At 39.8% G+C, this 72,089-nt stretch overlaps 1 protein-coding gene and 1 long non-coding RNA gene across 5 annotated transcripts; one reads left to right on the forward strand and one right to left on the reverse strand.

The window, feature by feature from the left end:
* Positions 1-24,202: 24,202 nt before the first annotated feature.
* MEE22 (maternal effect embryo arrest 22) lies at positions 24,203-57,547 on the forward strand. Of its 4 annotated transcripts, XM_010247117.3 has the most exons (10): positions 24,203-24,473; positions 24,562-24,676; positions 24,903-25,858; positions 40,562-41,631; positions 41,785-41,827; positions 41,921-42,198; positions 43,482-43,612; positions 43,721-44,577; positions 44,810-44,922; positions 56,969-57,547. In XM_010247117.3, exons 1-10 carry the CDS (start codon positions 24,420-24,422, stop codon positions 57,252-57,254), a joined length of 3,903 nt encoding a protein of 1,300 aa, XP_010245419.1. In that variant the 5' UTR covers positions 24,203-24,419; the 3' UTR covers positions 57,255-57,547. The 4 variants fall into 4 exon arrangements, with proteins under 4 accessions (XP_010245419.1, XP_010245417.1, XP_010245418.1 ...); XM_010247115.3 differs by having other exon boundaries at positions 40,562-41,827; XM_010247116.3 differs by having other exon boundaries at positions 41,785-42,198.
* Positions 57,548-63,914: 6,367 nt separating this feature from the next.
* LOC148803165 (uncharacterized) lies at positions 63,915-66,016 on the reverse strand. Its single transcript, XR_016070893.1, has 3 exons — positions 65,885-66,016; positions 65,647-65,785; positions 63,915-64,578 (listed from the first exon to the last, which is right to left on the reverse strand). It is a non-coding gene; the product is annotated as an uncharacterized LOC148803165 (long non-coding RNA).
* Between the last annotated feature and the right edge of the window lie 6,073 nt (positions 66,017-72,089).

The following is a 72,089-nucleotide window of genomic DNA, read 5'->3' on the forward strand; positions in this document are numbered from 1 at the left end:
CAGGTTTAGTGGAATTGATCTCAAATCCCTGCTGTGGCGATCCGCTATCAGGTCGTACCTCGGAGTGGTTGGCCGTTACTGTTAGGGCCAAGGGCAGGCAGGCTACAGTGACCGTTGCATGGTACGGTCCCGCCAGCCGGGAGACAACCTGTAGGCACGACGCCGCCAGGTGGGAGACAGGGGTGCAGCCTTCTGAATTGGCAGGCGCTGCGCTGTTTGACGAGGGACGCGGGAGCAGTCTGGCGGGTACGGCTTTGTCAGATGAGAAGCTTCCCGTAGAACGCCGAGCTTCCCCGTAGCGAGCTACCCTGTGACGAGCTACTGGTGGCGTGTCGAGGTGATTCTACCTGAGGCGAGATGTCCTCGAGGTGGCCCACTTGCTTGGGCCTAGAGCGAACTCGTTGTTCTAGTTCGTGAACCGAGATGAACTTAACTTGGAATGCAGCTCGGGGCAACGGTGTACTCGAGCTTGCTCCGTGGCGAGTTGACACCAGCTGAGTTGTCACCTGCGTCGAACCATGTCCATGTACCGGTCCGACTATGCCGAGCTGTCGTATACGCTGAGTCACGTACATGTGTCTCCTAGTCAGGAGGTCGGGCCAAATTACCCTTCATCAATTGCCCCCCACTCCCCGAGCTAGGGGTCTTGCCCTAGCGTGGGGAGTACATGAAGTGATGGGTGGATTTGGCCTGTAATTCAAATTACCTTGTCAGACCGCGTGTGGTGCAGTGCAGACGTCACGCGATTTATAGGTCCTGTGGGCGCCAAAAAACGCGCTAAACTGCTTTCTGTCTCGGAGACGTGCGCCGGTTTTACTGTGAGCCGTTGGATTGCTTTAATCGGGGCCGTTATTTTTCGGGCACAGTGGCTATAAATATGTAGGCCCCAGGCCTCATTTTTTATTCCAACCAGCCATGCTTTCAGCTCTGAGATCGCGCCTTTGCCTCTCTTGCTCGAGTTTTCCCCGTTTGCGTCACTCTTTTCAGTTCGTCTTCTTTGGTTAGTCTTTTCTGCCTTATCCAACTATGTTTGGGTATCCGTACAGTGGTGTCCCTTCCTGGGATGGTAACCAGGGCGAAGCCCCCTCGAGCTCGGGGACCTCTCGAGGGGCAGTCTCCAGAAGCTCAGGAAGCCTCTGGTAACCTGGCTTCCTCCTCTTGAAGTCGGGAGTCAGACAATTTTGGCCCTTCTTCTATGTCGATGGAGAGACTCCGGGCCCTGGTCTTCTAATACAACCTCCCAAGGGAGCTTACCTACAGCCTTCCGACCGGCGATTATCCTTGGGAGCACGATCATGACAAAATCTTGATTTTTGAGGAGTAGCTCGTGGCTGGTCTTCGCCTTCCCCTGCACCCTTTGATAGTAGAGGTCCTCACTCACTTTAATGTCACCATAGACTAGTTGCACCCGAATTCTGTTCAGAACTTGGTGGGGACCATTTCTTTGTTGTATGAGTACTATTTTCCTCTTTCTCTCGATACCTTCGCCTCCATCCTGTCAATCAAGAACGCTTCCCCTAGAGCTCCTGCAAATAGGCGCTCTTACTAATTTTCCCCCCATCCCGGCATCAAGCTTCTCCACGGGTTGCGTAATAGGATCCCGGCCTGGGGCTATTTTGTAGTTCGTAATCCCGAGGGGTGGCCCTTTCCGACCCATTGGAGGGCTGCCATTCAGAATCTGGGCATTAGCTTGGATCTGAGGATGCGGGAAACGCTACAGTCCTGGGCAAAGATTGACTTCATTTACGCGAACTATTTGGCCGAGGACAAGCTCGTGCAGGCTGGCCTGAGCCCCGATAGGTTACCTTTAGGTTTTTCCTTCCTTTCTTGGTTTTTGCGAGCTGGGCTAACGCCTCTTTGTTTTTTGCAGCTGATGAGTGGAGAATTTATCATATTTTTATCCCCAATTACTCTGTCTTTTATACTGAATTAGCACATAATTGGACTCATATTTCTGTTCAGGGCAAGAAAGAAGGCATCAAAAGCAAAGAAAGACAGATCGGATGATTTTTCACAGTTTCGACATCGTTCCGTGATCTAGGCCTAACTCGCGTCTCCAAACTCCGAATGGGCTGATTCAAGACCCACTGGAAAGATAAGAGAAAAAGCCACAACTTTCGTATTTTGGGCTTGCGCTGATGCGGCCTGCATCGAAGTAAAATCCGGGACCGAAGTCGGGGAAATTTTGTAGGAAGGCCCAATCCGCAAGTGAAGCCCAACTGGCAGAAAAGCCTGGCTGAAACCCAATTCGCAGAGGAGGTCTATTACGAATCAAAGAACAAGAAACTGAGAAAAATCCTTCCAGATCTAAATTCTTGATGTAATCTTAGAGAGATAAGAGGATTGATTTCATTAGATAAAAAGATAAGATTAGAATTAGGATAGGACTTTCTATTCTTGTAAAGATCAACTTCAAGAGGAAGTAGGAGACCACCCCCTCCCCTTTAAGCTATATAAAGGAGGGAGCGGACCAGCTAAGGGCATCACTCAATCACTGAATTTCGGATTTGAATCAAGAAGCAAGGAGCAATCAGTCAAGAAGGGTTCAAGAAAGGTTCAAGAATTGAAGAAATCTCAAGAAGAAGGTGGCAGCAAGAGGAGGAGATCTCAGCACTATGGGCGAATTCAAGAATTCTTTCTTTCCCTTTGTTTGTTTTAATTTCTCTATTATGAACTGATTTGTTTCTTGCTAGGGCTATGGAAAGCCTAACCATGTTAATGAATATATGTCTATCTTCTTGATTTATCCAAGATTGTGATTTCCATATAGTCTATGAATTATTGTGCTTAATGCAATTAAGAGCTTGGCCACCTCTTAATTGATGTGAGTTATGTGAATGAATTGAGAGAGGAATTCACATAATTGACAGAATAATTCATAGTGTGAATTGAATGGTATATAGAGATATATATACATGATTCATCTGAATTTAATGGTTTTCTTGGACTTAATGCACTTCCATCTTGAGAGCTCTACTCGAGAGATCGAAGGGGTACCTGATGGGCGTAGGTTTAGTATATCTCGATAGAGAATATTAAATAAATTTGGGAAAATCTCAGCTTATGGGAATGACAATTAGTCTTGGATAATCGGACCCATCAATATTCATTACACTGGTTAGGTGGACCAAAAGTCCTACGATTTCAGCATTTGCATATTCGATTAGTGATCACCATTGTTTTTATTTTCTTTGTTCCAATTTTATTTTCAGTAGTTCTTGCTCATTCCTAAATTTCGATTGTCCAAATAATTAGGGAAAAACTGTGATTCTAATACTTATTTTGTCAAATTCCCGTGGGAACGATATTATTATACTACTTGATAACTAGTACACTTGCTAGGGTTATATATTTATAGTTATCAATAGCTATAATGTCGGACGTGGATGCGCGTCGCCTCCTGTCAAACTCTTAGAGGGGCAAGCGTAGGGCGAAGAGGATTCGCCAAGACGAACTGTCTTCTTCTGGGACCACCGAGTTCGAGGACGCGGACCCGTCCTCCGTTCCACTGCCGGAAGTCCCATCCACGTCCCTTGAGGGAGTAGCTGCGGAAGGTGGTGAAGAAGAGGTCCCTCCTCCGGGACTTTACCCACCATCCGCGCCAGCCAGCCCCTCTGACATGCTAGCGTTCCCCACCGAGGGGCGAAATGAGAGCATCACCAACTATGCCTTGGCCACGCGGAGGAGCCGGGATTCAATCTTCCATGAGGAGGTTGCAGAATGGTCGGGGATGCACCCTAGGCGACTCCTAGGGCTGGCTACGACTCACTGCATGGTGGTAAGTGCTTGCTCTTTTTTTCCCTCCCCCCCCCCTTTCTTTTTACTTACCTTGGCTTTCTATTGGCAGTTGAACTCCACCCTCCATGTCATGGCCTACCAGACGGTCGTTCATTCCAAGGTTGCCTACGCCCAGAGGACGGAAGTACAGAGGCTCAATCGTGAGCTGGACCGGACCCGAGGTTAGGTCCTCCAGGCCAAGAAGGAGAGCGAGGTCCGGGGCTACTTGTTCAAGACCAAGAAGCGTGGATCTCCCGACTGATTGAGGAGAACACTCGTTACAGGGAGGAGTCCTCGAGGACGGCCGAGGATAGGGAGCGCCTTCGGCAGGAGGTTTGAAGTCTGGAGGCCACCCTCAACGAACGAGCTCGATCCTTCGACACTGCCGTGGAGGAAGAAAGGGTCAAGGCAGTGGACCGCTTTAAAGAGTCCCCGGAGTTCTGCGACCTTCAGGTCGATTACGACACGAACTCCTATCATTCGGGGTTCAAGCTCTACTGATACCTCGTCCAGAATAAGTTCTCTAGCTTTAGCCTTGACGGCATCGCGATGAAGGACCTAGCTCCGGAGGTGGCAGACGTAGCGGAGGAGGAGGAGCCTGATTCCTTGGAGGAGACTGATGAGTACGTGGAAGGGGTGGACCCTTGATGTTGGGGTTGTTCTTCTTTTTTCATCTAATCTTTAAGTGCATGTTCCCGGGTGGCTGAGCCCGGTTTTCTCTTCATTTTTCTTTCTCTTTTTGATGTATTTTCCCGGGCCGTTAGGCCTATTTTTTATAAAAAACCTCGGTACTTAATGAAATATTGCTTTTGCTTAGAATGGTTCCTTTCTGGCCCAAGTCATGCGTAAATAGGTTACTCGAGCTATCAAGCTCCCGAGCTAGTAGCAAGCAAGGGTAACTGAAGTGGGAGTCCCGAAATACGCGAGTTACCTTGAACTATCGGGCTACCGAGCTTGGTAGCGAGTGAGGGTAACCTTAATAAGTTTTTCCTAAGTTTCTTGCCTCGAGCTGTCTGCATAGAATCTGTTTGTTCGAACGTAGGTCCTCTGATGGACCCGAACCGTGATCATTGCCGATGTGATGTAGGCATCGTAGGGTTGATGCCCGAGCTGTCTGCACTTTTGACTCTAGCGGGCGAGGGGGTGAGGTCCTACGCATTGTTTGGAGCCTCCGTTAGTTCAGTTTCGTAGCCCTTAGGCTTGGGGAGTGACTCGGAGTCCACTCCTATGCTTTACCCATGATGTAGAGGCAACTGGGACTTGGTGCCAAGGTTCTTATCGGTTTGGCATCTTGGCCCTAAGCTTAGGCTCTAGGAGCGACTCAAAGTCCACTCTTTTGCCCATGCTGTAGAGGCGACTGAGACTTAGTTCGCCCATGCCGTAGAGGCGACTGGGACTTAATTCGCCCATGCCGTAGAGGCGACTGGGACTTAGTTCGCCCATGCCGTAGAGGCGACTGGGATTTAATTCGCCCGTGCCGTAGAGGCGACCGGGACTTTGTTGGCCCAAGCGGAGCGACTCGGTGTCCACTCTGGGCCAACGGTTATAGGTAGTACTGCCTTAAGTTGCTAATGTTCTAGGCTCGGGGTACCTGCTTTCCTTCCAACGTTTTGAGCCCGTACGTGCCTTCCCCAAGTATTCGTTTTACCCAGTAGGAACCTTCCCAGTTCGGCCCCAGCTTACCCGCTCCGGGATCAGGTACCATTACTTTTCGAAGGACCAGGTCGCCTACACGGAAGTGCCACTTCCTGACCCAGTTGGTATAGTACTGAGCCACCTTATGCTGGTATGTTAAGGTTCGGATATACGCGAGGTCCCGTACCTCTTCTATTAGGTCGAGGTTGGTGCGGAGCTCATCATCGTTGGTCTCTTTGTTGTACGCTTCTAAGCGTAACATGGGTACTTCGATTTCAGCCAGGATGACCGCCTCCATGCCGTAGGTGAGGTTAAAGGGGGTTTCACCCGTGGCAGTCGTGGTAGTAGTTCGGAAAGCCCATAGTACACTAGGCAGTTCGTCCACCCATAGCCCTTTAGCTCGGGCTAAGCGAGCCTTCAGTCCACGGAGTATAGCTCTGTTCGTGACTTCTGCTTGCCCGTTCGCGTGAGGGTGTGCTACCGAGGTGAAGTTCTGTTGTATCCCCATCTCGGCGCACCAGTCTTGAAACTTGATATCTTTGAACTGCTTGCCATTATTCGAGATGAGCACTCAAGGTAGTCCGAAGCGGCATGGTCCAAGAATGTTGATTCCCCATCTCTGCTTGCCATTATCCCTATCTCTGTTGTATCCCCATTTCTCTGTCCTGTTGCTGGTGGGAATGGTCCAAGAATGTAGATTCCCCACTGTGCGAAGGGCCATTGGCTGGTGAGGTACTTCAGGTTGGCAGCAGGTTGGTGATGGATACTGGCATGCCTCTGGCATTTATCACATTTCTTGATGAGCTCATTTGCATCTGCTTTCATCATTGGCCAGTAATATCCTTGCCGCAATGCTTTTTGGGCGAGGGCCCTGCCCCCCAAGTGTCCGCCGCATAGCCCTTCATGAGTGTCATGGAGAACGAGCTCAACTTCTAAGGGTCGTGACAGCGCAAGTAGAGGAGCGTGTAGGATCTTCTGTATAGTCGTCCGTCTATAATGACGTACTTGGCTGCCCATCGCTCTACCCTTCTGGCTGCGTTGCGATCTGCAGAGAGGGTCCCGTATAGTAGGTAGCTCGCGAGTGGGTCAATCCAGCTCGGCTCCGTTTGCGTAACAGGTGATACCTCCTCTACCCCCCCTCAAGAATGGTAGGCCGAGGCAGGTTCTCTATAAACACGGTCCTCATGGAATTGCTGCTTGTGTTGGTTAATCGGGATAATGCATCGGCCCCAGCGTTCTCAAATCATGGAATTTGCCTGATGAAGTACGATTGGAAGCCGCGTAGAACCTCCCTGGCCTTGGCAAGGTAGGCGGTCATGGTTGGGTCGCGAGCTTCGTAATTGCTAGTTACCTAGTTAACCACGTGTTGTGAGTCACTGTAGATGATGAGGTGCTTTGCTTGTACTTCGTTTGCTAGCATGAGTCCGGCTATCAATGCTTCGTATTCCGCTTCGTTGTTGGATGTTGTGAACTCAAAGCGGAGTGCGTAATCCAGCTTCGCACCGCCTGGTCCGTATAGGATGACGCCGGCGCCGCTTCCTTGCTGATTCGACGAACCGTCTACGTGGAGGATCCAAGGCTCTTCGTCCCATGTTGACTTCGTTCTAATTGGGGCTGGTTCCGCACTAGTTGAGGCTTTCTTCACGTACTTGATTTCCATCAGTTCGGGTGTTGTGGTGCTGAAAGTGCATTCTGCCACGAAGTCAGCCAGGACTTAAGCCTTAATTGTCGTTCGGGGTTCATACTAAATGTCATATTCGCTGAGCTCTATAGCCCACTTCGTTAGCATCCCAGATACCTCGGGCTTGAGCAGTACTTGCCTTAGAGGCTGATTGGTGAGGACAACGATCGTGTGGGCTTGGAAGTACGGTCGAAGCTTCTGAGTTGTTGTAATCAGCGCGTACGCTAACTTCTCGATTTTTGGGTACCTAGTTTCGGCTCCCTGCAAATCTTTGCTCATGTAGTAGATGGGCCGTTGGACCCGGTCTACTTCCTTTATTAGTACCGAGCTGATTACCTCGTCGCTTGCGAAAAGGGTAAAAACTGGGATGCTGGTCAAGTAATTTTTTAGTTCGTCAAAGGCGGACTAGCATCCTCAGTCCACTCGAAATCTTTACTTTTCTTAATGGCCTTGAAAAAAGGTAGGCAGCGATCTGCCGACTTAGACATGAAGCGGCTCAGGGCAGCTATACGACCATTCAGCCTCTGAACCTCCTTCAATTTGCGAGGTGGGGTCATATCCAGGATGGCCTTTATTTTTTCAAGGTTGGCTTCGATGCCACGTGGACTAACTATGTAGCCCAGGAATTTTCCTTAGGTGATACCAAAGACACACTTGTTCGGGTTTAGTTTCATATTATACTTGCGCAAGATTTCGAAAACGCATTGCAGGTCACTTATTAAATAGTTCAAAAGTCGGGTCTTGACGACCATTTCGTCTACATAACAATCAACTTTGTCGCCAATCACTGGCTCAAAAATTCGATTTACAAGTCTCTGGTAGGTCGCCCTGGCATTTCTTATCCCAAAGGGCATGACGTTATAGCAGTACATGCCCAATTCGGTAATGAAAGCCGTTTTTTCTTCATCGGCGGGGTCCATCTTGATTTGGTTGTAGCCCGAGTATGCATCCAAGAAACTCAGCAACTCATGCCCCAAGGTCGCGTCCACTAGATGATCAATCTTGGGGTGTGAAAATAGTCCTTCGGGCAGGACCGATTCAGGTCGGTATAGTCAACGCACATGCATCATTTACCGTTGGCCTTCTTTACCAGAACGGGGTTAGCCACGCAGCTCGGGTAATGGACCTCCCTGATGAAGTCGGCCGCAAAAAGCTTCCCGACTTCCTCGTCGACTATCCTCCAGCGTTCTGGGGCGAGGTTGCATTGCTTTTGTCTAAAGGGCATGACTAAGGGATCAGTATTTAGCTTGTGAGTAATTATTTCCGAGTCTATTCCAGGCATTTCTGCCGTAGAACATGCAAATATGTCAAAATTTTGGAGTAGGAAACTTACCAGCCGAGTTCGGAGGGGTTCCACTACTCGTTGCTCTGATCTGGAGGGTCCTGGTTGGGTCTTCCTTTGAAGTCAGGATGGAGACCGTTTCCTCGATCGGCGTGGCTCGTTCTTCAAAGTATTCCACGGGCTGCTCGAGCTCAACACCTTCCGTCAGCTTGGCTTTCCCTTTTAGGGCCGCTACGTAACACCTTCGAGACTCGAGTTGATCACCTCGGGCTACTCCTATGCCGAAGTCCGTGAGGAACTTCATCGTCAGGAAGTAGGTAGACACCACGGTGCGGAGCGGGTGGGTGATGAGCCTTCCTATAAGAGCGTAGTATGGGGAAGGCGTGGCTACCACCAGGAAGGTGTGCTCAAATCTTGCGATGCTGGGCCACGTCCCGATTTCTACAGGCAATGAGGTTCGGCCAAGGGGCCTAACTTCCTCTCCACTGAAGCCCACTAGAGGGGTGCTCGCGGGCTGGAGGTCAGTCTCCCGGAGCTGTAACTTGTCAAAGGTGCTTCTGAACAGGATATCGGTCGAGTTTCCTGAATCCACCAAGACACGTCTGACCTCGAAGTCATTGATCTTCATCCTTATGACTAGAGCGTCGTCATGGGGGTACCGGACTCCTCGTGTGTCATCCTCGGTGAAAGATATGGGGTCTGCAGGCCGTGGGCGCTTCGGAGGGTTCTGTTCTTCATGCTCCAGTTCGCGGACCGAGGTCCTCCCTATCGCCGAGGTGGAGCCTACAACGGTGGATCTGCCGGTAATTGTGTTCATTACCCCGCGAACTGGTCTTTCTTCGAGTGGTTCTTGCTGTTTGGCTTGCCTATTACTGGACTCAGGGGCGTCTCTCCTCTGCTCCCCCTACTGATCTGCCTGGCTTTAATTATTTTTCTGTACAAAATTCTTTAAGTACCCGTGACAGATCAGTTCCTCAATCTCGCCACGGAGACTTTTACAGTCTTTGGTACTATGACTGTGGTCTTTATGGAAATGGCAATATACATTCTTATTTCTGGTGGCGGGGTCCCCCTTCATCTGGGGTGGCCACCTTACAAATGGTGCATCTTTAATTATCATTAAGATTTCCCCTCGCCTCGCGTTGAGAGGGGTGTAGTTCGTCCTCTCAACTGGAGGAGCTCGGGGGTGCCAACTTGACTTGTCTCCCCTGGTCAGGGACTTGCTCTTCTTCCTCTTACTGTTTCCGTGGTGTGCCTTGTCGTTGTCTCTCCTCCTCTTCTCCACTGGGGCTCCGGCCTTCTGGTTCATTTCCTCTTCAGTCTCGATGAACTGGTCGGCGAGCTTGAGGAAAGCGGTGATGTCCTTAGGCTTGTTCGCTACCACATGCCACTTGAACTCCCGGTGAGTGACTCCTCTTTTGGCCGCGGCGAGTCTCACCGCGGGGTCCAAGTTCGGGATTGAGAGGCAGGTGTCGTTGAAGCGCTTGATGTAGCTCCGGATGGACTCTCCCTCTTTCTGGATGATGCTAAGAAGGCTTTCCTGCGACCTCAGACACTTCTTGCTAGTGATGAAGTGTGAGGTGAACGCTTGCACGAACTGCGCCCAGCTGCGGATTGTCCCGAATGAGAGATTTCTATACCATGTGCGCGCTACTCCTCTGAAGGTCGTGGAGAAGGCGACGCACATGTAGGCTTTGCTAGCTCCGACGAGGTGCATCTGGGACTGAAAGGAGTCCACATGGTCATTCGGATCGAACAACCCATCGTACTTGTCCAGAGGGGGAATTTTAAAGCCTTTTGGCAAGGGATCCGTTAGGAGGTCAGGAGAGAGGGGAGATGGTACCGGAAGGAGGGGTGCGGCCTTTGTGACTCCCGGGTCTGCTCCTGCCTTACCTTCGGGCTGCTCCGGCTGGTCGAGCTACGCGAGCTGTTCAGGGATTAGTGCACGGCGGGCTTTGGGACGTCGCCTCCGGTGGCTTTTGGCTGAGTTCGCACTAGTGCTAGTTGTTTCGGTGCTGCCGGGTCGGGCCTTGGCCTGGTGAGAGTCTGACTGGAACTGGCTTTTGCGAGCTGAAGGATTTCGCCTAGAGTTTGTTGCCAGGACTTCAAACCGATTGCCCGTCAACGAGGCTTCCAGTTGCACGTGTCGGGACGAACCGACCTTGGTGGGGCGGGCGCTCCCCAGCTAGCCCTGTTGCTGCGAGGCGGCGGGGGCTGTTGGTCCTCTCCTATTGTGGGACGAGGCCTGGGAGGTCTCCCCCCTACGGGGAGGTCGGTCGGCTACTTCGGTGGCGATCGAACGACTGTTGGTTCAGCGGTGTTATGGGGCACCGCAGTTGGGCTGGCTGCTGGCTTTGTTGCAGCGCTGGGAACTACTGCTGGTAGAAGTGACACAAGACTTGTTGGTAGACCTGTTCATGGGTCGGGCTCAGGCTGGGCTTTGACTCTTTATTAACAGAAAAATGTTAGGCCCGAGCCCGAACCCGGCCCGACCAACGGTCCTACAACTTGGGCCCGAGCCCGGGCCTAATAAAAAGGCCGAAGCCCGACCTAATAAAAGAAATTCGAATTTTTCCCTATTCAAATCGACATTTTCAATTTTAATTTAGATTTTTTTCCCCTATTTAAATGAACAATGGGCCTACAAGTGAATCAACAACATTCTCAAATCAAAAAATTTATTCAAATGGACATCACATAGGGTTTTTACTTAGGTTTAACTATAGGTCGGGCCGGGTTTACTTAGGTTTAACTATAGGTCGGGTCAGGCCGGGCTCGGGTCGGGCTATTTTGGCAAAGCCCGAGCCCGGCTCGAATTTTATGCGGACCAGGCTTTTTGGCCCGAGGTTAAGCCCGTGGAACAAAAAGCCTATTCAAACCCGTATGGGGGTCGGGCCGGGCCGGGCCGGCCCATCAAGCCACCCGGCCCATGAACAGGTCTACTTGTTGGTGGTAATGCTGAAGTTGCTGGACTTGCTGCATTTGGGCTTGCATGACTTGTACGCACTGCACTAAGTCACCATGCTGGCTCTACTCCACCGCGGGGGGGGGGGGGGGGGGGGGACCACGGCGGGTTTAGCGAAGGTGGTGTTCACCGCAGAAGGGAGTGGGGAGTTCATAGCCTCAGCGACCTGGGGTAGGTCCAGCGTGGGAACACCGAAGGTGTTGAGGGGTACAGTAAACTATCCAATGCGTACAGTGGGAGCTTGGGGGTGCCCCCCAGAGGTGTTTGTTCCGTTGTTAAGCCCGGCGTTGCCCCCCATAGGTGTTTGTTCCGTTGTTAAGCCCGGCGTTGCTAGAAGACACCATAGATGCTGGTGAAAGTTTGGTAGAGAAGCCTTTTGAAACGTTTCCCACAGACGGCGCAAATTGATGATGTGCAATCCAACCACTCCTAGCTGGAAGTGACGAGGCTTCTAGCTAGCGACGGGCAAGAGATACCTGAACGAAGGACAAAGGGACCCGGGGTTGAACACCCGGCAGGGACTCTCCGATGCTTAAGTTAGAACTCGGTAGTGAGCTGAGAAAGACAATGAGTATGCAAGAAGATGAGAGCTAGAGTGGTGAATATGCGATACCTTTGCCTCTGAGGGGTCAGAGTGCTTATAAACTGACGTCCGACAGGTTCAGTGGAATTGATCTCAAATCCCTGCTGTGGCGATCCGCTATCAGGTCGTATCTCGGAGTGGTTGGCCACTACTGTCAGGGCCGAGGGCAGGTGGGCTATAGTGACTAGTAGGCACGCCGCCACCAGTGTTAGACAGTTTTGTATGCCCTTAGCTTCAATCCGATTTGATGTACTTTTGATATTTAGTGTAAATAAATAAAGTGCATGTTTGATTCATGTTGTTTGGTATAATTCTTTGTAAGACCCTAAAACTGGACACTTATAGAGACTCGTGCTAGTTTTAAATGTTCACAGCCATTGGATAAGTCTGGGGAGATTTATCCTGCCAAGGTTGATACTGGTGTGCCACCAAGTGTTGGGATGGCTTGTCTCGGCCACCAGGGAAAGACCCATGGTACATGTAGTATGGGATTACTCGAATCCTTGAAACAGACCAGATTTCAAGTATTGCCTTGGACCTTGGAGACAGATGGGCAAAACTGGAAAGTTACACCTGGCCCCTAGACTCGATTATGACACTTCACTAGGTGTCGGATCGGGCTGTCTTTGATATGCCAATCAGTGAGATCCTTAGCGGGGATAAAAAACCTGGGTATGTTGGGACAGTTTGAGAATTCATTTGAGTGGATGATCATAGTGACAGGAACAACCCCTTTGTCAAACAAAGGTAATGATCGGGAAGGCACTCTCTCTGATGGAAACCAAACTGCCGGTAGTTGATTTCAATCGTTGGAATTTTGTTTTGCAAAATTAATATATATATATATATATATATATATTTGTACGGTTTCAAAATGTTTGCAAATGGTTTTAATTCTCGGGATCCATGTGAGTGGAGAGTACGGCACTGTTCCTTGCAGCCGAGGGAGAGGTCCTCTCTTGTCGGGCAGAGCTTGATCATTAAGGGCTGAGAGTTTAAGTGTAAGACTATTTAGGATAGTACCTGATGGGCTAATCTTGCACCTGCCCACAGTCCCTGGGTTTTTATAAGATGGTTTGGCCGAGGGACCACTTAATGTAAGTGTTGGGCCCATAGGGTCCATGTGATGGGCTCAGGGGTTCACTGAGCTTTTTAGAGAATTCGGCTGGGCCTTGTAATAAAGGCTGGGCCGAACCCATGTGGCTGGTGTGTAGATCAGTGCTTGGGTCCCACGCCATACAAAGAAGCCCAACTGGGCAGCAGATCGGAAACTAGTTAAGCATTGAACAATTAATGGGCCAAAAGCCCATTTTCAAACTAGGCTGATGTGATCACCCATCTATGGGGCGAATCTGGGATTAAAGTTAGCAAAAGGATTGGGCCTTTAACCTTATTCACTCTGGGAGACCAAATTCAAATCAGATTTGAATCTGGTAACCTCCTAATAAGATCAGGAGTAAGATAACTTAATCTGCAGATTGGATTAAGATCATCCCCTATCCAAATACTGATTTGGATTTGGATTGGGATAACTCCTAATTAGGAGGTTTCTTAATCAAGAAGAAAAGAGGAGAAACCCTAAGAGAGATCATAATCAGATTTCGAACCTAGGGTTGTGTGCAAGAAATCATCCTACGAACTGAGATTAGATCTCATACACACTCCAGAGAGAAGAAAAGCAATTCATCCATCTTCGTCCCAGGAGTTCTCCTCCAGCCACCGCCATTCTTTCTGGCAAGATTCGATCTTTGAAGAAGAAAGAAATCAAGAAATCAATTCTTGAGCAGGACGCACTCTACTGGTTCCGTTCCACATACAGCTGTGGCATCTTCAACAGGAGCGGATCTTGGTGTCCTCTTTGGGCGTGAACACCAAATTTGAGAGATACTATTTCTCTGGATCAGGAGCGAACTCATTGTTCTAGTTCGCGAACCAGGATGAACTTAACTCGGAATGCAGCTCGGGGCATCGGCGTACTCGAGCTCGCTCCATGGCGAGCTGACACCTGCTGAGCTGTCACCTGCATCGAGCCATGTCGACGTATCGGTCCGCCTATGTCGAGCTGTCGTATATGCTGAGTGACGTACATGTGTCACCTAGTCAGGAGGTCGGGCCAAATTACCCTTCATCACATAGGTATCAATTGTTGGCAAGAATTTCATTGTGATTGTCTGGAGCTATGAAAACCACACTCGTGTTTGGAATTTCAATCCATGTAGCTATTCTTTCTTGGTGGACTATGACTAGTACAACTTCTCAATAGATGATCTTTTGCATTTCTATGGTAGATATGGAGATCATTTCTTGCTTGTCTTGGATTGGGCAATAGAAAACAGACCCGCGAAACTGTTTTCAAGGATATAACCGTCATATGCTTGCAGCAAGAACAACAGTTGTTATAATTCTCCCAACAGTCTCAAGTATCTTTGTTGGAAAATAATAAAGAAGGCAGAATTAAACTTATCAGTAATCGCTTTCCAAATCGGGAACTTGTAGTAGTGTAGTGTTGCAAAATAGTGAAACCGATAATTTGCAGAGAGAACAGGGGCTGAGTCGCGCCACTTGGTCACTCTCCTTAAAACCACATTTGCCCCATACGGTGCAGCCAGATGATTGCAAATCGGTCACTAAGATAAAACAGCCTACAGGCCACTAGTAGGCGTGCACTCGCTTACTAGACCTCTGTAAACCACAAAGAATGATGCTCAGATTGACAGAGAAGACAAAGAAGAGAAGGTTGTCGAATGTAATGGTGTGTGCTACTGGGTGAACCAACATTCATTTTATAGAGTGTTTTCAGTCACCTGAATGGACACAAAAGTGTCCTTTCAAATAGAGGCCTCTTCAGAATAGTGCATTTGTTCGAAGAGACACGGAAATGGAGAAGAAAATGTTCAAAATTAAATTTTGAAATTTGAAAGTCAATTGATCAATCCGGTCAAAACAGAACTGATTCGGTGTAGCACATGCACGTACGCGTACCCTCACCCACACCTCGAACGGGAGGGAGGAGGCAGCAGATGATAGAGATGAAAAATAAAATATGGAGAGGGAGGGGGGTTGGGTGCCTATTAAATTGTAGCTCTTTGACAATTGAAACTGGTATCTACAAGGGAAAGATGACTTAGGGCTTACGCAACGATCAAATCAAAAGAAAAGCTACCAAGAGAGGACTTGGGATCTGTTCCTCAAAAATGGGCACCTCACAGGCACATCCACCATGCATTGGGAGCATCTTCCATGAATTATCACTAATAAGTATGGGAGATATTCCCAATGCATGATAGGATGTGCGTTTGAGGAGCAGATTCGGTCTCCCAAGAGAGAACAATCAAGAAGTGAAAGGAGTGTGGTCCATGCAAGATCATCCTGCATTCATGTTTTGTTAGTCGTCGGTGACGCTTGGCCTGATTCCAATCGTCTATTATAAGAAATTCTTTTGAAGGAGTTCTCTCTCTCTCTCTCCTTTTTAAAAGTTCACGTTTTTTTTTTCAGTATTGCCAATGCCCCTATAGCCATTACTACTATTGCCACCACTGTACAACAGAAAACCATGAAGGTGGTGGTTGAAACACCATCACCGGTGGAGTTAGGGATTGGGCAAGGTAGCACCGTCACCAGTGGCAGTTGCGGCGAAACGGAAAACATGTGACATGTGACAAAAATGGTATTTTATGAATTTTCAGAAAATATATCAATTGATGTCACATGTGACAGACAATTAACAACAAAGGAGGTTTTAGATAATTGTTAGAAAACTTAAAGTCACTTTAAGACAATTTGTAACAATAACGATAGAGTTAATCAATTTCCTAAACCATATAGGTACTTTCAAAAAATCTGCATTTTTTTCCTATTTTTTTCGAATACAAGGTTTATTACTGTTAGACAGTGTATGCCCTTAACTCCAATCATAATGATGTACATTATGACATTTAATGTAAATGAATAAAGTACATATTTAATTCATTTTATTATGGTGTGTTTCTGTGTAATACCCTTAAACTGGACACTATGAGACTCGTGTTAGTTTAGAATTTTTACAGCCGTTGGATAGATTTGGGGAGATTTATCCTGCCAAGGTTGACACTGATGTGCCGCCAAGTTGGTTGGGGTGGCTTGTCTCAGCTGCTAAGGTGAGACCTGAGGTACATGTAGTGTGGGTTTTCTTGAAACCCCGAACCGGACCAGAATTCAGAATTGAAGGGATGAGAGATCCACCCTATGGACGCCCAAAGATTGCGGAATAAGGGGCGAATTTCAAAAATTTATCTCTCCCTTCAACTGGGAATCGTATTCCCTATTTAGAAAATCATATTTTCAAAAATCAATCTTGAACCATAAACTGAACCAGATCTGAACCAAAAGGAGTGGGAGAGGATTATACCTGATACGGAGAAATACTATCTCCCAATGGAGGTGTTCACGCCCAAAGAAGGATCCAAAATCTGCCCCCACTGAAGATGGCGCAGTGAAGGATGGAGCAGAATCAACAACGTTCTTCAAAAGAACTTGACACTTCGCAAAAATCAACTAGACGGCTTGTGAGTACAGCTCCAACTAATCTTTTCCCAAAAGATTGAGATCAAGATCAAGTCTTGATTGCTCCCAAGAACTGGAGATCGAACTGAGGGAATGGCAATGGCAGGAAGGTGGCGGTAGGAGAGAATTCGCAGTATGCAGGAAATCTCTCAATCTCTCTTTCTTTAAGAGAAGAATGCTGTTGAGGATCATAAAAGGTTGTCACCCCCTTCCCCTTTTATAATCTCAAAGGGATCAGCTCTTAATCAGATTAGGAGTTGCTAATCCAAATCATATTTGGGTTAGAAGTCCCTTAGTGATAAGGGATAATCCTTATCTTATCTACATATCAGATCAGCTATCTCCTAATATAATTAGGAGGTTTCCAGATCTAAATCTCATTTAGATCTTGGATTGTCTGAGTGGATAGGGTCTAAGCCCAATCCTTTTAGTTGACCCACTTCAGACTTCGCCCCCTTTAAATGACTGATCAAATCAGCCCAGTTCGAAATGGGCTTAAGGCCCATTTAAGGTTATGTACTCAAAAAGCCTTCCAAACTGCTGCCCAGTTGGGCTTCCTTGTATGGCGTGGGACCCAAGCATTGATCTACACATCAGCCACATGGATTCAGCCCAGCCTTTGTTACAAGGCCTGGCCGAATGCACTGTTGAAGACAGTGTATCCCCTGAAACCCATCAAATGGGCTCTATGGGCCCAACACTTACACTAAGTGGCCCCTAGGCCAAGCCACCTTGTAACACCCAGGGACTGTGGGCAGATGCAAGATTAGCCCATCAGGTGTTATCCTCAATGGTCTTACACTTAACCTCTCAGCCCCATAATGCTCATACACTGCCCGACAAGAGAGGACCTCTCCCTCGGCTGCAAGGAACAGTGTTGCACTCTCCACTTATATGGATCCCAGGAATTAAAACCTTCTTGCAAACATTTTAGAAAACATAATATATATACTTTTATATCTTATATAAAATATATTTTGCAAAACAAATCTCAACGATTGAAATCGATTGCCGGCAGTCTTGGCTTCCATCAGTGAGAGTGCATCCCTGATCATTACCTTTGTCCGACAAAGGGGCTGATCCTGTCACTATGATCACCCACTCAGATGAATTCTCGGACTGTCCCAACATACCCAGGTTTTGCCCCCCGCTAAGGATCTCACTGATTGGTACATCAAAGATAGCCCAATCCGACACCTAGTGCAGTATCATAATCGAGTCTTGGGGTCGGGTGTAACTTTCCAGTTTTGCCCATCAATCTCCAAGGTCCAGGGCAATACTGGAAATCTGGTCCAGTTCAAAGATTCAATTAATCCTGCACTATATGTGCCTAGGGTCTCACCCTGGCAGCTGAGACAGGCCACCCCAACCGACTTGGTGGCACCACAGTGTCAGCCTTGTCAGGATAGGTCTCCCCAGACCGACCCACTGACTGTGAACATTCTAAACTAACACGAGTCTCATCAAGTGTCCAGTTTAAGGGTATTACACAGAAACATACCAAGGGAACATGAATCAAATATGTATCTTTATTCATTTACCATAAACTCATAAAGTACATCATTCTGATTGAAGCTAAGCGCATACAAAACTGTCTAACAAGTATTGCCCTGGACCTTGGAGATAGATGGGTAAAACTATAATGTTACACCTGTACCCTAGACTTGATTATGATACTGCACTAGGTGTTGGATTAGACTGTTTTTGATATGCCAATCAGTGAGATCCTTAGAGGGGGTCAAAACCTAGGTATGTTGGGATAGTCCGAGAATTCATCTGAGTGGGTGATCATAGTGACAGGATCAGCCCCTTTATCGGACAAAGTGAATGATTGGGGATGCACTCTCTCTGATGGAAACCTAAACTGTCGGCAGTTGATTTCAACCGTTGAAATTTGTATATATATGTATATATATTATGGTTTCAAAATGTTTGCAAAAGGTTTTAATTCCCGGGATCCATGTGAGTAGAGTGTGCAACACTGTACATTGCAGCCGAGAGAGAGGTCCTCTCTTGTCGGGCAATGTTTGATCATTATGGGCTGAGAGTTTAAGTGTAAGACCATTGAAGGTAATAGCTGATGGGCTAATCTTGCATCTGCCCACAGTCCATGGGTTTTTATAAGGTGGTTTGACTCAATGACCATTTAGTATAAATGTTGGGCCCATTAAGAGCCCATGGTGATGGATTCAAGGGTTCACTGTTTCTTACAGTGAATTTGGCCCAGCCTTGTAACAGAGGCTGGGATGAACCCATGTGGCTGATGTGTAGATCAATATTTTGGTCCCACGCCATACAAGGATAGCGAAATGGGCAGAAATTAGGAAGTTAAGTGAGCATTTAGACTTAATGGGCCTAAAGCCCAATTCGAACTGGCTTAATAAGATTAATTAATTAGAGGCGGTTCTGGGATTTAGATCAGTAGATAGGATAAGGGATTATCCCTGTCCACTTAAAGAGAGTCCAGATCCAAATAAAGATTTTGATCAGGAAACTCCTAATTTGATTAGGAATGCTGATTTTAATCTGTAGATAAGATAAGGGATTATCCTTACCTTTTAAAGAGAGACCAGATCCGAATACAATAATATTTGGATTAGGAGACTCCTAATGGGATTAGGAGATGCTCTTTTTAAAGGCTATGAATAAAGCAGCAAGGTGAACCTCCAAGAGACACAACAATAATCAGTTCGCAGATTACAAGAGAGAAGGATCTACAGTTTGACTGTTCTTGTCTTCTGCTCTTGTCGCCCCTGTCAATTCGACACCTGTGAGAGTGATTAAGAAAGGTTATTGATATTACCTTTAGGTAGAAAAGGTAATCTGAAGTCGTGCTCACCAACCTTCCATCACATTTTTGCTAAAGAATTTGGTTCTTGTTGAAGAGCCATTTTGTTGATTCTGCTCTACCTCATATTGTGTCATCTTCAGTGGGAGCAGTGTTTGGTTTTCTCTTTGGGCGTGAACGCCTTTGTTGGGAGTTATTATTACTTTGTATCAGGTATATCCCTCCACTCCCTTTTGGTTTCAGATCTGGTCCGGTTTGGTTTCAAGATTGATCATTGAAAATGATGTTTTCTAAAATAGGGAATCCGATTCCCACATGGGAGAGAGAAATTTTTGAAATTTCGCCTAACCTTCCTGTAGGGTTCGGCCATCCATATGATGGATTTCTCCTCCCTTCAATTAAGGCTATATTTGATTTGCTAGAAAGAGGTGGGAAAGATGGAATATTCCTAAAATATTATATTTTCCCATGTTTATTTTGTGAGATGCATGGAAATGGGATGGGAAAATAGGGGGACACACTTTCTCAAAAATTAGGATTCGGGGTGCGACCCCAATGAGAAAATAAAGGGAAAGAGTATCGGGTTTGCCTGTTAAAAGAGTTTGTTGTCTATCTTCTCCACTTCCTCTGCCCAATAGCAACATCCAAGCTTCCGTTGACTTTTTCAGATAGATGGTTGTCTTCTTGTGACCTTTTTCAATTGTTTTTAATTCCTCTTTATTTTTTGAGCTCCAAAACCCAAATAGATATACGGTGCAATCACTGTGGGCTTGGCTGCCATGGTTTCCGACAGCCAATGCTCTCTCTCTCTTCAGCACTTGATTTCCTTCTACCATTTTACTTCGATTAATAGATATAACCTATTTTTTCTCGAAAAAAAACAAAGCTCTTTTCTTCTCTTCATCTCTCCACCTCTATGTTATCTCCCTTGTCTACTACATGGATGTTATTGTTATTCTAATACAATGATTTCCACCAAATGTTTCCAAACACCACTATCATTCCTTCGATTAAAATGGTGATTTTCATAAATTATTTCCAAATGCACTCAGTTCATTCTAATAATTAATTATTTTTAGAAATTATCCAACTATAGAACAAACAAATGCCCTTTAATGGTAACAAATACAATGTTGTTTCAAAGCCTAGAAACCAATAAACAAATCCCAACATTGGCAAGTATTGTTGAAGCCCACCTTTAAATTTACTCTAAATCTGAAAAACTGCAATCACCCACCATATGTTCGACCAAATTACTTGTCAAACACCTTTGCTTGGAAGTGTCTCATCCTAGCCCATCTCACTAGTCGTGATCCCTATCATCTAATTTGGAGCCTATGGGCACTTAAAATCACTACAGGAAGAAAAAGAATTTATGAATCATGATACTATAGGACAAAGTGGGTTAAAGTGCCTTCTCACAAGTAGGGGTGTCAACCGATCGGTTGTTAGACAGTGTATGCCCTTAGCACCTACCAGATTGATGTACATTATGACATTTATTGTAAATGAATAAAGTACATATTTGATTCATGTTATTGTGGTGTGTTTCTGTGTAATACCCCTAAACTGGACACTTATGAGACTCGTGTTAGTTTATAATGTTCACAGCCATTGGATAAGTCTGGGGAGATTTATCCTATTAAGGCTGCCACTGGTGTGCCGCCAAGTGTTGGGGTGGCCTGTCTCAGCTGCTAGGGTGAGACCCGAGGTACATGTAGTGTAGGTTTACTTGAAACCCTGAATCGGACTAGATTTCTAGTATTGCCCTGGACCTTGGTGATTAGTGGGCAAAACTGGAAAGTTACACCTGACCCCTAGACTCGATTATGATACTGCACTAGGTGTCGGATTGGGCTGTCTTTGATATGCCAATCGGGGATGCACTCTCTCTGATGGAAACCAAGACTGCTGGCAGCCAATTTCAATCGTTGAAATTTGTTTTGCAAAATATATTTTATATACGGATATAAATATATATATATATATATATATATATATATATATATATATATAATTATGGTTTCAAATTGTTTGCAAAAGGTTTTAATTCCCGGGATCCATGTGTAGAGAGTGCAGCACTGTTCCTCACAGCCAATGGAGAGGTCATCTCTTGTTGGGCAGTGTATGATCATTATGGGCTAAGAGGTTAAGCGTAAGACCATTGAGGGTAATGCCTGATGGGCTAATCTTGCATCTGCCCACAGTCCCTGGGTTTTTATAAGGTGGTTTGGCCTAGGAACCACTTAGTGTAAGTGTTGGGCCCATTAGGAGTCCATGTGTTGGGCTTCAGGGGGTTTACTGTCTTTTTAGTGAATTCGGCCAGGCCTTGTAATAGAGGCTGGGCTGAACCCATGTGGCTGATGTGTAGATCAATGTTTGGGTCCCACGCCATACAAAGAAGTCCAACTGGACAGCAGTTTAGAAGTAGTTAGAGCACATAGACTTCATGGGCCTAAAGCCCATTTCGAACTGGGCTGATATGATCAATTAAATAAGGGGTCAGATCTGGGATTAAATCAACAGATAGGATAGGGTCTTACCCTATCCACTCAAAGAGTCCAGATCTAAATATAGATTCAGATCTGGAAACCTCCTAATGAGATTAGGAGAGAACTGATCTAATCTGCAGATAAGATAAGGTCTCATCCTTATCTCTTAAAGAAAACTCAGATTTGGATTAGGAATTTCCTAATGAGATTATGAGCTCTTTTTAAGGCTATAAAAGGAGGAGGGGGCGAACCATTCAGATCATCCCAAGCATTCCAAATACTCCAGCCTCCAGAGATACAAGATCTCATAGCACAGAGAGAAGTCGAATACAGTGTGACTGCGCCTTCTCCCTGCGTTCTCTTCCTGCCGCCGCCATACTCCCAGTTCGTGCTCCAGTTTTGTGGAAGTGATCAAGATCAATTCTTGATATCAGTCTTTGGAGAAAGACTGGTTTGAAGTTGTGCTCACTGCCTTCATCGAATTTTTGTGAAGGGTTCGGTTCTTGGGAAGAATACTACTGATTCTGCTCCACCCTACACTGTGTCATATTCAGTGGGAGCAGTCTTTGGAGATTTTCTTTGGGCGTGAACACCTTCATTGGGAGATGCTATTTTTTGTATCAGGTATATCCCTTTCCTTCCTTTTGATTCAGATATGGTTCGGTTCTTGGTTCAAGATTGATCATTGAAAAATACAGTTTTTCAAAAACAGGGAATGCGATTCCCACATGGGAGAGAGAAATTTTTGAAATTTCGCCCTACCTTTCTGTAGTGTTCGGCCATCCATATGATGGATCTCTCATCCCTTCACCGGTTTTGTTTTGGATCCAATCCGATCCAAGCCTTATCAAATTGGATTTGGATGGTCCATTATAATTTTTGGATTAGGCCAATCCAAAATAATTTGGTCCATATTCTTATTGGTTTGAATTTAGACCTAAACCAAATTTTCAATAATCCGATCATGAGGCTAAACCCTTATCCAATTTGAAATCAATCAAAACTGAAAACATCATAAAATCACTTTTATGAAAGTACTTTAACGAAAGCACTTTTACGAAAACATTTTTGTAAAAGCACTTTAATAAAAATACTTTTACGAAAACATTTTTACAAAAGTATTAGTGTGAAAGCGCTTTTATAGAAGTAGTTTTATAAAAGCACTTTTACAAATGAACTTTTATGAAAGCACTTTTATAAAAGTACTTTTACACGAAAGCACTTTTAGAAAAAAAACATTTACGAAAGCACTTTTATAGAAGTACTTTTATAAAAGCACTTTTACGAAAGCATTTTTACAAAAGAACTTTTATGAAAGCACTTTTATAAAAACACTTATACGGAAGTACTTTTATAAAAGTATTTTTTCAAAAGCACTTTTATGAAAGTATACTTTTACAAAAGCACTTCTACAAAAGTACTTTATAAAAGTCTATGGAAGTACTTTTTGAAAAGTGCTTAAGTACTTTCTATAAAGTGCTTTTGTAAAAGCACTTTTATGAAAATATTTTTATCAAAGTACTTTTACAAAAATGCTTTTATATATTTTTTGATATTTCATTCGGTTTGGATTGGATCCAATCCAATTCATTTACATTTTAATGGATTGGATTGGATTTGGTATGGACTGAATTGGGTCCAATCCATTTATAAATGGACTCACATTGGACTGGATCGAGTTTGACCAAATTCGTCCAATTTACACCTCTGTAGTCAGAAATGCCATTTCATGGATAGCAATGGGTCTTTGTAGACCTGGCAAAAAGTTGACCCAACCCGCGAACCCGATCCAACCCAACCCAAAAACAGGGTTAGGGTCTCATATTTAGCTACCCGAATGTGAAAACGACCCGACCCGACCCAACATGAAAAAAGCTGGGTTGGGTTGGATTGGATCATGGGTCAACCCGCTGACCCGATTGTCAAGTATAATTGGGATTATTTATGCATTGTTAGAAGTTTCTACTCTTTAATTTTTTCTATTTTACTCTTTAAATTGTTAAATATTAAATTTTTTATTTTATATTTGGAATTTTAAGGTTAATTCTTTTAATTTTGACATTTTTCTTTATTTTTTTAAAATTTCATTTATTTTTTGGGATGGGTCAACCCAAACCCGAATATTTAGGGTTAGGGTCTAGCATTTGACAACCCAACCCAAAGTTCAACCCGACTCGAAATCAACCCGAAATAACTTGATCCAACCTGAACCCAACCCACCCAACCTAATCGCTAGGTATAGCTCTTTGTTATGACAGTTGATTTTTGGAGCTAAATAGTTTTATTTTCAACTCTGATTTATGTCATGTTTTTTTCTCATAAACCAAACGATGGAAAATGAAGACTTCACACTTTCTCATCCCATCCCATCCCACAAACCAAACAGAGCCTGAGGGTTTTTCGGTGTTTCGCCTTTCACGTTCACCCCCAATAAGCCGTCTTCGTTGCCAAAAAACTGTCTTCACAATGGCAGATGCAAGTGCCCAACTGCAGCCATAAAAAACCAACCGAACTCAACATCCCTAAAACCCTAATTCTACTCTGTTAAGAGCCATTTTTTCCTAACCTCTATATCTTTCTCGTTTGCTTTATGGCTCTTTCTCTCCATCTCTCTCTAGTAAACACAGCTTTTTATACTTGACTTATTCTTTCTCATCTTCGGTTTCTCACAGCAATGGCGGCAGATGTAGTCATTGAACGAGAACTGGCGAAATCCTGCTGTGCAGTGGTAATGTTTTCCTTCTGACATTTGATAGTCACGTATTCAAGTAGTTCTGTTTGTACTAAATCTCTTCGTTTTCCCCTATTTGGATTAGTTGAAAGAAAGATTCTTGAAGTCGGAAGAGAAAAGGAACGCTCTTCGGCAAGCTGTGAAGCTTCTGGAGCATCAAATTGATAAGCTTCAATCTGAGAATCTCAATCTGAAAAAATGTAAGTCGATGCAACTTTCTTCCGTTTTGTTCATTCGGTTCTTCTTTCTTTGAAATTTGTTTTACTCTTCAAGTTCAAGGTACGGATTTGCGAAAGAAATTTTGGTTTTGCTGTGGATTGATAGGGCAAGATAGTACGAATAATTCTATTTCGGCTCATATATTTTGTTTCTGAAGACTAGATGTGGCTCAATTGCATTAACAAGAATTGTATATTTGGTTCGCAGCCTATGAGGAGGAGCGAGCTCGAGCGGAATTAGAGAGAGAGGCAAAAGTGAAAGAATCTACTATTAGAGTTGGTTTGGAGAACGAGGTCTCTAATTTGAAGTCTGAGATCGCTCTATTACAGAGCAAAGGAGGTTCACGGGACGAGGATCTAGATAGGGAAGTGATACAGCTCCGAACCTGTGTTTCAGACGATGAGGTGAAGATAAACCAAATCAAGGCGCTTCTTGAGAAAGAGAAAAAGAAGGCCGATGCAGAGAAAAAGAAGGCTGATGCAGAGAAGAAAAAAGCTGCAGAGGCATGGAAAATGGTGAAGGCAGAAAAGATTAAGGCAGAAGAACAGAAGAGGCTTGCTGATGTTGAAAGGAGTAGGGCTGAAGATTATATCCGTCGCTTGGAAGCATCAAAGCAAGAACTCAATGAAGCAAAGGGAAAATTGAATTCTGAAATATCCAAGACTGAAGATGCAAACCGGAGGCTTGAAGCTGAGAAGCAGAAGGTTAATAAAGAGAAAAAACGTGCAGAATCAGAAGTTGCGAAAACAGAAGAGATGAGAAAGTGTGCTGAAGCACAAAGGAAGAAAGCAGCAGAAGAAAAAAATCGTGCTGAGGATTTTTCTCAGAAGCTGGAGGAGGAGAGGCGAAGGAATGAGGCCTTACAGAAGGAGATATTGGAAACTAAATCGCATATGAAAATGGAAAAGATGCCTCCTGTTCCATTTGATCTGGAGGTACATACTACAAATGGAAATATCAAGGTTCTAGAAAAGCAACTGAAGCTCAAAAAGATGCAGGTAAAGCATGCCAAAAGACAGGCTAAACTTGAAAAAGTTCAAAAGAATTTATTACAACAAGAAGTCCATCGTTTGAGGCAGGAATTTTCCCAATTCAATCATCGCCTGAACATATTGGATGGCTGTTGCTCTCACAGTAGGGAAGGCTTAGATGGTTCAGCAAAGGTTCGTATTTTTGTTCTACTTGAAGCCACAATCAGGCATTCTTAATCTGAATTAGAAGATGTGGTTTAATTCCGAAACAATATACAGGTTCCTGCAAATTGGAAAAAAATATATTAAAACCACACTTTGGTTAAGATGAAAGTTTGAATGAGGAAACATAAGAAAAATGATACCTTCATTATTGGTTGTGGTTTGTTTTCCTATGACACATGGTTGCCAAAGTGCTCCGGCATCACAAATGTTGGGTAGATTAGTCCTGTAATAATATGGAAAATTTTGCAGCAAACCCTGCACTAATGGTGATTCTTAACTAAGACATTTTGTTTTTGTGGAACATTAGTGCTATTTAGTATGTTTTCACCAAGCAGGCAAGCAAAGCTACCAAAGTAATTTTCTCTTATAGTCTTCTTACATTTTCTAAAGTATGGCTGATGTGAAGGTTGTCTTATAGATGCCAATAGAAAAAATGTTGCCTTCTAGATCATGGAAGCAGGATCATCCATTTTTCTTATTTAAAATGTTGCACCAAGTATTTGGAAAAAGAATAATGCATGATTATGTTACCTGAAGCATCAGGTAGAAAACAACTTGAATATATGCAAACTGGTTTGAATTATATTGATTAACCCTAAGTTGCTTATGGATCAACTAGTCTTGCTGTTGTTGAGTAGCTTCTTCATTATTATCAGTACCCTGGACTTGCTGCAAGGGAATGAGTAATTATTATCAGTACCTCAGACATACTGCATGGGAATGGTTAATTATTATCAGTACCTTGGACATACTGCATGGGAATGGTGGAGGAGGCAGTGGCAAGTTGCCTTTTCCACTTTGCGTCATGGGTCGTCTCTGCTTCTTCTCTACCAAGTATGATTCTGGCCTAGCTGCTGTTTGTGAGCCTGCTTTGCGTCATTTGCCAACTAGTCTTGCTGTTATGCACATTCCCACAAGATGAATGTTTAAATTCTCTAGTACTGGCCTGTATCTAAGATGAATACCTCTGATGCATTTATCATCATCGTCATCATCCATGCCTTATCCCAACTATATGGGGTGGGCTACATGAATCCTGTTTTGCCAATCCATTTTATTTAAAGCCATATCCACTGCTAAATTATTAGTGCTTAAATTGATAATAAAATTGTTAGTGCTTAAATCATTTCTTACTACACCCATGTCCTTTTTGGTTTACCCTGAGCACTTCTAGCCCCTTCAATGTGTAACAAATCACTTCTTCGAACTGGCACAGTTGGTGGTCTTCCATGCATGTGCCCAAACCATCTTAGTCTACTCTTTCTCATTTTATCACTTATAGGACCTACTCTTTCTCATTTTCCACTCATCCATGTTAACATTCACATTTCTTTCACATTCATTTTTTGGACATGTTTCTTGGCTGCCCAACACTTTGCTCCATACAACATTGTTGGCCTTATAACTGTTTTATAGAATTTCCCTTTAAATCTAAGTGGTATTCGCTTCCATATCATGAGAGTTTGGCAAAAGTGTTAGTGTCAATAGCTAACTTGTCACACCTCCTCCTTTATCTGGGCTTGGGACTGGCAGTGTAAGACAAGCTCACATTGGCGGAGTTTCCTTGTGACATTCATCTACAAAATCCCTTTCCTTAACATACTCCTTGCATACTGTCAATGTTGCTTGTTGGAGTTTGATCACATAGTCTACTAAGTCTTCAATATTGTCTTGCCTGATGTTTCGCTGGTCTACTTTTGTTATGTGCCCTTCTGTGACAAACCATTTTCCTAGAAACTTATTGAAAAGGTCATCCCATGACCAGTGATTTAAAAGGCGCGTGCCTTGGCGCACAAGTGAGGTGAATTTTGGGGTATGCGCCTCACCCAGGTCCTAGGTGCATCCCTTTCAAAAGGCGCACGCGTGCGCCTTTTTAAAATTTTGTGCTTTTTGTTTGTTTTTTTTTTTGAGTCTAACGGCTGGGTGTTTTTTATGTGAGAAATAGGAATTTCAGACCCTAACATAGACTTATTCGGGCTTGCCTCGAGTGGCGTGGTACAAAGGCGACTCATAGAATCAAGAATTCAATATGTTTTACATCACATTAGCTACTTAAAGCAATGCAATTAAGGAGAAAAAGAGATTATGGGTTTTACATGCTTGAAAATGCTTTATATGTTTGCTTTTATTTTTAAATTTTCATTTGAATACGCTTTACATGTTATGTTTATGTATTTTAATTTTAGATAATAGGTTTTTCAAAACATTTATTTTAAAATTTAAGTTTATATTTTTACTAACATTATGTTTAATATTTTTTGATTTTTTTTTGCATTTTTAGTTTTTTTGGCATTTTTTTTGAATTTTCTGACTTTTTTGATTTTTTTTAGCTTTTCTTGCTTAAAAAGGCGTGTACCTTGCACCTCAGGCGCAAATTGGCCCATGCGCTTTTAAAACACTGCCCATGACTGAATACTGTTTGGAGCTAGATTGACGAACCACGTATAAGCTTTTTGCTTGTAAGAGTCTTGCAGAATTCCCTTACCTTCAAGTCCCCATTTGTGGGATATGATCCCAAGGCATCCTCAATTTGCTCATATACACACAAGCACTTCTATGCTGTCCATCGTAGAGTTGCCATTTTTGTGGCAGAACATACCCTTGTAGATAGAGTTTTTGAGCAATGTTGAGCGGAAATGTCTTAGTACAGTCTAGTCTTGGGCTTGCCAGTAATTGTACCTGCAAAAATAGAACACAAATGCTCGAATATTTCTTCCTTACTCATGCCCTGCAATTGCATCGGAAAGTGTCTAGCTAAAGGATTCCACCAAACAAGGGGATAGGATTGTTTACTGATGCCCCTTTGAGTCATGTTCCTGTAAACACCCCTTCCCTCAAGGTAACCTTGTTCCTATGTTTTCGGGTACTAATGTTGGCATTGGTGAACTTGTAGATATCCTAGCTTTAGTCCAATCTATCGAAGAACCATTGAATACAGAAGGTGCAAGTGAAAGAAGGGTAGAAAGCAGAGATAGTGGTCCAAATAGAGGAGAAAGAGAGATTGGGGAGAAGGAGAGAGTGGTTGGGGGGAAGAGATAGAAGGGGGTAGGGATCCATGAGGGGGGGTGTAAAGTAGATAAGGCTATAGGACTGATGAGGAGATTCCATTAAGATAGTGGGCAGACAGAATGAGTTTGAAGATCACTAACCAGGTTTAGGAAAAACTCTTGTAAAGGAAGGAGCTGTGGAAGAGAAAAAACGGAAGAGGAAAGTAAGCAAGGTGGAAAAACTCAAAGATGATTGGAACAAGGGAGAGGAGTTTAGTGAGAGAAGTGGGAGAAGGAAAGGCAGTGGGTAGAGTTTTAAAGATGAAGGGTTTTAGTAATTTAGACAAGTAAATGAAAATAATTAGATGGAATGTAAGAGGATTGGGGAGTGCAAGGAAATGAAGAATTATTAAGGATGTTGTTAGGAGGGAAAAGCCAGATTTGGTGTTGCTGCAGGAATCAAAGGTACAAGAATTCAATAGAAGAGGGGTAAGGAGTATTTGGGGAGGGAGAGGTATAGGGTGGGCTCAAGCCCCTTCTTGGTGTAAGTCGGGGTTGAGGGGTATTATTAGCCTTTGGAATGAGGAATCTGTCAAATGTTTAGAGGAGTTGATTGGCAGATTTTCAGTCTTCGTGAAATTGAAGAGCGTGGATGACAATTTTGTTTGGGTTGTAAAAAATGTTTATGGGCCTACATCATATAGGGAAGGGAATGAATTGTGGGAAGAATGGACTGATATATGAGGACTCTAGCTAGGCCCATGGTGTTTAGGAGGTGATTTCAATGTGATTAGATATATATAGCCAAGTCTAGTAACCCTAGACGACAGGTAACCAATAGCATGAGGAAGTTCAATAGGCTGATAGGCCCGTGGAGTCTTCGTGAAATTGAAGAGCGTGGATGAAAATTTCGTTTGGGTTGTAAAAAATGTTTATGGGCCTACATCATATAGGGAAGGGAATGGATTGTGGGAAGAATGGACTGATATATGAGGACTCTAGCTAGGCCCGTGGTGTCTAGGAGGTGATTTCAATGTGATTAGATATATAGCCAAGTCTAGTAACCCTAGACGACAGGTAACCAATAGCATGAGGAAGTTCAATAGGCTGATAAAGACCTTGGAGTTGAATGAAATTGCAAATGAACAAAATAAATTTACTTGGACCAATTGCCTGGAGAATTCTATGTGCTCAAAATTGGATAGATTTTTTGTTTCCTCAGATTGGAAGGAGCACTGGGATAAATTGATTGGTAGAATTCTTCCAAGGCTAACTTTAGATCATTGGCCAATTTGTCTTTGTCAAGAATTAAATGGTGGAGGGCCAAATTCCAGAGTTTGTACATATGGTGAGAGATTGGTGGGAGGAGGATTTTTCCTAGGTTGATTGGGAAGGGATTAGATTCTATAAGAAACTTCAAAATCTGAAAGCAAAGATTAAAGGGTGGAATCTTGACAAATTTAAAAGAATTGAAGAAAGAAAATTAGCATTGATAAGCCAAATTGAAGAAATTGATAAAAAAATGGCAGGAGGAGAAAAAGAGAAGAGAGTAAGATTGAAAGAAGATTTGGAAATTATAATGTTGAGAGAGTAGATGACTTGGAAGCAAAAATCAAGAATGAGATGGATCAAAAAGAAGGAGACGAGAATACAAATTATTTTCACAAGATAGCAACTAAGAAGAATTGTCTCAATGTTGGAACTAGAAGAAGGTACCGTGCAACCACTCAACATGAAGACATTGCTAAGGCCTTTGTGGATCATTTTAAATCAATTTATAGGTGGCTGGTTTCTAGGAGATGGAAGATAGAGGGTTTGGATTGGCCAGTTTTGGAGAGACCTTGGAGCAGAGAGTTGGGGAGAAAATTCGAAGAGGAAGAGGAAAAGAATGCTGTATTCTCTATGGATAGTTCTAAGGCACTAGATCCTGATGGTTTTATCTTGGCCTTTTATCAGGACTGTTGGGAATGAGTGAAAGGGGATCTTATGAAATTGTTTGAGGAATTTTCTTTTTGATGATTAATGTTTGAGGAATTAATTATAAAAAAAATAATGTTTGAGGAATTTTTTCGTAGAGGGATTATCAAAACATGGGTATCAATGCAACTTTCATTGCCCTGATCCCTAAGAAATCTTGTGTTTGCCACCCTAAGGACTTCAGATCAACTAGTTTGGTGACTAGCCAGTATAAGATCCTTACCAAGGTACTCTCTTCATTTAAAAAAGGCCTTACCTTTAATTATCTCTTAGTTTCAAGGAGCTTTTATTCAAGAGAGGCAAATCTCTGGTCAAATACTTATGGCTAATGAATGTGTTGAAGAGTTTCGAAAATCAGGAAGAAAGGGAATTGTGTGGACAAGTTAGATCCGGAAAAGGCCTATAATTTTGTGGTTTGGGATTTTTTGCTTGAAGTGATGAAGAAGAGTGGGTTTGGTGATAGATGGTGCAAATGGATAAGAGGGTGCTTGCAAACCTGCCACTTTTTAGTATTGGTTAATAGGGGTAGTCAAAGATTTTTTTGGTTCCCGCAAAGGGTGAGACAAGGGGATCCCCTTCCCCCTTTTTGTTTACTCTCATCACAAAGGTGTTCAGCAGATTGATCTCCAGAGCAGATAGGGTGGGGTTAATAAAGGGTTGGATAGTTGGAAGAGATAATGTGGAGGTAATTCATCTTCAATTTGCGGATGGTATCATTATTTTTTATGAAGTTGAGGGTGAGTAAGGGGATAAAAGTTTAAAATTGTTGGGGAGCTTCTTTGAGTGTGTTGAATCTCAAGGTGAATCTAAACATGCGTGTCGTGGCGGGGGTTAATATGGAGCAAGAAGAATTAGGATTGTGGGTAGGAGAGTTAGGGTGCTTGACAACTGATTGGCCATTGAAATATTTAGGGCTTCCTCTTGGTGCAAAACCTAGAACCTTAGCTTTTTGGAACTCTGTAGTGGAAAGGTTTGAAAAGAAATTGGTAGTGTTTAGTATGTCCTTTGCCATTGTAAAGAGGGTTGAGAAAATTATTAGGGATTTTCTATGGTAACCGAGGGGTGGGGGGTGGGGAGAAGAAAGATCACCTTGTTAGGTTACTTATCAAAAAAAGGATCGCCTAGTTAGGTGGGAATTGGTGTGTCGAAGGAAGGATTGTGGTGGGTTAGGTTTAGGTGGAATGAAAGAAAGAACATGGCTCTATTAGGTAAGTGGTTGTGGAGATTTTTGAGAGAAACAGATAAATTGTGGCATAAGGTGGTGGTCAGCATTCATGGTCTCTCCAAGAATGGTTGGGATAATGGAGTGTCTAACAGAGTGTCCAGCACATCTCCTTGGAAAGCTATTCATAAGGTTCTCCTGCATTTTCTTAATCACATCAAGTTTGACCTCAACTCTGGTAACAAAATTAAATTCTGGGAAGATCCATGGGTGGGTAAGGCTCCTTTAAAGGAGGTATTCCCTTCGTTGTTTGCTCTCTCATCTTTCAAAGGCAAACCCATTTCTGAATTTGTAACTCCCTCTTCCTCTGGTTCTGGTTTTGGTTGGAATTTGGGCTTCTGTAGGAATGTAAGATATGCAGAATTGGACTTTGATTCAGATCTCCTACAAATTCTTGATAGGGTTTTCTTTGATGACAGGGGTGTTCAGTTGTGCCTCTTTCTTTAATTCTTTGTCTTCTTCAGTTACTTCCCCTTGGCCTTTCCTAGTCAAAGAGGTTTGGTGCTGTCCTGTTGCTCCCAAAGTGGGTGCCTTTTTCTGGAGGTCTTCCATTGTGCTATTAGTACTTCTGACTTGTTGCAGAGGAAGAGCCTTGGCTGATATCTATCCCTAAATTGGTATATTTTGTTCGAATCTAGTTGTGAAACTGTGTATCTTCTAATTTCCTGCCCGTTTGCTTGCTGTATTTGGGATTGGTTCTTTTCTCTTTTTGGTTGCAGGTGGAACAGTCCAAATAGTCTGGACAAGTTGTTTGATGCTACTACTTTCAGGTGGCCAAAAAGAAAGGGGAGATATGGAAATGTACAAGGCTGCAGTCCTATGGACAGTTTGGGAGAAAAGAAATTTAAGAATTTTTTGAGGGAAGAGAGGAAGCAAAGAATTATTGATAGAAAGCATCGTGGTAAAGGTGGCACATTGGGTGAGATCATTGAGTTTATTCTTGGTCACTCTTAATGATATAATCAGATTGTGGGGCACAGTTGAAGCTTCATCATCCTCAAAAATTAAAATCCTAAGAGAATTCATCAAAAAAAAAAAATCCTAAGCGATTGGGACCCATATGAAAACGGATTCTTCAAACTGAATTTTGATGGTAGTAGTTTTGGCAACCCGGGTTCGTTTGGAATTTTTGTGGTAATAAGGGATGTAAATGGACTAATCTTGGCTTTGTTCTCAGGACTGCTTGGAGTAGGGGATATGACAACAGCTGAGTTGAAGACAGTGTGATATTTGGGATTCAAAAAGCCATGGAGTTGGGGGTAAGGAGGCTGATAGTTGAAGGAGACTCTAAAGTTGTCATGAGCTGGCTAAAACGAACTGAGAAGACTCCTTGGTGCTTCAAAAATGAAATCAGAAAGTTTAGGAGTCTGACAAAGGATATGCAGTTGGTTCTTCAATGGATCCCAAGATCAGCCAATGGTTTAGCAGATCACTTAGCAAAGCAAGGGGTAAACAGGGAAAAGTGCTTCTGGACTAATTTGTAAAGTTAAAAGTTAAAGATCTGTTAGCTGATGTCCTATGGTCAAGTTTGTGTAGGGTAGCTGAGGCTACCTTAAAGCTGTAGCTTTATCTTTTTATTAATAAAGTGTTTTGGCTAGTTTTCTGGTTTATTACATCCATCTTTTCACCCATGGTATCTCTCAAATGTGTAGATTGAAGGGGACTCAAAACTGATGGTGGGATGGTTAATAGACCCAGATTCCATAATTTGGTGCTATTGAGATGAGATCAAGAAATTTAAATGGCTTACCAGAAATATGAATGTGAGGATACAGTGGGTGAGAAGATCGGCTAATGGAATGATGGATGTTTTAGCTAAGCAAGGGGTGAATAGAAATTGTTTGTATTGGGATCAAATGTGATATGTATTTTATTGGGAGAGGTAGCATTTTGTGCCTCTCTAAGGGATGCTTGTAAAGTTTTCAGTTATTGATTCTTTTTGATAAACTTTCAGTTATTGATTATTGGGAGAGCTAGCATCTTGGTCTTCAGTTCTTCTCTTGGGTGATTCCTTATCACATTCCCCTTGTACTTTCTTTTTTGTGTTTAATGAAATCTTTATCTTTTAATGAAAACTTTCAGTTTTGATAAACCATTTTTCATTACTGCTTTGTTGGGTAGATGGCTTTGGCATGTCAACACTGAAACTAAAAGTTTGTGGTGTATACTTATAGCAGAGAAATATGGCGTGAATTATACCAATGTCATCATTGGGATTGGAATTGGAATTGAAATCCCCTGGAATCAGAACTGGAATTGCCTATTTCCAACGCTTGTTTGGTTCAGTGGGAATTAGAGCTGGATCCTAATTGTTTCTGTTTGGTTCATCAGGAAACTGGAACTGGAATCAACCAAAGTTTTTTCAGTTTTGTATTAGTTTATTAATATTTTATTATTATTTAATTATTACTCTAGTATTTCATTATTGATTTATTAATATGTTATTATTTTATTAGTATTTGATTACAAGTTTCTTAATAATTTATTATTATTTAATAATTAAAATCTTAGAATTTTATTCTTAATTTTTTTGAATATTTTATTAATACATTATTTTATTATTACTTTACTAATATTTTATTACTAGTTTAGTAATAATTTATTATTTTTACTATATTTTATTGTTATTTTCTTATTAGTTTTGCTAATATTTTATTATTTTAATATTAATTTATTATCACTTAATTATTAACACATTATGATTTTATTATACAATTATTAATATTTTAGTATTTATTATTAATTTATTAATATTTTATTATAGTACTATAATCTATATCTATTTTATTAATAGTTTATTAATAATTTATCATTTTATTAATTAATTAATGTATCATTATTTTATTATTGCATCCATTTTAGGGAACCAAACACACCCTTAGTTGCCCTCTGGATTACTGTGCAGAATCTGATTGCAGAAAGGGCTATAAATAATTCTTGTTTTTTTTTTTGATAATTGAAATGATTTTATAAATCAGCAATAAAAATAGTACAAAGTCCTCATGGAAAGGTACGAGTTGCAACCTCTCCGGGCTGGTTAAGTACAGATTTCCGAATTAATAACAACTTACATAGAAGCACAAAAAAGATCTTCCCTAGAAACCCCCTGTTTGGCTAGAGCATCAGCCAAAGAATTAGCAGACTACTAACCCATTTTACCTCAACTCTCATATTGCTGGTTAACCACTTTACTTTTTTGATGAGATCTTTGTAGCCCCAAATGGTGGTATCCAAGTTTAGGAGCCACCTGGTTATCACTTGAGAGTCCCCTTCAACTAGGAGATGCTCCACCCCAAGCTGGTTGGCGATCTGAATTCCTTGTATTGCAGCAAGTATTTCTGCCCTTGTGGAATCCCCCACTCCCACCAGTCCTGAGAATAGGGAAATTATGTTGGTGTCCTTATTTCTCAGGATACCCCCTATATCTGAAGGCCCGGGATTGCCTTGGCTGCTTCCATCAAAGTTCAGCTTAATGACACCTTCTAAAGGCGGAACCCATTATGACAGAATTCTATCCTTCTTTGTTGAAGTGTTGGCTATTACTAGCCAATTTCTCCACAAATCATCAAAGGAGAAGTCATCAAAGATATCCATAGTTTTCAGCCAAAGGATTGCTCTTGTTAGGATACAATCCTTCATTTCATCTAACCCTCTTTCCTTCTCTAAAAAAATTCTTGCATTCCTTTCCTCCCAAAGAGTCCACAGAGTGGTTGTCCTGACACATCTCCACATGACCTTACCTCTTCTAGTGTGCCAAACAAAGACAGATGGGTTGAATAACAAGCTTAAATCAGAAGGCAAAGACCACCTACCTCCAAATAGACAAAGGCTCCACCTCCATATAGCTGTAGCAAAGGAACATGAGATTAGCAAATGGACACAGTCCTCATTCTCGGCCTTACACAAGGAACACCAATTTGGGTAAAGACAAAGCAAGGGTCTCTTTTTCTATAAGTTTTCCAAAGTATTGATCTTCCCATAGAAGACTTCCCAGCATAATACAACAATTTTTGGGGGAATAGGTCGCGCCCAGACTTCTTTGACAGGGAATCCTTGGGAAGAGGGGGTTAGAACTGAGGGATTTTAGAAAAGAAGAGCAAGTAAAAGTACCTTTTGGAAGAGGAGTCCAAATCCATTGATCAGAAGAAGTGGGGTCCAAGCAAACGGATTCTAGTAAATGAATTAGCTAAATAACACAATTCGACTCACCATCCCTTAACCCTCTACAAAATCCAAAGTCCCAGTTTAAAGATAAGGGGTTTAACGGGCTCGGGAGAAAAGTTGCAATTGGCTCATGTTTGTAAAGGGAAAAGGAATAGAGCGAAGGCAAACAATCTTTGAGGGGTTGAGAATACCATGTATAGCCTTCCAAGGTGTAGTAAGGGTAGCTCGACGAGATATCCCGGAATCCCAACCATTTCCTCCACAACCATGAATGCTTGCCACCACCTCATGCCATAATCTCTTTCTCTCTCTCTCTCTCTCTCTCTCTCTCTCGGGGCCATCTCCATAGCCACTTCCCTAGAAGGGCTACATTCTTCAACACTATGTTCCCTATCCCTAAACCCCCTTCTTCCTTTGGTTTGTTAACTATCTCCCATCTGATTAAGTGATCATTTTTCACCTCTCCTGGTTCCCATAGAAAGTCCCTCATTCTCTTCTCCAGTTTCATAGCCTCCCTTAGAGGAATCCTGAACACAGAAAGGAAGTAGGTTGGAAGGTTGGCAAGTGTAGCCTTAATTAAAGTCAGCCTACCCCCTATTGAAATGTAAATAATTATTGTTAATGAATATAATACTTTACTATACCTTTTCACAAAAAAAGAACCCTCCATTTTTTAATGGCAAGCTGACATTTTCCCATCCACCAAATGATACTTAAATACATCCTTCCAGCCCTTCTAAAGAAGATTTCATTGTAGTTTCTCTGTTCTGTTAGTGACGTAGACTGGAATGGCTGGTTCTTGGGTGCTTGGTCTTTCAGGCAGTATTTAAGGGAAATTTTGATTTTAACTCAGGAGATTGGGGTGCAGGTCAAGTGGAAAAGAAGTTCAGCAAATGGTATTGCTGATGTTTTAGCAAAACAGGGAGTAAATAGGGAGGCTTTGTTCTGGGCTGTTTTGTAAGAATCTTTCATGAAGGTTCTCCACCATTCTTTGGGTGGTGACAGTTGTACTTAAATTATTCTAACCAATGAAAGTTACTGTTTCTTACAAAAAAGGATTAGTTGACTAGCACACTTTTAACAAGGGTGATGTACCTTCCTTGGGGAGGTAGCAGCATTTCTAACATGCAATCTCTTATGCATTCTTTCCAGCACTTGGTCCTATATAGATAGATTTGGATGCACATATTGTTCCCAGAGGTAGACCTATGCAATTTGTTAGGGAGATTTCCTAATTTGCATCCAAGCGTTACCTCTAGATCTTCCATATTGTTCACTGACCCTACCATTGTGCTTTCCTCTTTGATAGGTTGATATGAAGATCAGATATTGCCTCAGACTGTCCAAGGTTGCATCTGAGATAGAGCATCTGAAACTGAGAGGCACCATGAAGGAACAATATGTCATCCACAAATTGGAGTAGATTAAATTTAGATAGGTAATCGCCTGCTTAGAAACCTTCTATGTAACCCCCACTGCCTGGACTTAATGCCAATATGACTGAGTGATTATATTACACATGAAATAAGATGAATAAAAGAAGAAAAAATAGATCTCCCTACCTAAGAACATGCAAGCAAGGATCAAAATTTTGTCACGTATCGGCCCGTATCGGCCGATACGTATCGTATCAGAGCCTTCCCGATACGCCCCCACAGGGGGTGTTTCGGGTCGGCAAGTGGTTCAGCGGGTAGACCGGCCTTAAACCAGCCCCTCTGAACCAGTTTCAAAAAAAATAAAAAAAACACATAAAAAACAGTACCGATACAGGCCGATACGCCCTACCAGCTTATTTATTTATTTTGAACCTTGCATGCAAGTTTCTTCTTTGATACGATCATAAGCCTTTTCCATGTGGACATGTGTGTTAAAGAGGTTGGAGTACATTGGTGCCCCCGTATAGCTCTTTCTTTCATTTCTTATTTATTTATTTTTGTAATTAGCTTCTTGTATGGCACAACTTCTTGCTGTGGTTATGTTTTCTGTTTAATCCAATAATTTACTGTTTTTTCAAAAAAAATTCCATGTTGACATTGCTAATGGCCCTCTTTTTTTTGATAGTAAAAGGAAACAATTTTGTCATGGCAATGTCATTTCCAATGAGCATCAAGTATTTTCCTTCCTTTCAAAAAGCACCTTGAGAGGGGGAAGATAATGAAGCTGAGAAAACTTTTCATTACCTTTTGCCTTTTTTTGCCAACAATTTGTATATGCTACCAATGAGACTGGTTTCAAATCCTGTAGTTTTGAGTTTGCTTTCTTTTCAAAAACCAAGATGATAGCAGCATTGAGCCTTTGTTTGAATGATCTAGTTAAGTGGTTTCAAAATACCATATTGCAATATACTCCAGTATATCATGAAGAAAGTCGTGGTAAATCATCAGGCCTTAGGCGCTCAAACTTTATTCCCCTCAAGTCATTAGAGCTTCCTTTGACTCCTTTAAGAATAGCTTTTCCAAGTCTTTTGCTTATTGGTTTGTCATGTTTTGGAAGCCTAATCCATCCAGCCTTGTCTTCTTTTCCACGACTCATTATATAATCATATAGAGAGACTTGTAATAGAAAATGATTAGGAGATCAGAAAATTGTTTGTCATGTTTTGGAAGCCTAATCCATCCAGCCTTGGCTTGTTTTCCACGACTCATGATATAATCATATAGAGAGACTTGTAATAGAAAATGATTAGGGGATCAGCAAATTGTTTAACTGATACCTTGGCTGCTTGGCTAAGCAAGGGACCTTCAGGGATGATATGTTTTGGGCTGTATTGTAATATTTGAGATAAATTCTGGGGTCAACGCTCTTGTTGTGTGTGGTTGACAGTTGTGCTCCTTTTACTACTTCATTAATGAATGCTACTGATTCCAATAAAACAAAGAAAATGATTCTCCTGCCCCTCCAAGTTGGATATGCACCTTTTTATGCAGTTTCCTCAGTTTCTAGCATTTTTTTTTTGGTTTTATGGAAGAATTGGAAGAATTTGGTATTATTGTTAACCATCTTTTAACCAAGCAACTCTTATAAATTGTCTCCATTTGGTTTTCTCTTGATAGCTTAACTTATCAATTTTTTTTCTTGGTATAACACTGGTTTATCCTTTCTTCCAGTGTTTTAAAAGGCACACGTCTAGGCAAGGTGCTAAGTAAACACCTGGAGGTGCACAGTATAGAGGACTATAGATGCTTAAGGTGTATGCCTCCAGCATAGTTAGAGGCATAAGAAACATGCATTTCTATTGTGCTTCATACGGCTTTATTACTAGGCATCAAATATATACAAGATAACATACACTTTTTAGAGAGAACATTTTTACGGTGGGGTTGCATATCGGACCATGTAATATAATCCAAATACACATGGAGTGTAACCAGATAGCACCGATGTGCATGTTGCTTGAACGGGGACGTCAGATTCTTCAGGTGATGGTGGTTTGTGAGTCCTTGACAATTTGCCTCTGCGGTGGCATGGATAGGCCACTGGCCATGGGATTAGTAGGAGATCAAGACATGAATAGGACTTGGCCTATTGCTTGGGCCAAGGCATGAGTAGGGTGTCTCATGAACGGATTAGGTGGGCTTATCCATATGCTCATGGAGGCATGGACATTACTGTTACTTTGTTATGATGACCAACTGCACCTATTCCTTTTCTCATTTCTCTTTTTGGAAGCAGAGTTTTTATCCTTATTTTGTGGTGAGATCACCATGCTACTAGGGCTATGATTAGACATAGGTCTTGGCCTTACTCCTTGAGAGATATTTGGAAAGTTCTCAAGTGTCAATACTCTTGTGATTTCTAAGCAGACTTCGCACTTTCTTCAGAGGTTTCATGTGAACTTTACCTTGATACGGGCCAAATCATGAATCTCCAGCTCCAATTTGATTTTATAAGTATCCATGATGAGACCTCCAAGAAAGTGCCCATATCCATGAGACCTCTGATTTGATGTTATGAGTATCCAATACTGTTATGATTTCTGGACTCTGTAGGATTAGGGGAAGCCCATATACCAGACCATGGGGTCATCTACCTGTATTTTGAAAGGTTTATTTGAGGAGCATCCTGTGTCTGCACTCTAATAATCTAGTTGGAGCTTTATTCTTCCCATTAACCAGGCTCATCTCTTAATTGTTCTTTTTGCATCCTGCTCTGATTGGGGAGTAAGCAAAGAAATAGGTTGTGAATTTAGCATTTTTACTTTTGCTGGTTTCCACACTGCTTCTTCTAAGTTTTCACATCCCCAACAAATGATACTCTACCTTCAAAACATATGGAATTTTACTTATGTTTTTTTATTGAATTTTCAATGTCATCTTGCAGGCCAATGACAACTTAAATCTTCAACTGTTGAACTTGAAAAACAAACTATCTGGTACAGAACCATGGAACTTATATCAGCAAAGTAAAATTGAGCTTGGGCGACCTCATTACACAATCAATGATGACTTTGAAAATCTTGGGTCAACACCAGAATGTACTGGCCCATTTTTTCCAATATCTGGAGAGAGCTTTACTGAACCAGTCTCAGTCTCAGGTATTAGTTCTGATTTGCAGTCTCTGATTGGAGGATCTGTCAGAAACAAGTCACAGAGTTCTTGCATGTATTCCACTACTGCTTCCTTTTCTGATAGAGAGTTGGTAGGGTCACATGGAAGAGGTTCTTTTTCTGTAAAAACATCAGAAAAATTGGTGGAAGAGAACTCAAAACAGGGATCAGCAATTCCTGGATTTGCTGGGAAAGTTACCAAATTGAAGTCTGACAAAAAGCTTGCAGTGGTTAATGAAGATGACATAACACCAGTTCATAGAAAGCCAAAAAATCTGTGTTCGAAGTCAAATGACCATGAAAATAGTAAAGCTAGTGGCAGGAAGAAGAAGAGGATGCAGGATGCAGTGGAATGTATTGAGTATTTATATTCTGAGGATAAGAGGTTGCATCTGCAGATAGAAAAAAAGTTGTCTTCATTACATGATATGTTAAATCATAAAAACAATCTGCCTCCTGCAATTTTTTCGCGAAGTGATGCAAAGCCAGCTATCTTGCAAGATGGAAAATGTCTAGTTTCTAAATCATTTGATGACCTACATGCCAAGAACTATGGATCTAGAAAAAGGAGAAAGGTGTCTGAAAAAAAGAATTTTCATCCTTGTACTGATAATGCTAAGAGTAAGCAGATGAACATGGTTGAAATTGAGGACTTTGAAGATGCAGCTGTCTACAACCTAGCTGTATCACCTGTGAATTGCTTAAGAGAAACTCATCATCCTTGCAGGGAAGAAACAATTGATGCTGTTGTGAGCAGCAAAGAAAAAGAAATATGCTTTGAAAACGTGTCTACTGGAGATTATATGAAGCTGCTGGAGTTGGATAATACTGTTGATGAGGAAAGGTATAGGATGGCAATTGAAAATCCTCTATCACCGGATTTACCTGAAATCAAAATTCCTAGCATTGAAACATTTGAAAGGGATTTCTCCATTTGTTTGTCAGAGGAGGGCATCCATAGAAAATGTGCAAATGACAATTTCATTATGTCTTGCAGCTTTGATGTCATTGATGTGGAAATTGATTCCAATCTGCATAAGGTAAAAAATTCTGTTACGTTTTTTGAACATTTAGAAAATAATGAAAATGTGTCTCATAATGCAATAGATGCTGGAAAATCTTCGGTTCCCCAGGTTGGGGGGTTGGACATGGGGATGGAGATGGCAAAACAAATTCTAATTTCTGGAACTGAGGAGACACAAATTCTTTTTGCAAGCAATTCCGGATTTAAAAATGTGAGAAATTCCAAGTATTGTGTTGTGTTTTCAAGCTCAAAGAAGGAAAGCAACATTTCTCGGATACTCTGTGCTACGGAATCCTGTTTATCTCGGAGCTCTATGGCATCTCAGACAGATTGGGCTGTGCAAAAAATTCTGCTTGCCCTCATGATTGAGCAAAACCTTTTACCTGAGTAAGTGGATTTCTGCCATACTATTTATATATAATTTTTCTAGTATCTTATATTTTGAGGGGATCTACAACTTTTTCTTTTGTGTGTTTCTGCTAAGCTTAAACTTGCATCTTTATTATGCCTTAGTATTTCTTCTATATCCCATTTCATTTATTCAGGTTCCTTGCAAAAATAGTTTCAAAAATGAAACATCTATGGAAAATGAATTAATTCCACTTAAATGCTTTCACTTCAATGGCAACTGAAGTAAAACTTTCCTGTCCAAAATTTAGTCTAGATTTAATAGAACTTCAGAAATGATCCATTAGAAATATTACAACCATAAAATGAAAGATACATTATTTTGGTTGAAAATTTGAAATGCAAATGTGTGTAGATTAAAACTCCAAAATAACATAATAGAGAAAGTTTGTTTTATCCAAAAATAGTAGATGATATTATACATTAAACTTAAGAAAACCAACCGGCTAGAACAGAAAAATTGAAAATAGCAAATGAACATAAATGAATGTTCGCTTGTTTTATTTACTTGTGATAGAAGATGCTGTACCTTATGGCCATGGCTATGTTCTATTTAATTATGTATGGTTTAGTTGTATAATGAGTTTTATATGTGCAATGATGCCTATTGTCTTAAGGTTCATTTTAGATTTCCAACATTTTGTTAGTTCCATAGTTTTATAATGTTCCCTAAAAGCTTCTTGATGTAGGAAAGGAAGGAGTCCCACTAACTTAGGATCTGGTGGTGGATTCTGTAGGGGTAAATGAGGGCTGTGGGTGATTAGAGATGAAGGATATGAATGGAGAAATGGTTATAATGCTTACTGTTATGAAAGAATGGGAAAGAAACAATTACATGTCCGCCCCTGTCTTCACTCAGTAGCTATATATAAGTAATGCTGGTTTCAACAAAAAAAGTTTGGGGGGCCAAGGACCCCCCATCTTTATACCTGGTTCTGCCCCTGCTAGGGATGTTGTAAAAAGTCTCTTATTTAAAATCAAGCAGTTGGTGGTCTTGAGAATGAGTTATAATTGACACAGCTGCTTTTGGTTTTATAGTTGGTGTGCTTCTTATCACATAGAAATGTTATTATAGGTTGTTGATTTTAATTTTAGATTTTACTTATCAAAGAAAAGATAATGGTTTTAGATTTTGTTTTTTCAATCGCAAAGATATTTGATTGATTCTATCTTATGTTTCTATCCTTTTTGGTAGATTCTATCTTAAGTTTCAAAATAATTGATTATTGTTGCTGATTTTCTTTTTCCACTTATTGCTTTAGGGAGAAGGTCTGTGTCTTCTTTTCATCATTGCTGCATAACTTTGCTGTGGTCACTTCTGTGAAATTCAGAAATTTCTTGACTAGTGATGCATATCTTTGTTCAGATTCATTTGCAGCACATATTAAAGCAGGTTTGCTCTTACATTACAATATTTATATCTATGCTATTCTTTTGTTGCGATACTTCAATATCCATGAATCCTCTTTAATTTAATCAATTTAATGTTATCTTCTGGCAGTAATGGATGATATGGAAACAAGGTGCATGTTTTTTGAATTATGCCAATTGGAAATCCTGCTAAGCCTCGTGGAGAATTTCCTTATAGATGGTCAAGTCATGGTGTATAGTGACGCTCAATTTGAACCATTGGTTCCACCTAGTTCAACGAACAACATCTTTTCAGATGACATAACTATGTTTCTGTCCTCTAAAAGGGCAACTCATGAGCAGTTTATAGCTGGAAGCATTATTTTAGCATCCATTTGTGCAGCAGTTGATTATACTAGTTTTATTTGTGAGGCATCTTATAACATTCTTCGAATGTGCAAATCTGATTATGCTTTGATGTTGAAAGTTCTCCATGTGTTTGCTTATCTATGTCGAGAAAAGTATTTCACATTGAGCAACTTCAGACTTGTTATGGCCACCATCAAATCTCTAGTTTTGGTTCTTGAGGGAGGAAATTCATCATTTGGTATCATATCTACATCTTCTCCTACAACATGTGACAATTGGACTGGGTTTCATAAATGTGGAAGATGCCCATTTTCTGAAAGTGCTTTTTCTGTTGATGAAATTACACTGTTCTTGCTAGAGAAACTTCAGAGTTGTGCTATTCCAGGGATCAAAAATCAACATGAGATGGAACATCCTGATTCATTAAACTACACAGTCTTGCCCCAAATGGATGAAGTGGCTGATGAAATTTCTCAGTATAAAGAGGGTCTCTGCATTCTAGATTTGGACTTTGATATCTCCTGTAGCTCATATGATTGTGAAAGTTGTAATTCTGTTCAATCTAGATCTGTTATTGATAGGACTTTGAGTTACTTAAGTGATATTCTTTCACTGGTGGAGCTTATTGCATGCAGCATGGTATGTGTGTTTCATCGTTCTTGTCTTTACTATATCCTCTCTTTTGTGTTCCTTCTATTTTCATGTTCTTAACATTTATTACTAACTTTTCTACATACTAGGTTTGTGATTCTATATCACCATTGGGTCTTGACAGCATTAAAGTTTCTTTGAATTCTGTTTATTTTTAAATGTTTCTTTGGGAGAAAGGTAGTATCTAATGCTTGGAAAATTCTCTCTTGTTTGCATTCAGAATTGGAACTGGACATGCAGAAGAATCATTCCTCATCTCTTGAAAATTCTGGAATCATGTACCTCAGAGAAATTTGCAGCTGCTATTCTTGTTCTTCTTGGTCAATTAGGGAGGTAAGCTCCGTTTTGATTATATTAGACAAGCTCCATCATGTGATATTTGACAGTTGCATGCCTTCTGTTTATTATGACCACTATTTTGAAGAAAGTCAATTCTTCATACTGTTGCACAGTTCAGTTTTTAACAAGTTGGTATATTAGCATATTGACCTTTGCAAGTTTTTAAGGTTGCAGTTATTTGTGATGCAGAACACTGATGCATCATAAAAAATGCAAATAGATTGCAACCATGCGTGTAGGTTCAGCCTTGCACTGATGTTTGCACTAGTTTGTTTGTTATAGGGAGCAAACATGGGTATATTTTTCCACCCATTTGCTTGAACAAGTGAAATAACGTCAAGAAGACTGAATCGTTATAGAAAATATCTACTGGTCATTGCCTTGATCATATTAATCGTGGGATGGTTGCATCCATTTTGAGAGCAAATATGAATTTCGATACACAATGGCAGCCTTGTTGAAAGATAATTTGTAGGTCAAAAACTGAATACAAGCCTGAACCAGAGTGCATATTTCCACTAGTTCAGTATTTCCAAAAAGTGCAACCTAAGCATCTTCCAATGTGTAACTTGATATGAATCACTTGAAATTGATGAACAATGGTTTTATGCGACAGATTTATGATTAGCATCATATGCATTGTTTATATGTATGTCGATCATTGCTTGGTATGAATTTTTTCCCTTTCTCAACATTGTTGGTCTTAACAGAGGCATTGTTACAAGGATGCCTTATTCTAGGATGGGATTCACAAGTCAATGCATCTCCAAAAATTGACTGGTGTCTGATGCCAAAACTATTTTTTTTGAAGTTCTATGTATTTTTGTATTTTTAGACAATTGGGGTATCTTGGTCATTTTATGTTTGTGCAGTTTATTTAGAGTCATTGGTAACTTAGAGACAGCAAGCCATCTTTTCCTTCACTGCCCTCTTAGCATACAATTCTGGTCCCACCTCAGCTGAATTAGGTCTTTCCTCAGACAATGCCTGAATTCTTAGAGAGTTGGCACATGGAGGGCCTGACTGGCAGTGGAAAGATCTGGTTCATGCTTTGTTCTGCTGCCTTATGGACTGTTTAGGTGGAGAGAAATCACAAAATCTTTGAAAACAAACCCTCTCAAACTGAAGTTATCGGAAAGATGACTGCAAATATCTTTTCCTGGGTAAGGCATTAATTGGTCTACAATTCAATTTTTGTATCTAGTATGCTTTCAATGTTTTGTGAATGCTCCTACATAGTGCAATTATTCACTGTGTTGTGAGATCCAATCCATTTTCTTCAGTAATGCAATTATATTTTGCTTTTTGTCAAATAAAAAAGAAGTTTATTTGGAAATTTGAGGTTAGAGTTTGGTTAGAAAGAAAGTTTGATTTGGAAGAAATCCAAGAGGCAGTTTTCTCTATGTATCGCTCCAAAGCTCTGGATCTAGATGGATTCACATTGGCCTTTTATCAGGATTGTTGGGAAATATTGAAGGAGGGCATTTTGTGCGTCTTTTAGGAATTCTAAAGAAGGGGAAAATTAATCCTGGGTTGAACTCCCACCTTTGTGGCCATAATTCCCAAGAAGAAACCATTCACCCAAGAGATTTCAGACCGATTAGCTTGGTGAATATAGGAGTGCAAATGGATCGGATCATGATTCGATCCAAGATCCGATCCGATCCAATTTGGTTGAATTTGGATCACCCTTGATCCGATCTTCCGATCGGATAATAGCATAGTTGTCAAGGCGACTAGGTGAGGCTAGGCGACCATGGGGCACCCAGGCGCCTAGGCGATGAAATCTATAAATATATTAATTTATGGATTTCTATACTTCCTAAAGGACCTAAACCATTTTTTAAGATATATTTGCTTACTAGATACATATTACACTAAGCGTAATCAATAAAATCTTTCATATAAGTATAATTTTCATGTGAAAACATAAAAATTAAACATTTGAATTAAAAGAAATAAGAAATCAAACAAGTTGGCTGATAAAAAAATATGCAATCAAGCAAGTAAACTAGTAAAGTGAGAGAAAATGTCTACTAACATGGCAAGTTCCAAGTTGGCAACACTAAAAAAGTAAACTAGTAGATAGTACCATACCTTTTGGATGATTGAGTGTTGATCTTGAGTATTCTTTTTCTCTGCAACTTTGCCTTCAATTACAAAACAAATTAAAAGAATTAATCAATCAATAAGAAATCAACCTTATCATTAACAAATGGAAGAAGAAGCACTACAACAAAAACAAAAATATTCATAAGAATTCAATACATACCTTGGTTGATGCTTGGTAGTTTAAGAAATAATATGATGAAACTATGAAACTTGAAAGTCATGAAACCATTAAAAAATAAAAAGCATAATAGCATATAATGAATAAGTTAAAACTAAACTATAAATCATCATTCATCTCCAGTTCTCCACAAGTCCACAAAAAATAAATATGAAGTTTAAAACTTAAAATGTATCATAGGCAATACAATCCTTAAAGAAACTTCTCTATTCCTAATTAATTGGAGTGTCTGATAAGTAAGAATCACCAAAACCTCCATTGAATGCACCAACATCATTAGCACCATAATCAACATCTTCATCCTCATCATCATCACTGTCATTATCATCATCATCATCTTCTTCAACATCAATATCTTCTTCTTCATCTTCATTATCTTCCATATCATTGTCTCGTATCTGCTCTTCTTCTTCTTCTTCTTGAACAACACTTTTGCCTTTATCTTGTCTTATAGACTCACTTCTCCCACAACCACCTCTACCTCTACCTCTACCTCTACCTCTACTTGGACCTCCACTTGCATTTCTACGTCCATGTCCACTTCTCCTTGGTCTATTTGACCCTTCAAGGATTTCAGATGCCCCTAGTGCTTCATCAACTTGAGTCCATGTAAGATCACACCCTTCATGGACCAAGTCATTTGAGGGGTCTTTCCTAGTTAACCACTTATTGGTTTCATCTACATCATCAAAGCAAATAGGGTCAAATTGCTTTGGATTTGCACGCCTTGTTGTAAATCTTTCTCGGAGGCGTTAGTTGTATTGAACAAAAACAAGATCATTGAGTCTCTTCTGATCAAGCCTATTCCTCTTTTTTGTATGAATCTACATTAACAACAAAATAAGAAAAATTATAAAATAAGCATCTTAAGTTCTTAACTTTCATAAATAATTTTATCACAAAACCAAACATTAGGTTCATTACTTAGAACTTACATGCTCAAAAGTGTTCTAGTTGCGCTCACAAGCAGAAAAAGTGCATGTAAGACCTAATATGCGTAATGCAATACGCCTAAGGTCTGGGGGTGCAATGTCCATAGCTATGCCACCAATCAGCTACAAAATAGAAAAAATGAATTAAAACAATATAAATTTAAGATAACAAGAATAAAATATAAATATAAGTTTCAAGAAAAGAGAGCTTATATTACTTGGTTGCTTCGTTTCACATTGCTCAATTGCCAATTCTTTAAAGAAAGCACCACGAGCGTGCTTATACTCTTCCAACTGATGAGAGATCTTGTCTTGAATTTCAATATCACCGACCATTCTCTCAATGCAATCTAGAAAGCTCATTTCAAACTTTCCAACCGATGCTTCATCTTGTGCTTTAGCCTTATAATAAAGGGCTGGATTAAGAAAAAAAACCAGCAAGGTGCAACGGATGTTGCATCATATTAGTCCAACGCCTATCAAAAATGTCTAAAATGGGCTTATACTCCCTTTCTTTCCCACTAAAATTTTCTTTTATTTTTTCTCTTGCTCGCTCCATTGCATGGTAAAAATAACCCATTGTGGGTTTCTCATCACCATCAACTAATCGTAAAACCTCCACAATCGGTTGAGCAACCAAAAGAGCAACTCTTACATTTTTCCAAAACCCAATAGAAAGCACAATGCTTGATGCTCTTAGTCCATCTGATTTGTTAGCCCATTTACTGTTGTTCCATACATCACCAACAAATAAAGCATGCAAGGGCTCCTTGAAAGTATACAAACTTTGTAAAGTTAGAAAAGCGGTAGCAAATCTTGTGACTGCACATCGTACAAGATCTCTTCCATTTGTTTTTTTCCTCATGTGTGCAAGAAGAAGAGGATGCCTATAAATAAAAGTAGTCACTTGTCTTGCCTTGGCAATACAACTTTTTGTAGACCTCAATTCTCTAATGTCTTCCAACATAAGGTCTAGACATTGAGTAGCACAAGGAGTCCAAAATAAATTCTTCCTCTTCATTCTTAAAAGATCACCGGCAACAGCATAAGCAGAGTGGTTATCAGTAACCACTTGCACCACATGCTCCTCCCCTATCTCCTCAACAACTTTATCAACCAGCTCAAATAGAAAACTTGCATTATGGACTTCATTTGATGCATCAATTGATTTTAGAAAAAAGTTCATTTGGGAGAATTCACCAAAAAATTAATCAAAGATCTTTGCCTTTTATCAGTCCATCCATCAGACATGATGGTACAACACCATAAGTATTCCAAGAAACCTCATACTCCTTGTACATTAGCTTTGTTTTCTCAACCTCCCCTTTCAAGAGTGGCTCTCGTAACTCATGGTAACTTGGAGGCTTGCATCTGGACCCAAATTGTGCAATTGCTTCAACAATAACTTCAAAACTTTTCAACTTCATCGTTTTGAAAGCAATTCCAGCTTGATAAAACCACTTTGTTATATGTTCATGTACTTTTCTTCTTTCTTCCTTCTTCAAACGACTTTCAATGCTTGTTTGAACCAATTGTCCTTTATGCCTTGCTTCAACAACTTCTTCTGGATTTGGTCTGACAAAACTATCCATAGGTCCTCTGACATTTTCCTTCCTTTTTGGTGGAAGGGGGGAATTTGAAATTGGAGTGCTCCTACCACTTGAAATGGAGACACCTTCTATGGGTTGATTACTTTGATTGTTAGAACCCCTTTCAGATATAATCTGCTCCCATGCCCCACGATTATCTTCAACTGTAAAATCATCCAATGGTTTCTTCCTCTTATTCTTCTGCATATATTCTTGCATCTCCTTGGCAATACTTGCAGTAGTTTTGGGACATTTAGTCACATCCCCATAGCCCCCAATCAAATGTTGTTTTATCCTTTTTATTCCCCCTTTAACAACTTTACCACATAATGAGCATGAAATTGCATTTTTATCTTCTAAATCATGCCAAAATGCATATTTCCATGCAGGGTCCTTTGATTGAGCCTTACGCCTAACACTGCCACTTTCCTCTTCAGATGTCATCCTCTATTTCTATTGAAAGAAAATAGTTAAACTAGAAAATAGTTAACAATTAACAAAGCAAAGCAAAGCAATGAAGTTTCAAACAATATTGCAAATTTGCAAGATTCATAATTTCTTATATTTCCTAAATCCTAAGTAAGCAAGCAACCATAATGCAAATTAGCAAATGCAATCAGCCAAAATAAAAAAATAAAAAACAAATTTAACAAAGCTGATAAAAAATCAGCCATATAATCAGCCAAAACAAAAAAATAAAAAACAAAACTGATAAAAAATCAGCCATATAATTAGCCATAATCAGCCAAAATAAAAAAAAATAAAAAACAAAACTGATAAAAAATCAGCCATATAATTAGCCATAATCAGCCAAAATAAAAAAAATAAAAAACAAAACTGATAAAAAATCAGCCAAAATAAAAAAAATAAAATACAAAACTGATAAAAAATCAGCCATATAATGAAGCATATAATCAGCTTAAATAAAAAAAATAAAATACAAAACTGATAAAAATCAGCCATATAATCACTTAATCAGCCATTGAGCCAAAATAAAAAAAAACATTTCACTCAAACATAACTCAGATTTTCAATTCAGCAATCAGCCATATAATCAGCATAGTAGCATACAATCACTTAATCAGCCATATAATCACTCAAACATAACTCAGATTTTCAATTCAGCAATCAGCATAGTAGCATACAATCAAATTCAAAATAAAACGTTTAAAAAAAAAACAAAAAAATGGATTCAAGAACTCAAAGGGGCGGACGACTGTTGGACCGAGTCAGAAAGGAAGAAGAAGAAGAAGAAGAAGAAGAAATAATAAATGTTATTGATAAATAATAATAATAATATCATAACTAATAATAACAAATAATAAATAATATTGATAAATAACGCAAAAAAAATATACTCATGCATAGGAACCATCACATAGATAATGCAAAAAGAAAAGCAAATATTTCGTATTTCTCACTTGAAAAATCTGAAAAAAAAACGAATCTATACAAATATCCACCCAAAAAACAAGAAAATAACATCAAACATGGAGGGAAGGAGTTTGGGCGAACTCACCTTCATTCGCCAGCAACTAGACGGTCGGGTGTTGCCGGCAAACTTGCCCAATCACAGATCCGCAAACAGAGAGAATAGTGCCTTTTCGGGCGTTAAAAAAACCCAAGAACAATGCTTTAAATCAAATAAAATAAGCAAAAAATAGTCACAAAGGAAAAATGGCAGATCTGTCGTCCGTATTTCTGCACCGTCAATTGTTGTCGGTGGACCTGCAATTGGAGTCGTTACGCTCTGCTTGCTGTGTTTGAATAGAAAGAAAGGGAAGAAAACCCGCACACGGGTAAAACTGGTATTAAATGAATTATTTAGGGACTGAATCATCCCATTCGTTTTGAAAAAAACACTTCTCCAAGATGTGCTGAAAAAAAAAAGTCACTCTTAGGTCACTTTTTCTATAAGTACTTCTTTTAAAAAAAAGTACTTCTTGGGACTGAATCATCCCATTCCTTTTGTGAAGATGGCGATTGCAGATGGTTTAGGAATTTGAAACTTACCTTACAGCTGTTCGAGCAATTGTCTAATCTAAAAGCTGTATAGTTGTGGTGAATCTTGAGGAGAGAGAGGTAGAGTGTGCAAGCATGTTAGGGTGTGTGGTATCCAATTGGCCAGTGAAGTACTTGGGTGGTAGAGAGATTATTTCTCTTCGGGGGGGGGGGGGCACTTTGATAAAATCTACCCTTGCCAACCTTCTGATATATTTTATGTCAGTTTTTAAAATGCCAAGGAGGATTTCTAGAAGGCTTGAATAATTAATGAGGGATTTTCTATGGGACCCAGGTGAGGAGAAAAAGGATCATAGGGTTAGGTGGGATATGGTGAGCAGAAGTAAAGAGTGTGGAGGCCTAGGTTTAGGGAATATTCAGAAGGGAGTATTCAAAAGAGGAATGTGGCATTGTTAGGTAAATGGTTATGAAGGTTTCCCCTAGAGAAAGAGAAGTTGTGGGCAAAGATCGTAGAGAGTATTCATGGGCTCACAAGCAATGGATGGGATGCTGGAATTTTGGCTAGGAAGCTTCTCCATGGAATGCTGTCCAAGTTTCTCTGCCTCTCTTCATCCCGTGGACAAGGTATGATCTGCACTCCAGTAATCTCATTAAATTTTGGGAAGAAGTTCGGATTGGGGATTCTCCCTTGAAGGATCAGTTCCCTTCTCTATTTGCCTTGTCTAATCTGAAAAATAATCCTATTTCTAGTTTCTTGGCACCCTCACAAGCATCCTCAGGGTTTGGGTGGAACTTTGGTTTTAGAAGAGCAGTTAGGGAGTCAAAACTGAATAATACTTTCTCTTCTTAATATTCTTTAAGGAAAATTTTTATATCCCTCTAAATCAGATAGAAGGGTCTGGACTTTATTAGCCTCTGGTTTTTTTTTTTCTTGTGCTTCTTACTTCAAAGCTCTAGTTCATCCATTGGGTCAGTTAGGGCAGCCTTTTCCAGTAAAGGAAGTCTGGTGCAAACCGGTTCCTATGAAGGTTGGGTGTTTCTGTTAGGAAGCTATCCTGGAAAGAGTCAACACTTGTGATCTTCTTCAGAGAAAGAGACCTATGAGTTGTTTATCTCCCCACTGGTGTGTTCTTTGCAAGGCTGAAGGTGAGACTGGTTACCATTTACTGGTTTCCTGCTCTGTTACTAATCACATTTCGGAGTGGTGTTTATCTTTGTTTGGATGCAGATGGTCACCTCCACCAGATGTACAGAGCCTTTTTGCTCCATTCATGTTTAGCCGGTTGAAAAAAAGAGGAAGAGTCATGGGTAGAAAGAAAGGGGAGAATTTTCTCAGATAAGGGAAATAAGTCTGCCAGAAATTCTGAAGTCAGTTCAGATAAGAGTGGTACATTGGCTGAAGTCTTTGGTCCTGTTTAAAGACTGTTCGGCTGTTGATTTCTTCAGAAATTGGAAGGAAATTGCAAGATCAGCTCTGGTTAAAGGCACATCCCTACCCTCTTGGGCTCCTCCTCCTAGTGGTTTTATTGAACTTAATTTCGATGGAAGTAGCATGGGTAATCCTGGTCCATCAGGTATTGGGGGTGTCTTAAGAAATGAGGAAGGTGTGATAATTGCTCTCTTTTTGGGGCCAATTGGAATGGGTGATTCTCTTAGAGCTGAGGTATCAGCTGTTATCAAAGGAACTCAAAGGGCAATTGAACCAAACATCACCAAATTGGTCATAGAGGGTGATTCTAAACTGGTAGTGGATTGGCTGAAAAATGATACTGCTAATTTTTGGAACTACAGCAATGAGAAGAGGAAATTCAATTGGATAACCAAGAAAATTGAGGTGAAGATGAGTTGGGTTAAAAGAAGTACTAGCTCCTTTGTTGATGGGGTAGCTAAACAAGGGGCAACTAGGGGCTCTTTATTCTGGGCTATCTTGTAATTTTTCTCGTCTTGTTGTTTTGGTTAGGTAAGATGAGAGTGTTTTTCTCGTCTTATTTTGGTTAGGTGAGGTAAGAGAGTTTATCTCCCTTTTGTTGTACCTTTGTATCTTTTCTCGCTAATTTTAATGGAATCTGTGAGTTATTGATCCAAAAAAAAGAAAGAAAATTCAGTCATTGGTTATAAGTAGCTTTGGAGTTATTTAATTTTCTTTATGACAATGGCAATTCTGTAGTTTTCATTTCCTCTTGTTTTAATTAGGACTGCTTACTCTTGTAGTGTCTGTATATGTGTAAAGTGCAAAACATGGATATGATGAATGAATGAAATTTATTTGGGATTTTAAAGTTTGTAAGGTGAGTGATCCAATGCCCTAGATTCATTTGAGGCACCCTGTTTAGTGATTCTAGGCTTTACTCTCTTCTTTATCTCTGTGTTTTATTTGAAGTCTTTCAAGAATCTATTATTTTCTATCAACAACCATAAGTTCTTGATTAAAAGATATTATTTCAACTTTCACGAAGTATTGAAACTGATCTAGGTGAGTTTTACTTTAATTTTCATTAACCTGAACATTTTCAATTTTGGCTGTTTTGTCTCTTTTTACCAAACCATTTTTGGTCCTGTGCCTCCATATGTCCGAACATCCTTTTATTCCTCTGGATATTATCCCAAAGTTTCATTTTCCTTAGTTTTTGAGTTCTTCCAATGCTAGAATTTTCATCATTTTGTGCCCATTGTACTCTGAACCTGACCAAACTTGGTCATCTTCTAAAACTATCCATTCTAAATTTACCTATGAAATTTCATTAAAAATGGAATCCTAGACCTATTTTCCCCAATTTGAAATTTTCACATTTTGGGATAAAACTGCAACTTTTATAGTTTGGACTCAAGATTTTTTTTTAACCTAACAAAGCCCTGTCTTTAGCCTTAAAATGATATCCTAACCCTCCTAGGTTCATCATACCTTGGTCATTTGGGTCCAACACCAATTGGAATTAGAACAAGTGGTCGTACACCAGTGATGGACTCAACTGATCCTGTGTCTGACTTAGCATTCATATGAATCAAGTAGATTTACAATTATATACACTATGTTGAGATGCCAAAATTTGAATCCTCTGAGACTTGATACATGCATGTTCATTTTGGAAAGAACTAATGTAATTAGTATGATACTGTTTTCTGATCAGCAGCGGTGGAGCCATGTATAGTGGGGGGTCCTTGTTCCCCCCAAACTTTTTTGTTAAAACCAATATTACTTATATATAGCTACTGGATGAAGGCAGGGGCGGACATGGTGGGCCTATGGTCCCCCACCCCCCAAACATAAAAGTCCCATTAAAATGTTAAGTACTACTCTGTAACTCCCTAATCCCCCTTCATAAAAAAATAATAAAAATAAAAAATGTTTATATCTTCCATAAAAAATCCATAATAGATCCAAACCCTCCCTATTTCTCTCCTAATCCTTCTTCCTTTACTCCCTCTCTCATTTTCTTTTTTTTTTCAAGACAAAAGACTATGGGAAAAGTAAGTCAATTCCTTTGAGAATTAAGTATTACTTGTGGGATTTGGCCATTTGGGAGATGCCACTACAGGTGTTATGTAATCTGTGCCATTCTTTTGTTGTACTGCCCGCATTATAGTGAGCTATGCTAGCATGGCACGGAAGTGCGGGGTGGCTTGCACAGCCTGGCCTGTGGCCCGGTGCAATTCTTTTTTTTTTATGTGGTGGGTCGTAGTAGAATTTTCCCTATATTTTATTTATAAATGTTATAATATGACACTTATAATATATACTATATATAATATTTATATTTTATAATATATAAAATAAATTTATATGCATAATATATGCCATTTAATATAAAATATTATATATATGTAAATATAATATATATGAAAGACATAGGCCTGGCCGCCTGGGCTGTTTTACACTTCTAGTTGCCACAACCTATTACCCAAAGTTATGGCAGTTTCTCTCACCCCTCATATCATTTCTGCATTTCTGACCTTGTGTAATAATATTTTTATTGTTTGTGTTTGTGTTGTGAACCCCTATAATATAATCGACTTAATATAACTTTTTCGTTAGCATAATTAGTAACTGCCGAAATTTTGTTAGGAAGATATAAAAGTAATATATAGTTATATACAAAGATTACTTCATCTAGAAAAATTGGTATCTCAACAGTCAATATTGGAAGTTCAATAATTATTCTCTTGATCATTGACAGTTAAACTCCATTGATTTTAGAAAAAAGGAGCAAGCTGAAATTCCAAACTCCTTATAATTTGGCTAACCTTGCTATCTGCCCTTTAAATCTGTACATCTTGATTCACTCCTTCAACCATACTCTTGCCACCCCAGCCAGATGTTTTATTTCCCTCATTATAGTATGTACCTCCATGATCCGGTACCATTCTTTAACCATCCTATAACTACTTCTGAATTCCCTCCTTCTACCATGCAACTATAATGTAATACTTCCTCCAATCTAAAGCCTTGTATACAACCATCAGTTCTGCCATTGTAGATCAGAAGATAAAGCAAGCATATCACCATCACTGCTTATCTTATAATTCCAAATACACCTCCAGTACCTGCCCCAAAGAGTGACCTGTCACCATGACCTAATTCCATCTTTTTACATAAAATTGAATCACATAAACCCCTTTTTTCCTTGTCTGTACAGGGTCAAAAGATCCCCCAAAAGAGCCTGATCTGTGGACCCACGTATATGCAAGTCTCAGTTCTCTTGTCTGAAGAAACCCCACAAGAGTTGGTTATTGAGTTATTGGGAATGCTTTTTTTTTTCTGAAATAATAAAGAGAAGGCTTCTGTTTTTTGGCCCAGAGTTATTGGATAAGGTTTTTGACTTTTTTCCCCTTCTTTTCATATTTTGCTGCTTTTGTTGATTTTGCAGTGACATGAACAATTAACATTTAAGTTATGTTGGCTTCTGTATTAGATATATGCAATTCCTACAATTTAGGATGCATTTTTTTTTTCTGGTTACTAGATAGTATTTTTCAGTAAAGCTCTCACCATAAGCCATTTACATTACAAGAGGATGGAGATCCAAAAATGTTGTGCCATGTACAGATTGGACAAGTTGGTGTGCACCATTTGTCCCTGTTTTACCTGGTGACATCCAATCCAATTAGTAGGGATATTGATCATTGGTTATTGTAATTTTGGGTTCCATTGCGTTTGGACAAATCTCCCCCTTATACAGCCAATTAATTTTCTATTTATTGCCACCTAGCATGTTTCCATATTGAATTAGTTACTTTTAAGGGTACTCAACTTTTTTCCTGTTTTGCAGGCTTGGGATTGTTGTGAATGGATATGAACAGATGGAAGTTGAAGAGCTGAGGTGTACATTGTCTGGTTTTCTGGATCAAGATACTTCAACCAAATGGGGTTTTCCTACTCAATTTGCTACTGTTAATGCTCTTACAAGTCTTCTCGCTCTTGATTTTAGAGAACTTGTTGAGTGTGATAATGAGCACGCAGTTACTACAAGTAGATCTGTTCATGCCAATATTTTAAGAAAGTGGTTTTCTAGGCTGAGCAAAGAGCACAAGCGCATGTTACTTGGCCTTTTCTAATCTGCTGGTGTAAATAGTTGAATACTTAACCTAGTTGTAGAGCCAAATGATTTCCATGACCAAGAGGAGTAGCATGGTGGAAACTTGAGTCGTGCATGCAATTGATGAAGGCTCTTGGTTTTGCATTAAATTTCAGATGAGTTCTATTAATGGTAAGTGACAAATTTAATTGTTTTTTCTGGAATCAAAAAATTTTGCAATCGATGAGAAAGTCAGAACATCTACTGATGCCAAGGAATTTTGTTGTATATTTCAAATTGTCAATAGTAAATTGAATTTTTGCCTTACCTTTATATCTAATTGTATGTTGCCATGGTTCACTGGTTATTTGTCTACATTTGCCTGCCGGAGCATCATCTCTTTTAAATACGGAGGTTGCATAGTGTTAATCAGATATAGTGAAAACTTCTTGGAAGCGCTTATTCTTACTGGTTCTGACTTCCGAGGCTGGAATAGATTAAAAAAAAAGCAGCATTGTAGAAAGCTCAAGGTCTTCTAGTGGTTTTGGTCCTACACAAACATATGAACCTGGCTATTTGGAAAGGGGGGGGGGGGGTTGTTCTGGATTAGTTGCACTTTCTCATGTAAGCTAATGTAATTATGTTTCCAGGAGATGTAATTTAGAAACATACAGTACTTGGTCGTACGCTTATTCTTTTATAATGTATTCCGTTACCTTTTTTTGCAGATTTTGCAGATTGAAATTTCTATGTGAACAAAGAAATGTTCGCTAGGTGAACTTGGCATTTTTCACGCTGATACCTTTTCCTAACATTGTTTGATGTTTTAGGCTGGGCCATTTATTTAGTATTTGCCAATGTTAGCCAAAGGCCATGCTTGACTAGGCAATGGATTGCAGTTAAGATTCTTTAACTCTTGCCACTGGATTGCAGTTAAGATTCTTGAGAGAGGTTCAGTCACGTACACAAAATCGTAGGGGGAGAGAGGGCAGCTTTTCCTGATCGTCCTAGAAGGAATGAATTCCTAAGGAAGGTAGGCCATTTACCAAAATCACTTTGGAGGCGGTACCGATTTAGAGCTTAACAAGCTGGAAAACCTGGTAAGCAAATTCCAACCGACTTAAAACCTCCAATAAGAATGACCAGTTTACTGGATCATAGGCTTTTGCCATGATAAGCTTTAACATAAAGTAATTAACAGCAAACCACCTGCTTTTCATGAAATGAATGATTTCCTAGGGGATAACAGAATTATTATCCACAATGTGCCTTGATGGGAGAGTGCATTCTGATTCAAGGAAATGAGCTTGTTGAGAAGAGGCTTTAAGTCTATTTTCTAATAATATTTTAGATATTATTTTATACAAACAGTACATGGACCAATTTGCCTAAGTCAAAAGGGAGTTTTGGATCAAATTTCTTACACATAAGTAAGATAGGTCTTGTTAATTAGGGGTAAGTAAATGGGTAGGTTCTACCTGGAATCAAATGGAACTGAAATCAAATCAGCCTAGTTCCAAATTCTTGGAACCAACCCCTACCTAGGCAGTTCTAGGGTCTAGGGGTTTTTCCTACCCGAACTGATGTGGAGAACCAATTTTGGTTGGCCTTGGTGGTATCGGCCTTGGAATCAAATTTGCCTTGAAATAAATCCTAAAATACTTTGAGGATGTGAAGATTTGAATCGAAACACTCATGGTTACAAGATCATGGTCTAACTTGATTATTGAGTCACATGATTTGATAATTTTTCTTCAATTTAATATTTGAATATAATAAATAATGTAAAAGTAATATTTACAAAATTTGAATTATATTGATAAGTTATTTGTATGTCTCAATTTTAGATGATGATGATAATAGTAAAAGTGTTCAATTTTTCTACAAAGTTTATGTTTTCTATATTTTTCATGCTTTTATGTTTTTATCTTTTTCTATTTTTATTATTTCATCATACATCATGTATTGACCCATTTAACTCGGATGGTTGAATTGCTTACCCACCATGTGGACAAAAGATAGTTTCACTTTTGGGTTAATTGTTTTTAAAAGACATGGGTTATGGATTACTAAAAGAATTGGATTTAGATCTAATTAATAGTATTTATTGATGAGAAAAATCTTTAAATATAGGATATAATGAGAGAGAATTGGAGTTAAGATCTCAATTGTAAGATTTAATGAGGGAATTGAATAGTAGTTCAAATTATATTTTTTGCCTCACAATTAGATAGAAACTAAATTCAAAAAACAAGTATGTTAGTTAAAAGAAAGTCCCACAAGCTCATTCAGCAGTGTAGATATATGTATTTGATTTTTTACAATTTTCTTAATATTTCTACGTGTATAAAAATTCTGATTTATCACACTTATTTTTTGTTTAATATGATGAATATTATGTGTCCAATTGTTTTGTGCAAAATTACTATATCTTTTCATATTTTTTGTGTTTTTATCTTTTTGTTAATTTGTATTATGTAATTATTACATCAAAAGTTGACACATTTGGCCCAAAGGTTGAACCATTAACTCGTCATCAAACAATTAAACAATTTAATTTTTGGTCGGTTTTAAATTCTATATTTCATTTTTATTGTCAATAAAAACAATTCTTTTCTATCATACTTATTTTTCTGTAATTTGATTAATATGAAATGTTAGAAAAGTACACATTTTTTTTGTAAAATTTATGTATTTATATATTTTAAAAATTTTATTATCTAACTATGAAATTATGGGTTGACTGATTTGATTCAAATGGTTGAATTACTTAGTCACCACTTGGTTAATACCTAAAATTTAAGACTAAATGAGAGGGAATTAAATGAGATGAAAAGTAGTAGATGGAATGTAAAATTTGTAGCCCTTGCAATTAGAGAGGGACTAAAATCACAATACAGGAAAAAATCTACTCCACACTTCCTATTATAGTACTATAGATATAGATCAACCCTCACAATTAGAGAGGGATTAAATTCACAAATAGGGGTTATGTTGGTCAAGTTTTTAAAGAACACATTTCATTTTTTTTTTTAGGGGGGGGGGGGGGTAAAGAAAGAACATGTTCCACAAGTAGACCTTGGAACTGATCTTGACAGGGTAGGCTCCCGGTTTCAAAAACCTGGAAGATAGGCTCTAGGTTCTGCCTTGGAACCAAACCAAACCAATCAATGCTCACCCTTATTGTTAATCACCTAATCAAATGAAGAAGTTCTGAAAACCTTCTAAATATACTTAGTTATCTCTTTACTAATAATTCTGCCGAGAGGTTTGATAGAACATGGTTGGAAGTCCATCCAAGCCCGGTGCTTTCAATGGACTCATTAAGAATACACCTTTGACATCTTCACTTGAGGGAATTCTACATGAATCTTCATTTTTATCAGCAGAAATTAAAGTACCATCATTTGATTCAGCACTAAGCATAACACAGAAATGATTGCAATAGTGTATTCAAAATAGCATTACGATCGGTGATAACATTGTCATCAAGGACTTTTAAATAAACAATTCATTTCTCTTCTTGATGATGGCCATGAAGTGGAAGAATTTTGAATTCTTATCACCAGAAGTCATCCAGTCACATTGAGCCCTTTACCTCCAATAAATGTCATCCTTAGCTGATCCTCATTTAAACAGAGCTTTATTACAATCACCACACTTGAGGTGAAACTCATGCTAAGCAAACCTTCCCCAGAAGTCTTTGAGAACCTCAGCAAAGTCTGGATCCTTAGTCCAAGCAGCTCAAAACGATTGAATTGAAAAAAATTTCTTTGACGTGGCATCATCGTTAGGAGAATCGAGGAGTGATCACTTTCAGTGGCCGGCAAATGGTTAACAGAAGCACCAGAAAATATAGAACACCAGTATGTAGAAGCAAGCTCTCTATTCAGTACTTCAAACACTAGCTGATTGATGTTACACTTATTGGACCAATTGTAAGTAGGTCCTTTGAATCCAGGATCAATAAGACCTGTTCTTTTAAGCCTCTCTCTAAAACTAAGTATTCCACTTACAAATGGATCATCACCACCATATTTTTCATCCTTGGAAAGGGTTGAGTTAAATCTCCAATTGCACACTAGGGATACGAGATAAGATGACAACACCTAGTAAAGAGGTCTGCCAAAACTCTGCTCTTTTATCAACATTATGTTCACCACAAGTATACCAACTAAGGTTGATAGGTCCCCATCAGATTCAATGCAAACCAGTAATAAAAGACTTTATTTTGGTGAAAGATAGACCACTTGAAAAAATAATTCAGCTTGCTCTAATATTTCAATTTGCTCTTTGTGGGTTGCCATTGTGGCTCTGATACCAATGATAGGTCCCAATTAGATTCATTGCAAACGGTAATAAAAGACTTTCTTTTGGTGAAAGATAGACCATTTGAAAAAAAAATTCAGCTTGCTCTATTCCAGACTAAAGTGATTACATAAATACTAGCCCACGTAACAACTTATTCCTGAATACTAGCTAACTGACCTTGACTCTAGGAAACAAAGTCATGGAAAATACTGACTCAAAACATAAATACTAGCCCACGTAACAATTTATTCCTGAATACTAGCTAACTGACCTTGACTCTAGGAAACAAAGTCATGGAAAATACTGACTCAAAACATAACAATAAATACTGAAATAACAGAAACTTCAACAAATAAACTAGCCATTTGCTGAACTGATGCTGTCCAAGTCAATCCAGGAACTTGGGATTCTTCTTAGGAACACGCAAAGACCTTCTGGGTCTATTAATACTTCCCCCGCCAGGAGGAACCTTGTCCTCAAGGTTCAACGTAGGAATTTGGGTCTTGAGAAGTATCGCATTTTCCCAAGTAGCATCTTCAATGGGCAACCATTTCCACTTAACTAAACATTCTTCTAAGAACTTAGAGACCTGCTTTATTCAGCGTATCTCTAAAATCTTCTCTGGTTCCTTCTAATTGAGATCCGTCACTCCCATAGCTGTCACCATGAGATTGATTGTCGGTGTGGCATTCAAGAAGAAGTAGTTGCGGGCCTTGGCATTTATGGCCAGGAGCGAACCTCTCATCGCAACCAAAACAGAGACCTTGAACTCGTCTCTTTTGCAAGGGTTGGGAGGCTTACAGGATGAAGTGCAGCAGCTTGGGCTTGGAATGGGCGATCGAATGCAGCGGATTGAGGAGTCTTTGAGGGCTCTTTTTGACGTGGTTCTCTCCTCAAAAGCATCTACAACTTCGCACTCAATGGAGCAGGGTCAATCGCATCGGCACCAATAGGATGAAACAGACAACTACCGTCTGAACATTCTCCCTCTTCGAACCAAAATTGAGTTTCCACGATTTTTAGGGGATGATCCAACAGAGTGGTTCAATCGTGTAGCTCAGTTCTTTGAATTTCAGAGAACTCCTGAAGAGCAGAAGGTGGGCTTGGCGACTTTTCACTTGGAAGGTGAAGCGAACCAGTGGTGGCAATGGCTGAACTGGACATACAAAGAGGAAAATCGGACGGTGACTTGGACCGTGTTTTCTGAAGAGCTTTGGGCTCAATTCAGACCGACGGATGGAGAAGATTTTGATGTGGCTCTTTCTCGTGTAAGGCAAACTGGGTCCCTTCGGGACTATCAGCGGGAATTTGAGAAATTGGGCAATCGGGTACAGAGCTGGTCTCAAAAAGCCCTAGTTGGCACTTTCATGGGAGGTTTGAGATCAGAAATAGTAGATGGAATTCGCATGTTCAAACCCAAGACTTTAAAGGAGGCAATCGGGTTGGCACGGATGAAGGACGAGCAACTCGCATGGCAGCGGAGGATTGCCCGACCGATTCCCCAGTACCTTTCTCCTGCAAATGCCCCTCAAGCGCCGCGGACCTCGCCGGTGACCCCTAAACGTTTGAGCTGGGAAGAAATGCAAAAGAGATGAGTTCAAGGTCTCTGTTTTGGTTGCAATGAGAGGTTCACTCCTGGCCATAAATGCCAAGGCCCGCTGATAGCTATAAATATATAACTCTAGCAAGTCACTAGTTATCAAGTAGTATAATAATATCGTTCCCACGGGGATTTAACAAAATAAGTATTAGAATCACAATTTTCCTTAATTATTTGGACAATCGAAATTTAGAATTGAGCAAGAACTACTGAAAATAAAACTGGAACAAAGAAAATAAAAACAAGAGTGATCACTAATCGAATATGCAAATGATGGAATCGCTAGGACTTTTGGTCCACTTAACCAATGCAATGAATATTGATGGGTCCAATTATCCAAGACTAATTGTTATTCCCATAAGCTGAGATTTTCACAAATTTATTTAATATTCTCTCTCGAGATATACTAAACCTATGCCCATCAGGTAACCCTTCGATCTCTCGAGTAGAACTCTCAAGATGGAAGTGCATTAAGTCCAAGAAAACCATTAAATTCAGATGAATCATGTATATATATCTCTATATACCATTCAATTCACACTATGAATTATTCTGTCAATTATGTGAATTCCTCTCTCAATTCATTCACATAACCCAAATCAATTAAGAGGTGGCCAAGCTCTTAATTGCATTAAGCACAATAATTCATAGACTATATAGAAATCACAATCTTGGATGAATCAAGAAGATAAAAATATATTCATTAACATGGTTAGGCTTTCCATAGCCCTAGCAAGAAATAAATCAGTTCATGATGGAAGAATTAAAACAAACAAAGGGGAAGAAAGAACTCTTGAATTCGCCCATGGTGTTGAGATCTCCTCTTCTTAAAGTTTCTTGAATTCTTGAACCCTTCTTGACTAATTGCTCCTTGCTTCTTGATTCAAATAAGAAGTTGAATGATTGAATGATTCAATGATCCCAGTGATCCCTAAAGCTGGTCCGCCCCCTCCTTTATATAGATTAAAGGGGAGGAGGGGGTGGTTTCCTACTTTCTCTTGAAGTTGATCTTTACAAGAAATAGAAAGTCATATCCTAATTCTAATCCTATCTCTTTATCTCTTGAACTCAATCCTTTTATCACTCTAAGATTACATCAAGAATTTAAATCTAGAAGGGTTCTTCTTAGTTTCTTGTTCTTGGATTCGTAATAGACTTCCTCTGCGAATTGGGCTTCAGCCAGGCTTTTCTGCGAGTTGGGCTTCAGCTGCGGATTGGGCCTTCCTATGAATTTTCTGTGACTTCGAGCCCGGAATTGACTTTGATGCAAGCCGAATCTGCGAAAGACCAAAACATGAAAGTTGTGTATTTTTCTCTTATCTTTCCAGTGGATCTTGAATCAGCCCATTCGGAGTTCGGAGACGCGAGTTAGGCCCAAATCACGGAACGATGTCGAAACTATGAAAAATCATCCGATTTGTCTTTCTTTGCTCTTGATGCCTTCTTTCATACCCTGAACCAAAATACAAGAAATATGAGTCTAATTAGATGCTAATTTAGTATAAAAGACAGAATAATCGGGGATAAAAATATGATAAATTCTATTCTCAACACCCACAACTGCTTCTTCTTGAATGCCACACCGACAATCAATCTCATGGTAACAACTGTGGGAGTGACGGATCTCAATTAGAAGGAACCAGAGAAGATTTTAGAGATACGCTGGATAAAGCAGGGCTCTAAGTTCTTAGAAGAATGTTTAGTTAAGTGGAAACAGTTGCCCATTGAAGATGCTACTTGGGAAAATGCGGTACTTCTCAAGACTCAATTTCCTACGTTGAACCTTGAGGACAAGGTTCCTCCTGGCGGGGGAAGTATTAATAGACCCAGAAGGTCTTTGCGTGTTCCTAAGAAGAATCCCAAGTTCCTGGATTGACTTGGACAGCATCAGTTCAGCAAACGGCTAGTTTATTTGTTGAAGTTTCTGTTATTTCAATATTTATTGTTATGTTTTGAGTCAGTATTTTCCATGACTTTGTTTCCTAGAGTCAAGGTCAGTTAGCTAGTATTCAGGAATAAGTTGTTACGTGGGCTAATATTTATGTAATCACTTTAGTCTGGAATAGAGCAAGCTGAATTATTTTTTCAAATGGTCTATCTTTCACCAAAATAAAGTCTTTTATTACTGGTTTGCATTGAATCTGATTGGGACCTATAAAAGGTCTAGTATGCTCAACATAATTACTGAATTGAATTTCAGCAGTGATTAATCTATTAGAGGAATCAATTATTTTAACAGAAGTATAGTCCTTCCATAGTAACCAAAGGCCGCCTGTAATACCTTGTGAAGGAACGACAAAATAATTCCAATAAGATAAATGGCTAAGAAGTTTAAAAGATTTCTGATCTAAACTTTGTCTCAGATAGAGAAACAATCACCACTTGAGTACCTCTTAGGAGATTTTTAAAATTTTGATTTGTCAAGGATCTCCTAAAACCAAAGGGAAGCATTGTATACATTATATGACCATTTGAATGCCAAATGGTTATGAAAGGCAATAATAGGGATAGTTAGCCCTACCTCACAGTGAAGCTTCAAATAAAATTTGATTCACTTGCTTGCTTTGTAAACCTCCACCAAGCACAAAGGGCTACCAGGCCTCCGACCGAACCTCCACTAAGGCCACCTCCTCGCTAGTAGGGTTCAAAATCTCAATAACCTATAATAGGTTTATAAATCCCTATGAGACCTTCGGTTTCCATACAACTGAACAAATAAAAACTACAAACACCATAAGTAGAGGAACAGAAGTGGGAACCGTTTCTGGCCTAGCTTTCTTCAACAAATCAGCTCTCTTCAGCTTCCACTGATACTCCATCTTCCCCCACTTAAACAAATGAGGGCTGGCATTAGGAATTGAAGGATTGAATATCGTTGTGTGCTCGTAAAGCCATGCCTACAAAAAGGAATCAACCAATAAGCGATCTTCAATTGAATGAGATTAACATAAAGAATAAATAAAAAAAATGAATGGCATCCACACTAACCATCAACACAGTGCTGCATCTAAATAGGCAATCTCTATACGAGGATGAGGCTTCGCACGATCCAACACCACAACCAGAAACAAACTGATCAAGACTACCAACCAAGAATGGATGTACACATTTACCCCAGACATAATCATTGATATATTGTAAATCGTCAACATATCTAGCCCAAAAGGAGTTCACCCTCGAACTGCCTTGGGGAAACAACACACAACCAAATAAGAACAAAATAATCAGTTTCACCACCTCCTCAATGTGCTCCTCACCATCTAACAGAACAATCTTTTTTAGCCTATGCCACACCAGATCCAACTCTATAGAGTGATTTTCATCAAAGACAAATGATTTTTAGAACAATCCACTACCGGGAAGGCCTTTCGATAGGGCAACTGTACTACCCAACAGGCCAAGCCCCGTTATCAAGGCAATATTGGCTTCGCTGAATTGCACAACCCTTTCACCAACTATAAAGCACTGGCTAGTCGAGTTCCACAATTTTAGTAGATAACTCAAAAGGGACATCTCCACAGTCACCTATGGCAAATCCAATAAGTGTCCAAAAGGAGTCTGTTGGAGCATTCTCTTGTGCTCCAAACTTAGAGACAAACTCTACTGTTAGCACATGAGACAATCCGAACAAAGTGTACCATTTAAATTTCATATAAAGAATGACAAAACTCAATTATCACTCAACAAAACCAAGAAATCAACTCCCAACAATAAACCAATAATCAACTCCCAACAATAACCCCACAAAAACCAAATAACCAAAACGACAAAAAACAAACCAATCAGTTGATTAACCGATTGGTTTCAGTTCAGTTTCAATTTGTGTTTTTCTTAAAACTGAAGGACCGCTTCAATTAGATAAAAAAGTTCAAGGTTCAATTAACCAACTATGAGCCATGGTTTTCAAAACCGGACTGGAAAACGGGAACCGGTCACCTGACCAATTCCAGTTTTCCCCAAAACCGGATTTTTGCCAAAAAAACGTTGATTTGGTGAGCAAACCATTGACCCGGGTGATTGAACTGTTTGCACCATTCAACTGTTTTGACCGTTTTTTAAATTTTTTATTTTCTTTTGTCTAAATGGGCCATTCATTTGGTTCGATCAATCAGATCATTCAACCCGGGAACCAAACCCCTGATTGGTTCATTGTTTGGGTCGGTTTTGAAAACCTTGCTATGAGCACCTATAGTCAAGGTTCAAAATATCAATATGCCCGATACGCTGGTATGGGCGTATCGGGTGAATCGATACTCATTTTGGTGTTTTTTTTTTTATTTTTTTTGCCAACTGGTTCAGGGGAGCCAGTTTAGGTCTTCGCCACACCTTGAACCGGTCAGACCACCGATACACCCACTGTAGGGGCATAATGGTGGGGTGCCGGAACGATACGCATCGACTGATACAAGACGATACATGTCGATACTTTGAACCTTGCCTATAGTTGGATGAGATATTAGAAGAGCTTTAACCAATCAACTCCATCCCCTAACATCAAGCAATTCGTTGGTTTTAATCAAGCCTTGGATTGATACCCATTCATTTTGCACATGCTTGTATCCGATCCACATTTATTAATATGGACTGATACTAATACTGACTGTTTTATAATTGTTTCATAAGAGTGAGGTTGCACCTCGAGCCTCTCTCTGGGTTTATTTGTAACAGATCTTTCTTTAATTAATGAATTAATTCTAAATTATCAAAATAAAAATACAGACCATGTGGTAGTGGAAAGATTTTATTTGTTAACATGTAGAATTATAAATTGGGTTGTGCAGGGTCGGCATAGCACGACGGCCTGTGCCATGCTGATTGCGGGTCATGCCAGACAATGGTTGCTACCTCTAGGATATTTCAAAGGTCTGGCCCAGCATGGCCCATGGCACGGGCCAAGCTAAGAGAGGTATATTTAAAAAAACTAAAAAAATAATACAAATTTTAAAATAAATTAATAAAATAGACAAAATTTTAAAAATCTTAAAATTTTATTTTATATGAATTTTGATGTATACAATTGTTTATATATACAACAATAAAATGAAATAGTATATAAAATTGAAAATAAAATTTTATATACATTATAAATTATATATTACATATAATTATATAATTATTATATATAATATATATGTGTCGTGTTGAGACAAGTCGAATTGGGTCGTGTTAGCACACAGGCCATGGGTGGCACGGCCTACTCGATTGTGCCATGCCGGCCCATGGGCCTCTAACCCAAGCCCAACACAACCCATTCGATCATGTCATGCTTGACACGGTCCGCATGTTGTCATGTCGGGTCATGCTTGCTACCTCTAGGATACTTCAATGGTCCGATTCAGCATGGGCCAAGCCATGAAAGGTATATTTAAAAAAACTGAAAAATAATACAAATTTTAAAATAAATTAACAAAATAGTTAAACAATTGAACTATATATTATATACTATATCTATCTATCTATTCTATCTATCTATCTATCTATCTATCTATCTATCTATCTATCTATCTATCTATCTATCTATCTATCTATCTATCTATCTATCTATATCTATATCTATATATAGATAGTGTTGAGTCGTGTCGGGCTGTGTGTTGGGCCATGCAACCACACAGGCCACGGGTGGCATGGCTCGCTCAATCGTGCCAACTCATGGGCCTAGAAACCCAAGCTTGACACAACCCATCTAATCGTGTCATGCTCGGCACGACATGCAATGCATCGTGCTAGGCGGCAGACAACATAACCCAATTTACATCTCTACTAACACGTGAGATTTTGCATTGAATCATGTGTGCTCAAAGCAAGGTTCAAAACATCAAAATTATGTATCATAGAAAGCCTTGAACACATATATGAATATGAATATGCATGGATAGTAGGGGTGTCCATAAAAAACAAAAAAACCAAAAAACCGAACCGAACCAAGAAAACTGAACTGCAAAATGCTATTAACCGAACTGACCAGTTTTATAATATTATAATAATATAATATAATATAATATTATAATAATATTATATTATATTATTATATAATAAATAATAAATGATATAAATAGATCGGTTCGGTTTCGGTTCAGGATTTTTGAAAAACCGAAGGATCGATCTATGTCACATATTTTCTATGTATTATATATAAATATATATTCATTATATATATAATATATATTATATATTTTTCAAATATTTATAATATATTATATATCATTTATTGTTTATTATATAATACTATACATATATTTGTATAATATATATTGTAAATATAAAAAACCGAAGAACCAAACCGGTGGTACCAATTCGATTTCAGTTTAGAGAATTGGAAAAACCGGTACCACCAGTTCGGTTTACAAAAAAGCGCCATGGTTCAGTTAACCCAACCGTGGACACCACTAACGAATAGGACCAAAAGATATGGATACACTTATAGATATTAAGGCCTTGTTTGGTTAACGGGAATAAGGGTCTAGAATCGGAATCGAAATTGGCTAGTCCAATTCTAACTGTTTGGTTGGATGGAATCGGAATCCATTCCCATTCCTACTGGAATGACATTCCCCCATTTGAAGGAATGGCCATTCCCTGCCCATTCCTTGGGAATGAAATCTCATTCCTGCTGATTTCAATTCTCATTCCCATTCATGTCTAAACCAAACAAACTATGGGAGTAGATCATTCCGATTCCGATTCCAAAAAATTTTAATTACGATTTCGATTATTAACCAAACGGACCCTAAGAAAACTCTTACAACTCCCACAAATATATCAATAAAATCAAATCTAAAGTTGGATTAACTATTAATAAGGTATAAACACGTAAGAGATGTGCACTTCAATAGTTTATACAAAAGATACATCATGATCAACAATACCATGAGCCTAGAACACGTAAGAGATGTGTGCACTTCAATTGTTAAACCAAGGTTTTTTTTTTTTTTTGGTATTGCTAAACCAACAAGTTTAATAGATTATTCATAAATCCATCTTATAGTTCTTCCTTACTATAAACAAAACTTTTTTTTTGCTTTTTAGATTTTTCTTAAAAAATTAACTCATTTTTGGCATAAATTATTCTGAGATCAACGAGTTTAATAGACTATTAATAGATCCATATTATAGTTCTTTCATGCAATGAAAATCATTTAAAACATAAGAAATCATGTTTTTTATAATTTTCAGTATTTTACAATTTCTTTTAGAATATCCATAGATCTAAAAGTTTGGACTACCGGTATAATTGAATATATATCAACAATCCAAGCTGACAAACCTATAAAAACTGTCAAAAAAGTTTTACTAAATATTAAATACCAATTTGTTTACCTATGCCAGCCACCGATCAAAACCTTTTAGCAACACTTGACCAAAGAATGGCACAAGGCTATTCGACCTATGTCATCTGCCTATGCTTATGATACCAGTACGACGCATATATCTAATACTAGCGAGATCTGTGCGATGTATGAGATTTATTAAGCGAAAGTTAAATGACAGTGTTGACCCTAAAATCTATCTTATTAGAATTTTATTAAGATACCATTTATAATTTGCAATGGATTAATCAATCTTTCATTAGATGATAGTGGAAAATAACAGTATTGACCCTGATGCTCATTTAAATAAATTTAATCAAAAGATAATAATAATTAAAATACCATTTTTGCCCTTAATAAGACACGAGCAACTACTCTATTGGCTATATTTGGTTAATTTTTTTATGTACAAAAAAAGCATTAAGGGTATTTTTGGAATAAAAAATCATGGGCCAAATGACAAAACAAACACTCCTTAATGAAAGGTTGATTAAGTAAATAAGTTATAAAATATATGGGATGTTTTAATAAAATGAAAATTATAAAATAGGTTTAAAAAAATATATAAAATTATAAGGTGTGTTCTAGTAAATGTCCCTAATAGAAACATATAAGAGTAGAGTTCACATCTGCATCCCACAACACATCTCCACCGTGTATTGGAAACATCTCCTGATGATAGTACCAGAACCGATGGTGTCATCATCTGGAGATGTTCCCAATTAGACCTGTTCATGGGTCGGGCTGGGCCGGGCTTTTACTCTTAATTAACAGAATTTTTTCAAGTTTGGGCTTGAGCTCGACCCGACCAACGGGCCTACAACTTGGGCCCAATCCTTGACCCTCATAAAAAGCCTGAAGCCCATGCCCGAGCCTGAAGCCCGACTTAACAAAATGATTATCCCTTGTTAGGTCGGGCTCGTGGTGATAGCAACATTCAACAACCCGGCCCTCAATAGGCATTCAATGTATTATCCCTTCAAACAGGTCGCTTTCAGCTCATGGTGATAGCAATAGAGGTAGAATGCGTAGAATCAGTTTTGTAGATGTAATGGAGACGTGGGCTAGTCAGTAGAAGGCAAAAAAGTTCTACATAGAATTTAATGGTTTTTGGAAATAAACTACAAACTTACTGCTGGAGAGGGAGAGAGACAGAGAGAGGAGGAAACCCCAATCTGCATAGAATCAGTACTACAAACTTACCTCAATATCCTGCTCATGAATTCTGCGTATCCCTTCAATCATTTCATGCAGAACATTGAGAGAGATCCCATGATTCACTACCTGAAAGAAGCCCCATGTCTCCGAAGAATGCCACACTTTTTCGACAATCTTATCACGAAGTAAAGGGTCTTCACTGACGCCTTTCATTTCTATGACTGGAACCCCAACATCAACATGGGTCTGATCGGAAACTACCTTCTCCTTCAAATCACCCGACGGACTTAGAAAAATATGGGAGATCTTGGCCACTCCAATGTCAACTAGTCCTTTGACGCCAACTTTTGTATCGTCAAACTCTCTCAATTCTTTGCGCAAGAGAGAGAGAAAGAGAGAGAGAGAATCTGGTCAGTGGTCACCGCCGGAGAGAGAGGTTGGTGGTGCTGGTGCCTGAGTTCGCCTTTGAGAGTTTGTCGGTGCTTGAGACTATGAGGGT

Source organism: Nelumbo nucifera, chromosome 1, assembly GCF_055504915.1.
Source record: "Nelumbo nucifera cultivar China Antique chromosome 1, China Antique-T2T, whole genome shotgun sequence".
Lineage (NCBI taxonomy): Eukaryota > Viridiplantae > Streptophyta > Magnoliopsida > Proteales > Nelumbonaceae > Nelumbo > Nelumbo nucifera.

Coding starts and splice junctions, on each gene's coding strand:
- MEE22 (XM_010247114.3), top strand. CDS start 24,420: ATGGCGGCAGATGTAGTCATTGAACGAGAACTGGCGAAATCCTGCTGT. Junction 24,474..24,561: donor CGAAATCCTGCTGTGCAGTG/GTAATGTTTTCC, acceptor TATTTGGATTAG/TTGAAAGAAAGATTCTTGAA. Junction 24,677..24,902: donor GAATCTCAATCTGAAAAAAT/GTAAGTCGATGC, acceptor TTTGGTTCGCAG/CCTATGAGGAGGAGCGAGCT.